This window comes from Ahaetulla prasina, chromosome 2 (genome assembly GCF_028640845.1).
Source record: "Ahaetulla prasina isolate Xishuangbanna chromosome 2, ASM2864084v1, whole genome shotgun sequence".
NCBI classification, from domain to species: Eukaryota; Metazoa; Chordata; class Lepidosauria; order Squamata; family Colubridae; genus Ahaetulla; species Ahaetulla prasina.
This window is the reverse complement of record NC_080540.1, coordinates 99191050-99263138: the sequence shown is the minus strand read 5'-3', so window position 1 is coordinate 99263138 and position 72089 is coordinate 99191050. Positions and strand designations below refer to the sequence as shown.

Sequence of the window (72089 nt, the reverse complement as noted above, 5' to 3'; positions counted from 1 at the left end):
CCTGATTCGAGTAAATGATGGCCCTACGCACTCGGGGGGAGGCACGCTGGATCTGATTTATATCTCTGGGCAGTGGCTTAATGATCTGGTGTTAGATGACTTAGTAACAGAACCAATGTCATGGTCGGATCATTTTCTCCTTCGCCTAGACTTCCGAACCGCCATTCACCACCGCAGGGAGACGGAACCTATACGGTGGTTCCGCCCCAGGCGCCTGATGGACCCCGAGAGGTTCCTGACGGAGCTTGGGCCATTCCCTGAGGAACTGGCCCACGGCACGACTGAGGAACTGGTCACGGCCTGGGAACAGGCCGCGCCGGGCCTTGGACCGTGTCGTGCCTTTGCGGCCTCTGACCCGCGGAGATCTCGTCCGGCCCCTGGTACTCCGAGGGGCTGAGGGAGATGAAACGCCAGAGAAGACGCCTGGAGAGCACCTGGAGGTCCAGTCGCCCGGTTGATCGGACACTAGTTAGGTCCTATTCTAGGACCTACCTAGTGGCAATGAGGGAAGCGAGGCGCTTTACGCCCACCCTCATTGCGCCGGCAGATAACCGCCCGGCCGCCCTGTTTGGGTGACCCGCCTCCTACATCAGGAGGTGCGGATGACCCGTTGCAGGACGAGCCGAGGAGTTTAGCGGTTATCTATACGATAAAATCGCTCAGCTGAGGGACGGTCTGGACCGAAATTGGGATGATCCAAGCGAGGGAGAGGAGGCACGTCTTGTTGAGTCCATTTGGGATGAGTTTGACCCTGTGGCTCCCGAGGACGTCGACAGGTTGTTGGGGGGGCTGCACGGCACGACATGTTTACTGGACCCGTGCCCTTCCTGGCTGGTACTGGCCACTCAGGCGGTGACACGGGGCGGGGTCCAGGGGGTTATCAACGCTTTATTGGAAGGGTTTTCCTGCCGCCTTGAAAGAGGCGGTGGTGAGACCCTCCTTAAGAAGCCCTCCTGGACCCAGCTATTTTGGGTAATTATCGCCCAGTCTCCAACCTTCGCTTTGTTGCGAAGGTTGTAGAGAGTGCCGTGGCGCGACAGCTACCCCAATACCTGGATGAAGATGTCTATCTAGATCCGTTCCAGTCCGGCTTCCGACGCGGATACAGCACGGAGACAGCTTTGGTCGCATTGGTGGATGATCTCTGGAGGGCCAGGGACAGGGGTTATTCCTCTGCCCTGGTCTTATAGACCTCTCGGCGCGCTCGATACCATCGACCATGGTATCTGCTGCGCCGGCTGGGGGATTGGGAGGGAGGCACCGATATCGGTGGTTCTCCTCCTATCTCTCCGACCGGACGAGACGGTGTTGACGGGGGCAGAGGTCGACCGCGAGGGGCCTCACTTGTGGGTCCCGCAGGGTCGATTCTCTCGCCCTGTTGTTCAACATCTACATGAAGCCGCTGGGTGAGATCATCAGTGGTTTCGGGTGAGATACCAGCAGTACGCTGATGATACTCAGCTGTACTTTTCCACCCCGGCCACCCCAATGAAGTTGTTGAAGTGCTGTCCCGTGTTTGGAAGCCGACGGGTCTGGATGGGGAGAAACAGGCTCAAGCTTAATCCTCCAAGACGGAGTGGCTGTGGATGCCGGCATCCCGATTCAGTCAGCTGCAGCCGCGCTGGCTGTCGGAGGCGAGTTATTGGCCCCAAAGGATAGGGTGCGCAACTTAGGCGCCCTCCTGGATGATCGGCTGTCGCTTGAAGATCATTTGACGGCCGCCTCCAGGAGGGCCTTCTACCAGGTTCGCCTGGTCCGCAGTTGCGCCTTCCTTGATCGGGATGCCTTATGCACAGTCACTCATGCCTCGTTACCTCTCGCTTGGATTACTGTAATGCTCTCTACATGGGGCTCCTTGAAGTGCACTCGGAGGCTTCAGTTAGTCCAGAATGCAGCTGCGCTGGTGATAGAGGAGCTACCGTAGCTCCCATGTAACACCGCTCCTGCGCAGACTGCACTGGCTGCCTGTGGCCTTTCGAGTGCACTTTAAGGTGTTGGTTACGACCTTTAAAGCGCTCCATGGCTTAGGACCTGGGTACTTACGGGACCGCCTGCTACTACCACATGCCTCCCACCGACCCGTACGCTCCCATAGAGAGGGACTTCTCAGGGTGCCGTCCGCCAAACAATGTCGGCTGGCGGCCCCCAGGGGAAGGGCCTTCTCTGTGGGGGCTCCCCCTCTGGAACGAGCTTCCCCCTGGTTTACGTCAAATACCTGACCTTCGGACATTTCGTCGCGAACTGAAGACCCATCTTTTTATTCGCGCGGGGCTGGCTTAATTGGATTTTAAAAGGGAATTTTACTAATTTTAAATGGGGTTTTAATTGATGATGATTTTTTAATATCAGGCTAATTTTGAATAAGTTTTTTAAGGGTATTTAAATTGTGTATATTTGTATTGTTGTTTTTATTTTGCCTGTACACCGCCCTGAGTCCTTCGGGAGAAGGGCGGTATAAAAATCAAATTAAATAAATAAATAAATAAAATAAATTTTGTCTCTAGTGCCAAAAAGTCCAGGGCTGAAACATTTTGAAGCTGTCTTTAGTGGCTACAGTTTTACTCCTCCCTCTATCCCAACATAGTTTTCCATGGATGTGATCTAGTCTAGGTTGTGCCAAACTGGGTTCTATGGAACCCTGGGGGGGGGGGAGTTCTGCAGGTCTTATGGAGCAAAATAATCTCTCTGCCAGACTTACATCTATTGCAGTGAGTTTTGTTTTTGCTTACTCCCTTTTGGAAGGTTTTCTTTCCTCTTTTGATCAGTTAGAAAACTCACTATGGATCTCCCTCAGGAGTGGCACTGAGGCCAGGAAAAAAATGATTGATTGGGCTCAAAGGTTTTTCCCCACTTAGTGGCTTACAGAAAGATCTTTTTCCCCTTTAGTTCTCTAAAGTAGTTTTATTCTCTGGAAGGGATTAAAGGTGAAGAAAACTTCTAATGCCCTCAGGCAATCTACTCCTGTTTTGATGCAGCAACTTGCAACCCTAACTAATTTTTTAAAAGTCCAGAGGAAAGGGTAAGGGAGGGCTTGCCAAGCTGACATTCAGGACCCTGAATCCTCTTGATTCCAGGAATTTTATATTCCAATTCCTTTTAAAAACTGTGGTTGATGATGTAGCCATTAACTTAGTTCCTATTTTACCACTTTCAGAGCTAATTTGGTGGTGTGGTTAAGGCATCAGGCTAGAAACCAGCTGGATGACCTTGGGCCGGTCACTTTCTCAGTCCTGGGAAGGAAGTAATGGCAAACATTACTTCCTTCTGAAAAATCTTGCCAAGAAAACTGCAGGGACTTGCCTAGGGAGTTGTCAGGAATCAAGAATTACTTGAACAGTACACAAATACATGCAGAGAAAAAGTTGAGTGGTTTAGGATACTGGGAGCATGTTCCCCTTTTTAGCCGCTGGCACTGCCTTACCTGACCATTTTGGCCTTTCTCCACAGGTATCTGACCATGTCATTTTGATAGATCTTATCTGGAAACCTTACAAATACAGATTTAGCACCCTGTTTCTAAAACATGATTCCAACACTCTTTGAAAGAGGTAGGTCTGTGTTTAAAAAGCAAGCGCTCTCTTAAGAGAATGCTAGTCAGATGCTGCTTCAATTTAGTCTGGGAGAAGAAGCCAGCTTCCAACCATCTTTCTATTAACATGGGCATTTGTTTACTACCGGGAAGGTCGGGGGGAAGAAAAGGAAAATATATTTTGCCAGATGGATGCTGCTTATTCTGTCCTAGTGAATGTATTACAGGTTTCCCACTATTTTTGCCCTGTTTAACCTGGCTGTACGTTTTGCTGTTTTTGATACTTTGGTTGTGGGAACAATGGTGTCTCTTTGCCATCCAGGCTCTTTCTGGATGCTGAATGTGTCATTCCATTGCAGCACAAACTCTGGACAGAGCTTGTTCCTTTTCAGGCCTGCTCTCTGACTTCATTGCATCCTCTATGCCTATTAGCCTGGGGCAAATTGAGAGGGAGAAAAGGCACTTAACCCCCTTGCCACCTCACTTCCATCCTGGTGACCTGCCAGTTGGTCTGTGTTTGAGCAGGAGTCCAACAATCCTTGAGTCTGCTGTTCAAAGCATCCACCCCACTCACCCAGCCTTGCCAGACCATAATTAAAGAGAGGAATTGGTGATGGGTTTTTCCCCATCAGCAACTGATGCCAGGGGAGGGGAAGTCCACTTAAGAAAACGTTCATCTTAACTTTCCTGCATTAACACTGTGAAGATGGGCTACTTGTTGGATACATTATTGATCGCTTTATTAACAGGTGTTGAAGAAACACGATTTATACAGACTTATGCAGACTAGGGGACCGTATTAAAAGACGACTGGCTGTGCCCTTTCCGAGGTTCTCTTAAACAGTAGCATTGTCATCGTTTCAATTTATTGTAATGTAACTTTTATTGCATGCAACACAGGAAACTGCTTAAGAGTGAGGGAATTACACAGACACACACACCCACCCAAAAACATCTCTAGACAAGTCAGCAAATCTAAATTTCTTGAATGTGGAGCCTTTGCATAATTTATTACAGTCTTTTGCAGAGCAAACGTTAATAAATATTTTATGGCATCACAAATGTGAGAGTTGCAATTTATTTATTTATTTATTTATTTATTATTTAAATTTTTATACCGCCCTTCTCCCGAAGGACTCAGGGCGGTTCACAGCCAATTAAAATACACAATGATACAATAAATACAATTAAAATACAGTTAAAAAACTTATTAAATTGGCCAAGATTAAAATTTAGAATAAAAACCCATTAAAAAACCCATAAATTTAAAACTAACCCAGTCCAGCGCAGATGAATAAGTGAGTTTTAAGCTCGCGACGAAAGGTTCGGAGGTCCGAAGTTGACGGAGTCCTGGGGAGTTCGCTCCAGAGGGCGGAGCCCCCACAGAGAAGGCCCTTCCTGGGCGCCGCCAGACGACACTGTCGCTACCGACGGCACCCTGAGGAGTCCCTCTGTGAGAGCGCACGGGTCGGTGAGAGGTATCCGTAGCAGCAGGCGGTCCCGTAAATAGCCCGGCCCTATGCCATGGAGCGCTTTGAAGACGTTCACCAACACCTTGAAGCGCACCCGGAAGGCCACAGGTAGCCAGTGCAGCCTGCGCAGGATAGGTGTCACACGGGGGCCACGGGGGGCGCCGTCCATCGCCCGCGCAGCTGCATCCGTAACTAACTGAAGCCTCCGGATGCCCCTCAAGGGGAGCCCCATGTAGAGAGCATTGCAGTAATCCAGACGAGACGTCACAAGGGCGTGAGTGACTGTGCACAAAGCATCCCGGTCTAGAAAGGGGCGCAACTGGCGCACCAGGCGAACCTGGTGGAAAGCTCTCCTTGGGACGGCCGCCAGGGGGTCCTCAAAAGACAGCCGTACATCCAGGAGAACGCCCAAGTTGCGCACCTCTCCATCGGGGCCAATGACTCGCTCCCAACAGTCAGCCGTGGACTCAGCTGACTGTACCGGGATGCCGCATCCACAGCCACTCCGCCTTGGAGGGATTGAGCTTGAGCCTGTTTCTCCCCATCCAGACCCGACGGCTTCCAAGCACCGGGACAGCACTTCGATAGCTTCATTGGGGTGGCCCGTGTGGAAAAGTACAGCTGGGTGTCATCAGCGCACAGCTGGTACCTCACACGAAGCCACTGATGATCTCACCCAGCGGCTTCATATAGATGTTGAACAGAAGGGCGAGAGAATCGACCCCGCGGCACCCCACAAGTGAGGCGCCGCGGGTGACCTCTGCCCCCGCCAACACCGTCTGCGACCGGTCGGAGAGATAGGAGGAGAACCACCGATAAACGGTGCCTCCCACTCCCAATCCTCCAACCGCGCAGCAGGATACCATGGTCGATGGTATCGAAAGCCGCTGAGAGGTCTAATAGGACCAGGGCAGAGGAACAACCCCTATCCCTGGCCCTCCAGAGATCATCCACCAACGCGACCAAAGCCGCCTCAGTGCTGTAACCGGCCGGAAGCCGGACTGGAACGGGTCTAGATAGACAGTTTCCTCCAGGTGCAGGGGAAACTGATATGCCACCATATTTCTACAACCTTCGCCAAGCGAAGGTTGGAGACCGGACGATAATTACCTAAAACAGCCGGGTCCAGGAAGGCTTCTTGAGGAGGGGTTTCACCACCGCCTCTTTCAAGGCGGCCGGAAAGACTCCTCCAGCAAGGAAGCGCCGTAATCCCCTGAGCCAGCCTCGTGTCACCTCCTGAGTGGCCAGCACCAGCCAGGAGGCACGGGTCCAGTAAACACGTGGTGGCATTCAATCTACCCAGCAACCTGTCCATGTCCTCGGGAGCCACAGGGTCAAATTCATCCCAGACAATATCACCAAGACCGCCCTCAGCCGTCCCGTCCAAATCGCCACAATTCTGGTCCAGACCGTCTCGAAGCTGAACGATTTTATCGTATAGATAACCGTTAAACTCCTCAGCACGTCCCTGCAGCGGGTCATCCCCCTCCCCTGGTGAAGGAGGGAGCGGGTCACCAAACAGGGCAGCTGGGCGGTTATCTGTCGACGCAATGAGGGAGGAGGCGAGCAACGCCGCTTCCTCAGTGCCACTAGGTAGGTCCTAGTATAGGATCTAACTAGTGTCCGATCAGCCTCTGAACGGCTGGACCTCCAAGAACTCTCTAGGCGTCTTCTCCGGCGTTTCATCCCCCTCAGCTCCTCGGAGAACCAAGGAGCCGGTTGGGATCTGCGCCGGGTCAGAGGCCGCAGAGGCACGACACGGTCTAAAGCCCCAGCCGCAGCCCGTTCCCAGGCTGCGGCTAGTTCCTCTGCCGTGCCGTGAGCCAGATCCTCAGGGAATGGCCCAAGCTCCGTCCGAAACCTCTCTGGGTCCATCAGGCGCCTGGGACGGTACCAACGTAGTGGTTCCGTCTCCCTGCGGTGTTGGGTAGGGGTCAGAAAGTCCAGGCGAAGGAGGGAGTGATCTGACCATGACAAAGGTTCTGTGACTATATCTCTCAAGTCCAGATCCTTCAACCACTGACCAGAGATGAAAATCAGGTCCAGTGTGCCTCCCCCGATGTGAGTAGGGCCATCAACTACTTGAGTCAGGTCCAGGGCTGTCATGGAGGCCATGAACTCCCGAGCTACTGTCGATGACAGTATTCATCGACAGATTGATTCATGTTTGGAATTCCCACCTACCCCCCGTAATTTAGTAAACGGAAACTTCTCGGCAAAGTAAAATTCAAGGTACTGATTAACAGTGGCGGCTGGTTACTGAATTATCCAAGTTAATTCTGGATGTATACATTGTATACATGACATCGAAGCCCCTAGGCTAAGCAGACGGTTTGGGTTTGTACTTTGTATCATAAACTAAGCTGTATCACAGGTAACCAAGCCAACATGGCATGGTGGGCAAATGCAGCCCCTGGATCTTGATGTGTCCTGCCTAGCTTTGTGGGGTGAGCTGATGTCCGACGACAACCAAAACTGTTAGAGCGCGAGAGGGAGAAGACAGGAAAGCGACGCCGTCCCCGCAAACCCAGCTTACAACAACCGCAACTCTCAGCTAGCGCGCTGGGAAGAAAACAACAGGAAACAAAACACGTGACTCGGATCATATGAGTGGCTGGTACTTAAAAAAAAAGGGAGGGGGGAGACGAAAAACAAATAACAAAAGCCACGTTCGCAAAGCAAGAAGGATCGGCTAAAGGCGCGAGAGGAACGGATCAACTCCGTCAAGGTGGTCGCTGCCAGGAACGAGAGGAGAGCGCGGCAGGCGATCTTGAAACCTCCTTCTCCTCGGACGGGGCTCTTACCTAACTGGCACGACCCGAGAAGACCCTCCGGATCTTTGCTACGGTTGCTGCTCTCATCCTGGGTCGCTCCAGTCTCTCGATCGGCGAAAAAGAGGAGGAGGAGGAGAAGCGGGAGGGGCGTCGACTCCGGCGCTGGAGAGGGCTCGGAGTCAACAATAGTCTCTTAAGTCCCTAACGCTCCTCGAGGGGAGAGCCGATCCGCCGCCCCTCCTAAGCATTGGCGCCGAAGAGCAGCGGGGCAGCTCTGCTGTTGACAAACCCCAGCCGCACAAGACGGGACGGTCCTTCCGAGGGCGGGCTCAGTCCGCTTCAGGAGGCTCCGGTTCCCTATTCGCGCAGGCCACGCCTCCTCGGAGAGACTCCGTGGGACTCTATGCGGAACGGCCAAGGTGGGGGATGGACGGAGGACTGGGTGAGGAAAAGGAGAAAGGAAGAAATGGCCTTCTGAGGGCCAGGTCTCTCAATCTCTTTCAGAGCTGAAGAAGCTTCTTGGGTGAGAAGCAAAAGGTCTTCAAAGAAAAACCAGAAAGTCCAGCTGCCTCTTGAAAAAGCGCCTTTGGGACAACCTTTGGTGACCTCAATGACTGAGAAGCTCCATAGAGGAAAGGAAAGAAAATTTTCCTCTGAAATTTTCTGCTCAAGCTGTTTCTGCTATAGCAGGCCAAGGGAAGCCTTCCCTCCATGGGAAAGGGGGGACTTCAAACCAAATAAACAAGCAGTAACAATATCCCAGGAGGTCTTTGACATACAATAGTTCGTTTAACGACCGGTTGAAGTTACAACTGCAGTGGAAAAAAGTGACTTATGACCATTTTTCAACCACTGCAGCATCCCCATGGCCATGTGATCAAAATTCAGATGCTTGGCAACTGCCTCATATTTATGATGGCTGCAATGTCCCCGGAATACGTCATTAGCTTTTGCGACTTTCTCACCAGCAAAGTGGATGGGGAAGCCAAATTCACTTAACAGCCGTGTTATTAATTTAAGAACTGCAGTGATTCACTTAACAACTGGGGTAAGAAAGGTCGCAGAATGGGCCAAAACTCACTTAACAAATGTCTCGCTTAGCAACAGAAATTTTGGGCTCAATTGTGATCGTAAGTCGAGGACCACCTGTATTGTTTTTATTGCTATTGTCACTTGTGGTTGTAAATTGAGGACTATCTGTATTTGTTTGAATTCTTCCTGTCTCGGGTCTATTGAAGTTGAAATATATTTATTGCAGAAATTCATAGGAAGACAGTTCCAATAATTCTCAGCTAGCCCAGCCATGGTGTCTCACTTATATTGTTTCTACGTCAAACATCTGGAAACCATCACCAGTTTGGCCAAGAAGACTGTAAAAAAGGATCAAATCTCAGCCTTTTGAGTTTTATGCAGACTTGGCTAGATTGCCAAAAATGGCAATCCCTTTTATTGAAAACAACATGTTTGTTTCATATCCTTGAGAAAAGGTATGTTTGTAAATGCAAATCAGTACATCCATTTAACCAACAGAGTTCATACAAAAAGTACCACTGGGCCAATATTTTGAGAAACCATATGTTGCAAGTAGATTGCAGAGGATGTTTGCTCAGAGTTTACTTTGGAAGTTGAAATAAAGAAATTCATGTATGTTCATGTATTTAGAAAAATGAAGCTGGAATGTTTTCACTTTTAGTGAGTTTTACAGATAGAGTACCTTCTTGCCTTAGGAAGACGTTCTAATATCAGAAAGCACTCATGCTATTTTGTAAGCCTACAGTGGCCTTTGCAAAAGGATTGTATTGACAAGGTATATTCATTGCTCTGAAAAATCAAGTCATAAGCATACCCAAGCTTCTTTATAGAGAACTCATTTAGGGAGGTTGATTCCAATTATTCCCCTTTTCCGTCCTCAGGAAGTTCATTAAATTATTTGAGGCAGAAGACATTTTGGAATGATAGCATTTACCGTACATTTCTCTGATATCCATTCTCCTGTCTTCTAAATACAAGTCCTGATTAAAATGCCATGCTGCCTGAGAGAAGGATCCTTTGGCCTTAAATATGGTAGTATAGAAATGCCACATTTTTAGCATAAAGTACAAGTTACTTGCTGGGAAAATATTTAAGGATTTTTGGAATCTGTTATGTCTGGAACATCATGTCCCCTGAGATCACATTAACCCTGATTCTGCTGGTCTTTCACAAAACGTTAATCTGGAGGTGCTCCAGGCCCTGCTGATCAGATTAGATGACCAGTTGAGAGATCTCTCTTAATACTTTTGCTTGGGTACAGGTGACCATTGTTGATTTTTTAATTCCTTAGTAATATTTTATTCTATTTATTTTAATATTGCTGACTTCATAGAGTTACATTTACAAAATGGGTGGTAATATAAATGGAATGAAAATGTACATACGTGTGAAGAAATTTACAGCTGACTTTCCTAACATTAGTGTTTTGTGTGTCTGTGTGTATGACTCGTCAGTCTCTCATGATTTTTCCAATCTACTCAGATCTCTGAAGATCATCTGCTGAGCCCATTCTGAGATCTTTGTCTGTTGCATCTTAAATTATAAACATTGGGGATCCTTGCCTTATTGTTGAAAAGAAGACTAACAAAGAATTATTGTGGCTCCAATTTCCCCCTCCCCTGGGATTAGTAATATTATACTACTAATATAATAACTAAAATTGAAAGAAATGTAGCAAAAAAAATCAAAATTCCATTAAAATCAATGACGAGCAATTAGAGTAGTGCAGACTATAGTAAAAGAAATTATAATTTGGAATAACCAGGCATTTTTCACTAGTGGCTATATAATCTATACAAATCCCATTTTATCCCATTTCCTTACTGTTGTATCTATGGAACAGAGTTAAGATTGTGAAGCTGATAGGTTTAACTTTAGGTTCCCTAAACTTTACATCTATTAAATATATATCATTAGCCAGCCCTTTTCTTAAAAAAACACCCCCTGCTACAGTATCTGTTTCATTTAAGACTTTTTCGGTTCTTGACATTTTAGAACACAGTGGTGTTCAAATAAAAACATTTAAAAAATGATTTTTCAATAAAATTTTAAAACCGATCTAGGCTGCAGAAAACTGATGAGGCATCCAGATGACCTTGAAAATCAAGTTAAATGCCAATTCGGGAAATGCCTGTCAACACATTATATCAATAATGCATCATTAATGGAAATGGATGCTTGCTTTATTCTGTTAATTGATTTTAGTTTATTTTCTACAATTAAACTCTGACATTCTCCGTGAATGAACTTTAAAAACAGCCATCCACCTGACTTTAACCAGTATGTCAGGTTTTTACATTTTGACACATCATTTTAAGTTTTCTCCCAAAGGCTAAACAGCTACATTTAAATTTGTTTATCTTCAGTCTAATTTGAATGTGCGTAAGTAATAACGTGTTGCATGATTTTGAAAAACTCCAACTTTACAGTTCTATACTGTATTTTCTAATTAATTCCTCTTCCTCTTCTTTTCCTAAGAATTATCATTTGTAATGACCTCAAAGACACTGGTGAGCTATAGAATCATATATTTCAACAGCTTTTAACCTTTTTAATGGTAAGGTTGCTTTATTTATTGCTTTCTTATTAATAATATTGCTCTGAATATTTCATAGAAGTGGATTAATAAGCAAAAAGGTGTGGCAATTAAATCTGAATATTTGTGTGATTCTTTTTATAAAGGACATTACAAACATGCGTAACATACATATTTATCAGTTTATGGATCCATGAAATCTTGTTGTTGCATGTAGCATGGCAGAGAAGATAAATTGTTCAAATCCTGTGAGAAGTGGGTGTGACCTGGATAAAACTATGCCAGGGGTGAACAACTATGGCTCCTTTACGACCTGTGGACTTCAACTCCCAGAATTTCTCAGCCAACCATAGCCAGCCAATCATGGCTCAGGAATTCCGAGGGTTGAAGTCCACAAGTCCAGTGGTGGAATTCAATTTTTTTTTTACTACCGGCTCTGTGGGCGTGGCTTGGTGGGTGTGGCAGGGGAAGGATATTGCAAAATCTCCATTCCCACCCCACTCTGGGGCCAGCCAGAGGTGGTATTTGCTCCAGAACCTGCTGAATAGCTCCCCTACACAGGTCATAAAGGGGCCATGGTTGTCCACCCCTAAGCTATGTGTTAGCAACTAGAGTGGCATGGGTTCAGCTCTGGAAAGGATGCTGGAAATCCTGAGTTAAATGATTCTGTAACAGAATGTGCTAGATTCTCAAATGTGCGAGGTCAGCTTTCACCTCTATAAATTTAATTTACGAGTCTGTAGAAATATCAGCCATCTTAATCGGGAAACAAAGTCCTACATACAAGATTTGGGAAAGTCATGTTTATAAGCCATTAGGTAGCTACTACCTCAGCAGCTGCTAAAAGGAACATGACATGACAAAGAACCCACTTCTTTAAGATTGAGCCAGGGATGGAGGATCGTGGTCAGATCATAGCAGGAAAGAGATAAACAAAATTTCATTTCTACTGCCATCTGGTGGTCCTCTACATTTATGCAGCCGCAAGTGGAAGCGGAAAACAGGATCTGCGCACTACCCAATAGAATAGAATAGAATAGAATAGAATAGGAATTTGTCTTGGTGCATATGCTCTCAGTGTACATAAAAGAAAAGATACGTTCATCAAGGTACAACATTTACAACACAAATGATGGTCAATATATCAATATAAATCATAAAGATTGCCAGCAACAAAGTTACAGTCATACAGTCATAAATTGAAAGAGATTGGTGATGGGAACGATGAGAAGATTAATAATAGTGCAGATTTAGTAAATAGTTTGACAGTGTTGAGGGAATTATTTGTTTAGCAGAGTGATGGCATTCGGGGAAAAACTGTTCTTGTGTCTAGTTGTTCTGGTGTGCAGTGCTCTATAGCGTCATTTTGAGGGTAGGAGTTGAAACAGTTTATGTCCTGGATGTGAGGGATCTGTAAATATTTTCACGGCCCTCTTTTTGACTTGTGCAGTATACAGGTCCTCAATGGAAGGCAGGTTGGTAGAAATTATTTTTTCTGCAGTTCTAATTATCCTCTGAAGTCTGTGTCTTTCTTGTTGAGTTGCAGAACCGAACCAGACAGTTATAGAGGTGCAAATGACATACGAGCAGCTGCAGTAGTTATTTCCTCATTTTCTGCTTTTTTACACTTGGTTTCTATGGCCATTGTATTCAATAGTATAGAAAGGATTAAGATAAAAGATCCCACTGGGAGACCACAGCAGATTGATTCCATACAGTCAGCAGCAAACACCTCTAATGAAAAAGAGCATATTAATTGCTTTTGCAGAAAACAGAATCCAAGAATGGAATAAAAACAAAGGCAATAGTATCTAGACCTCTCCAATACAGAGACATACACCAGGTGTGTGGTAGGATGATTGCATTATACAACTCTAATAAAAAAAAGCCCCCAATCTTACTGGTCATTCGTTAATTTTGAATGGCCTCTATTTAACGAACATTTAAATGCAACTCTTTTGAAAAAGTTGACAGTCTTGATCTGAAGTCCCAAAGGTGCTTTTTCAAGAGGCAACTGGACTTTTTCTTCAAAGAAAAACCAGAAAGTCCAGTTGCCTCTTGAAAAAGCACCTTTGGGACAACCATGACCTGGATGACTGAGAATCTCCATAGACTTCTTGATCTGAAGAATCATCAACTTTTTACAGAGTGCCTCACGTTGATCCTGTGACAGCAGTTTAACCAGGTTTTTCCATTCAGGCTGACAGTTCATAAAGAGGAAAGAAGTAAAGGAATGGAGATTCCCAGCCTCACATTTCCCCACCCAGGCTGGCAGATGTTATAATCCAAATACCATCCACTTTTCCCATCCAGTTCATTCCAAGACATTCATCTGGTTTAGCCAAACCTGTCCCAAAAACCCGCATCCCCAAGTTCGTCTACAGAGATCACCCTGGAGAGAGGATTTCCAGGGAAGCAGCTGTTTCCATCTTACAGGAGAAACAACCAATGGTCCAGCCTCACAAAACGAATCAGATGGATGCTGCAAAACCTGGAAGATCAGAATAACAAAATAAGAAGAGTTGGAAGGGACCTTGTAGGTCATCTAGTCTAACCCCAGGCCTAAGCAGGAGACTCTACACTATTTCTGATAGATGTTGCCGCCCAATCCTTTCTTAAAAGCCTCCAGGGATGAAGCTCCCAAAACTTCTGAAGGCAAGCTGTTCCATTGGTGGATTGCTCTCACTGTCAGAAAATGTCTCCTTATTTCTACGTTGAATTTCCAAGTTGATCCGCTTCCATCCATAATTCCTTGTCTGGCCTTCGGGTGCTTTGGGAAACAGGTCGACTCCCCCCTTCCTCTCTCTGTGGCAGCCCCTTAAATATTGGAACATGTCATCCCTGGTCCTTCTCTTCACTAGACCAGCCATGCCCAGTTCATGCAACTGGTTTTCGCATGTTTTTAGCCTCCAGTTCCCTCATCCCCAGATGGCAGCGAAGAGCCAGAGGTTCCCGCCTTGTCCTTCGCCTCCGAGCCCCCTTTTCTTCCCCACCCCCACCCCCGCTCTTCTTTCCTCCGCGGGCGCCTCTCGTCCTTCTGCCTTCTCCCGCTGCCTCCCCACCTCCTCCCCTCCCCGCGCCGCAATCCTCGTTTTTCATTGGCTACCACGCCGAGGAGCACCGGCTGGAGTCTTTTGCCTATTGGCCGAGGTGCCTCTGCAGGACGCCGGAGAGCGGAGGGGCTTGCTGGCTCTGTCATTCCGGGCGGCGCAAGCGCATTGGCCTCCGTTATTGTTCAGAATTGTAGCGGAGCCGACGGGTAACATTGTAGCTGTGAACGCCCCCTCCGGCTTTCTGCCTCCTTCGGAGCGACGCCTTCCAGCCCAGTTGAGTTCACCGGCGCGGCGGCAGCGGTGGCGGCGGCGGCGGCGGGAGCAGCAACATGCCGGTGAGCCACTCACCCCAGCCTTCCCCTCTGCTCCTTTCCGCCCCGGCTTCTTACGCGCCGCGGCCCGTTGCTAGGGACGGCGCTGCCCGGGAGAGCCAAGCGAGGTTTGGCATCAGGTGGTGGGAGGGTGGCGGGGTGGCTGCTGGGTGCGGCAGTCTGCAGTGGGCTGGGCAAGGGGGCTTTAGAGCAGCGATCTCCAACCTTGGCAACTTTAAGCCTGGTGGACTTCAACTCCCAGAATCTCCCAGCCAGTTTTGCTGGTTGGGGGATTCTGGGAGTCGAAGTCCACCAGGCTTAAAGTTGCCACGGTTGGAGACCCCTGCTTTAAAGAGGGTGAAGTGGCGCTTTCAGGCGGTCTTGCAAGGCCGGTCCTCCTGGGGTGGACCTCTTTTCCCCCTAAAACGCCACGAACGCAAGGGACCAAAAGAAAGCATTGGAGGTCAGGCAGCGATCACAGCCAGGCCTCAGCTTAAGGTAACCTTCCCCTCCTCATCATCCAGAGGGGATGGACGACCCCACCCCTCGTTGACCTCGCACATGAAACCTAGGGCTGGTTGGGTTGCCAGTTAGAGGTACTCCTCGATCAGATTTTGAATCCAAAATTTACACAGCCGCAACTGAGCCCAAAATTTCCGTTTTTCAGTGAGACAGTTGTTCCTGTGAGTTTTGTCCCATTTTATGACCTTTTTTTTTTAACCAGAGTTGTTAAGGGAATCATTGCATTTGTTAGTAATAGAATAGAATAGAATTTTTTGATTGGACACGCAAGGAATTTGTCTTGGTGCATACGCTCTCAGTGTACATAAAAGAAAAGATACGTTCATCAAGAATCATAAGGTACAACGCTTAATGTTTGATGATACTGTTTAATGACACTTAAGTGAATTTGGCTTCCCCGTTGACTTTGCTTGACAGAAGGGCCCAAATGAGGATCACATGACCCCCAGGAAACGGCAATCGCCTTATCAGTATCTAGTCAGAAGATAATAAAAATCCAAGGGAAATGCATTCTACTGATTATTTAAATTTGTGTATTAGATTAAAACTATATTTTAATAGGAATAAATATATTTCTTCTAAAACAACTAAAGCAGCAGTCCCCAACCTTCGTAGCTTGGAAGCCTGGCTTGGGCAGGGGGTGGGGGTGGGGGAAGGGGACTGGGCCACATGCGTGGTGGGCCAGTGCACATATGCAGCTTGACTTGCATAAACCATGGGCCAGCGTGCAGGTGCATGCACTTGCAGCTCGATTGCAAGTTGCACTGCATGCCAGCCTACCTCTTGCATCAAACTGCATATGTGCGCCGGCCTGCCACTTGCATCAATTAAGCTGCACACACGCATGTGTGCACTGGACTGTGGCCCAGTTGCGAATAGACCATGTCCTGGTAGTGGGTCACAGCCTGGTGGTTGGGGACCCGTTTTAAAGTAAAATACCTTTATTGGGCCTATCCACAAGAAAATTTATTTATTTATTTATTTATTTATTGTTTATATTTATATACCGCCCTATCTCCCAAAGGACTCAGGGCGGTTTACAGGCATTTAAAAACAAGAAATACAATAAATACAATTCTAAAAACAATTAAAAAACTTATTCAAAAGCCTTAATTAAAAATATAAAAATTAAAACCCAAGATAAAACCCATAAACTAAAAACTAACTCAGTCCTGCGCAATTAAATAGGTATGTTTTAAGCTCGCGGCGGAAGGTCCGAAGGTCCGGAAGCTGACGAAGTCCTGGGGGCAGTTCATTCCAGAGGGTGGGAGCCCCCACAGAGAAGGCCCTTCCCCTGGGCGCCGCCAGACGACATTGCCTCGCTGACGGCACCCTGAGGAGTCCCTCTCTGTGAGAGCGCACGGGTCGGTGAGAGGTATTCGGTAGCAGCAGGCGGTCCCGTAGATAACCCGGCCCTATGCCATGGAGCGCTTTAAAGGTGGTCACCAAAACCTTGAAGCGCACCGGAAGGCCACAGGCAGCCAGTGCAGTCTGCGCAGGATGGGTGTTATCACGGGAGCCACGAGGCTCCTCTATCACCCGCGCAGCCCCATCCTGGACTAACTGCAGCCTCCGGATGCCCTTCAAGGGGAGCCCCATGTAGAGAGCATTGCAGTAATCCAGGCGAGACGCCACGAGTGCGTGGGTGACTGTGCACAGGGCATCCCGGTCCAGAAAGGCGAACTGGCGCACCAGGCGAACCTGGTAAAACGCTCTCCTGGAGACGGCCGTCAAATGATCTTCCAAAGACAGCCGCTCATCCAGGAGGACGCCTGTTGCGCACCCTCCATCGGGGCCAATGACTCGCCACCGATGGTCAGCCGGATTTAGCTGACTGTACCGGGATGCCGCATCCACAGCCACTCTGTCTTGGAGGGATTGAGCTTGAGCCTGTTTCTCCCCATCCAGACCCGTACAGCCTCCAGACACCGGACAGCACTTCGATAGCTTCGCTGGGGTGGTCCGCGTGGAAAGGTACAGCTGGGTGTCATCCGCATACAGCTGATACCTCACGCCGAAACCACTGATGATCTCACCCAGCGGCTTCATGTAGATAAAGAACAGAAGGCGAGAGGATCGACCCCGCGGCACCCCACAAGTGAGGCGCCCGGGCCGACCTCTGCCCCCCTGTCAACACCGACTGCGACCGGTCGGAGAGATAGGAGGAGAACCACCGATAAACGGTGCCTCCCACTCCCAATCCCTCCAGCCGGCGCAGCAGGATACCATGGTCGATGGTATCGAAAGCCGCTGAGAGGTCTAATAGGACCAGGGCAGAGGAACAACCCCTATCCCTGGCCCTCCAGAGATCATCCACCAACGCGACCAAAGCCGTCTCTGTGCTGTAACCGGGCCGGAAACCGGACTGGAACGGGTCTAGATAGACGGTTTCATCCAGGTGCAGGGGAAACTGATATGCCACCATACTCTCTACAACCTTCGCCGCGAAAATCTTGCCAGATTGAAATGCAAAAATATTTCATAAAACATTTTGGTGCTCCTTACTATTTTTTTGGTGACTACTTAAATATAATCAAAAAATAGAGGCTCTTATATTTTCCAAAAATATTACCAAATTGCTTCAGGAAGTGTTTTATTTTTTTCCTATGGGAGTTACGACTGTAACTATGTTTTGGCGGCTTGGTTTTGTTTCTTGCTCTTTGCTGAATAATAATGGGGCATTTCTCTCTCCATGTAGATCAACAGATCTGAAAAGCCAGACAAATCTGATAATTCTGATAATGTCAAAGTTGTGGTTCGTTGCCGGCCGCTCAATGAGCGGGAGAAGACCATGTGTTATAAAATGGCTGTCAATGTTGATGAAATGAGAGGCACTATTACTGTGCATAAAACAGATTCTTCCAATGAACCTCCCAAGACATTTACTTTTGATACTGTATTTGGGCCGGAGAGCAAGCAACTCGATGTCTATAACTTGACTGCAAGGCCAATTATTGACTCCGTGCTGGAAGGTTACAATGGTGAGTGCTTCTTCATTCTAATGGGATGGAGAAGGGGAGGCGGGAGAGCCAGATGTAAACACTTTCTTTTGCAGCACAATTGCCTTTCCTAAATATTAGAACTACTCTGCATTTGTGTGTGTGTGCATGGTGTGTGAATGCATGTGTGAATAGATATATATAGACACACACAGTGCGCAGGTTTTGCTGTTTTATTTCATTATAGAACCCCCTATATGCAAAATGGATTTGCTTCTTGTAACATCTCTATTTTGAGCCACAGAGAAACAATCATCAATAGAGGCCTCCAAAGTGCATTAAGATAGAGAAGGATTGTACTTAGTTTCTGTGAAAACCTTTTTGCTCAAAAAAATAATCATATGACAGTCTGCCTTTCTTCACCTATATATATATATATATATATATATATATATATATATATATATATATATATATATATATATATATATATATATACTAGCTGGACGCCTGTGCTTTGCTATGAAAATATGTGCTCGGGCTTGATAAATTGACACTTGCAGCCTGAAACTTAATGTAGAATGTGTAACTCCGTAGCATCAGAGTGTGTTAATATAATGCAACTGGCAGTTGGAACAGTGGGGGTGGGATTAGAATGTCTCAGCCCTCAGCATCTATCAATATTCATCTGGCTTGCATCCTGTCAGTGTGTGAGAGAATTGAGGGGTGTTTGGAAACTCAAACAGTATTTGCTGTTTGAGCAAGAAGAAGACAGGAAGGAGGCTGGGCGTGGCTTAGCTCAGCTGTTCTGTAGGAAAGCTGCTTGCTGCTGTGAAAGTAAAACTGAAAGTGAAACTCCTCTGCTTGTGTTTTGCAGATTTCTTTTGAGGTGGGGAGGGGGAGTACAACTCCTTAGCATCAAAGCGTGTTAATAATAATATAGGAAATACTAATGCTCTGACGCTCATTTCAAAAAATCCTTTCTTAGTGAGCACCTAGAAGCCAAGAGGAACATATGTGGCAAATTTCAAATTTGTAGGCTTTACGGGTCTGGAGATTTCGTGATTTATGTGTGAGTGGTTTTCGCTTTTATATATATATAGATAATGCAAGATAGCAGTCCAGTTAGACTTATTAAACAAGGATCAGCCAATCCAACACTCACTATATTTGCAAACGGCATCAGAGTTGGGTCTGTCAAAGCTAAATTGTATACAGGTAGTCCTCAACTTACAATAGTTTATTTAGTGACCGTTCAAAGTTACAATGACACAGAAAAAAGTGACTTATGACCATTTTTCACACTTATGACCTTGTAGCATCCCCATGATCATGTGATCAAAATTCAGATGTTTGTCGACTGCCTCATATTTATGATGGCTGCAGTGTCCCAAGGTCATGTGATCACCATTTGCAACCTTTTGATGAGCAAAATCAATGGGGAAGCCAGATTCACTTAACAACCATGGTACTAACTTATCAAGTGCAGTGATTCACTTAACAACTGTGGCAAGAAATGTCGTAAAATGGGAGAAAACTCACTTAACAAATGTCTCACTTAACAGCAGAAATGTTGGGCTCAATTGTGATCATAAGTCGAGGACTCACTGTACAAGTCTATATATACTTGTTTGCCCTTAACAGTTACAAGGACATTAAAGATGTTCAGTAACCATTCAAAGTTGCAACAGCGTTGAATGAGGGGGATTTACAACAGATCCTCATAGTTGTGGCCATTGCAGCATCCTGTGGTCGTGTAATCACCATCTGAGATATTCTTTCCTGGCTTTTCATAAGCAAAGTTAACGGGGAAGCCAGCAGGAGGTCAGAAATTATAGCCAGGATGCTACAATTGCTTGAGATTCAGCAAAGAATGACATCTGGGATTGCGGGAACTGCTGTCATAAGTTAACAGAGTCATATGACATCACACTGCATAACCACATCACTTAGCAATGGAGTTCCTGGTCCCAATTACTGCTGGTAAGTGGGGACTACTGGTATACTCTTGTATATGCAACACCAAAGTTTTTTTCTGGTGAGACATGTGTGAAGTCAGTTCTTCGGTTGTTGAGAGTTGGGATGTTCAAAGATGCTCAGTTTTATTTGACTCAACTGAACCTGATATTCACATTGTGGATTAATATGCACTTATCCTTTGTTTTGTGAAAATATTTTCTAATGTTTAATAAATATACCATACATAGAAAATTGTATTTTAGGTTTAGGAAAAAAGTATATGGGTTGTTCTCAACTTACAACCACAACTGAGCCCAAAATTTCTATTGCTAAGTGAGACATTTGTTAATTGAGTTTTGTCCCATTTTACGACCTTTCTTGCCATAGTTGTTAAGTGAATCACTGAAGTTGTTAAGTTAGTAAGACGGTTGTTAAGTGAATCTGGCTTCCCCACTGATGCTACTTGTCAGAAGGTCTCCAAAATGCTCATATGATCCCAGGACACTGCAACTGTCATAACCCTGAGTTGATTGCCAAGTGTCTACAGTTTCACGTAACCATTGGGATACTGCAACAGTCGTAAGTGTGAAAAATGGTCATAGGTCACTATTTTCAGTGCGGTTGTAACTTTGTATGGTCACTAAGCGAATTGTTGTAGGTTGAGGACTACTGTAATTTGGGGAAGGTATATTTTTAAACAAAAAGAAATCACAGTTTGATTCAGAAATGTGATGAAAACAGTGTCATGAATGAACATATGAGAAAGTGACAGGGGCCAGGAAAAGAACTTTGTTTTTGCTTGGATGTTTCATAGAGATCCTTACTTCTCGGCATGTGCATGAACATCCATGGCCAGTGCCCTCCTGGTACTAGGAGTGCTAAAGAAAGGATTTATATTACAGGTACCATTTTTGCTTATGGACAAACGGGAACAGGAAAGACTTTCACTATGGAGGGTGTCCGGGCTGTACCAGAACTCAGGGGAATCATTCCCAATTCCTTTGCTCATGTATTTGGACACATTGCAAAAGCTGAAGGAGATACAAGGTAAAATAGTTCGTTTTCTTTCTTCACATTCCTATCCTGCCAGTATCAATTCCACTTCAGAAGGGCTTTCCTGGACCAGACTGAAATTACATCTAGTCCAGGACTCGGTTTCTGACTGTGGAAAATTAGGTGCTGGTGGGAAAACACAAGCAGGACATGAAGGCAGCAGATATTGTCACACTGAGAGCTGGAAGGCACTGCCAGTGCTACTTGGCTTTTTCTATCCAGAGTTTCAAGAACTTAAAAACAAATGCATACTCCCTGCTCTCTTTCTGAACCAAAAGATCTATTCATGCATACATCCAGGCATACTTATCTGACTCAAAGTCTAGATGGCCAAGCTGGGTTTGAATTCCAGAAGAATATATACTCATTCTATACTTTCCAGTAACGCTGTTGCACTTTTGTTCTATCACTTGATATTTTTTCTCCAGAATGACATTGTCTTATCCAGTTCGCATGGGAACTGTCAATTGTTTTAGGAATGATTCTTGTTCTTCAAAGTTATCCTTTTTGTCCTTGAACTGAATTCCTTTCTGCCTTTTTGGCCTTATATCAATGGAGGGCAATACGTCCTGCATTTTTCATATGTGCCTGTTCACACAAATATATAACCTAAAATTATGCATTATAACTCTATCATTAGAGTAATTGGTATGGCTTGTTAGTATCAGCATATTGGCATAAATATACTGATTGACATATGTTTCATTAATTAGTCTGATTATACATGGTTAATGTAATAATAATAATAACAACAATAACAACAGAGTTGGAAGGTACCTGGGAGGTCTTCTAGTCCAACCCCCTGCCCAGGCTGGAAACCCTACACCATTTCAGACAAATGGTTATCCAACATTTTCTTTAAAATTTCCAGCATTGGAGCATTCACAACTTCTGGAGGCAAGTTGTTCCACTGATAAATTGTTCTAACTGTCAGGAAATTTCTCCTTAGTTCTAAGTTGCTTCTCTCCTTGATTAGTTTCCATTAAAAGGAATGGTGTTTGTATTTAAACACCATTCCTATTAGTTTTCTTTTAATATCCAAAGATAAACAGCTTTTGAAATTTGCCTTACCATTATCTAATGCCCCATTGATTTGCCAGTAGCAATGAATGAAGTAACCTGGTTCTTACACATTCCTCTAAACTTTTGACTACCCAAAGCTTTCTTCTTTTTAGTATAATTTAGAATAAAGGGAAGACATTTTGGTTATTCTTAAATGTCATTAAACATTTAAGAATAACCAATTCTTGGGCATTTCCTACAGATTCCAGAGATTTTTCTAGTGGATCACCATTTATCTACGGCTAACAAGATGGATTCACTCTTCCCCCCGTAGTTTTCTGAACTTCTCCATTTTACTCCAGCAATGTGTGATACTGAATACTTCAGAGAAAAGAAAGAAAGGGGATTCCTTACCATAGAAATCACCTCACAAAAGAGTGGATGGATTCCATTGTCTTTACTTCATAGCTTTATGAAGTAATGCTCTGTATGATGGAAAAATCATACAGACCATGACATTTGTGTTGCATTTCTGTTTCAAATACATTTCTCAATTTGAAATGCCCCAAATGGAATCTTTTTTTCCCTTCTAATAAGATAGAGGCTATAATTCCAGTGTATCTTCCCTTTTCTCTTCCTCCCTCCTTCCCTATCTCATTCATACATTAAAATTAATTCTGGTTTGTTTGTTTTTTGCTGTTTTTGCTGTAATTGTATTTTTAAACTTCAGGTTTTTGGTTCGAGTTTCTTACTTGGAAATCTACAATGAGGAAGTTCGTGACCTCTTGGGAAAGGACCAGACACAGAGGCTAGAGGTAAAAACTGAAACTCTCACCATTGTGAAAACTAGCTACATGATCACCTCTGCCGTTTACACAAACGACATTCAGTGTTTACCTCTGATTTATTATGGCTTTTCACACAGTCAGTTAGATGTTTAGATTGGATTTGCCATTTTTATCCAGCTATCAAATCCTTCCCAAATCCTTGGAATGGGCAAATGTTGTTGTTTGATGGTATAAAGGTATCATCACAGGATGAAAGCTGTTCCAAGAAAAGCTGCCTTTTGCAGTTGACTGATGCTTATTTTGTCAATATTGACGGTGCTCTGGGTGTTTTGGCATTTCACCCAAGGCACCTAGTCCTATTGGTATTATCTTTGTTTCTTTTGCCACAGTCGTTCTACTTCGATTTGTAGGTGTTTATGTTTTGTGAATTTTTTCAGTTCTTTCTCTTCTCTTCTGCTGTCTCCAGATCAGTGGTGGGTTTCGAAAATTTTTACTACCAGTTCTGTGGGTGTGGCTTGGTGGGTGTGGCAGGGGAAAGATACTGTAAAATCTCCATTTCCTCCCGATCAGCTCAGACTTGGGAGGCAGAGGATAGATGGGGGCGGGGCCAGTCAGAATTTTTACTACCGGTTCTCCAAACTACTCAAAATTTCCATTACCGGTTCTCCAGAACTGGTCAGAACCTGCTGAAACCCACCTCTGCTCCAGATACTACAAAGTCCTCTATCCAGGTTTTTTTTAGTCTTTCTTATCAACAGTAGTTAAGTCTAGAGTGTTATGGGTTTGTTGTAGGTGCTAGTTTTTGCACATGCACACACAGACTGAATATACTAATATTCCTGCCTTTTTTCCTCCACAACAACAATCCTGTGAGGTAGACTGGGTTGAGGGAGAGTAATTGGCTCAAAGTCACTCAGCCAGCTTTTATGCCTAAAGGATGCCTAGAACTCAAAGTCTCCTGGTAAAGTCGCCCAGCACCTTATTCACTATGCCAGACTAGCTCTCTTCAATATTCTATTAATACTTGTATGGTCTATTCCACTGAATATCATGAACGTCAAGAATAGTTGTTTTAAAATACATATCGTGCAAAGAAATTATTAACTAAAATATCTTATAGGTTAAAGAACGACCCGATGTAGGAGTTTATATCAAAGATCTTTCAGCCTACGTTGTAAACAATGCAGATGACATGGATAGAATTATGACTCTTGGCCATAAAAACCGTAAGTTGCATAGCCCTAGTTGAGTGCTTCATATTCTTTGTGGAATGTCTTCAGTTTCATTAAATGTGACTATTCATTATAAAAGTGTAAGAAAAACTATATCATATTTATGGTGATTCCTTTGTCTTTTCCAGTACAGCTGGCTCAGTATATGTGTTTCTACATATGCAGCCTTTGATATAAAAAAGCAATCAAATTTGAATTTGATTTGGTTCCTGAATGTTGCCTAAGTTTTTCATTTTTATAATTAATGTAAATATAAAAAGAGCATGCAGGAAAGCTGAAGATGGCTTGAGTTTTGATACCTGTTCATTCATTCCGTTATTTTCCCTTTCCCCCCAGTGTTGAAACAGGGCTGCTAGAGCAGTGTCAAAAAGTCAGAAAAAGGTGTTGTTATTAATTCAAGCTTTTAGATTCCCTTCTCTGTGTCAATAGGTTCTGTTGGTGCCACTAATATGAATGAGCACAGTTCCCGTTCCCATGCTATCTTCACAATCACAATTGAGTGCAGTGAGAAGGGAGTAGATGGGAATATACATGTGCGTATGGGCAAGCTACATCTAGTAGATCTTGCGGTAAGTTTTTTCTTTCCATAAGTTTGTAGCATGTTTTGTCACAGCTATTGTCAGGTCTTCCTCTGTGTTCCTAAAGAAGCTGCTAGAAATTGCTAGTTGGAGTGGAGGATTTCTTCACGCCCTTAAATGAACCTTTGTTTTCAAACCTATGCTGCGTTACCTCTTTAAGGACCTCTTCTCTATTGCTGTGGGCTTTTTGTGCCACCCCTCCTCCATGTGGTTTCAGATCAAGCAGACAGCCTTTTGCAGTTGCTTTATTCAATGCCCTTCTTTGAAGAAAGTATTTCTGGAAGAGCCCTTTGTCCCTTAACTCTCTGCCTCTTTCTCTCTTCCTAAAGGGTTCGGAAAGGCAAGCAAAAACTGGAGCTACTGGACAACGACTGAAAGAAGCAACAAAAATCAACCTTTCTCTCTCCACCCTTGGGAACGTCATCTCGGCGCTGGTGGATGGAAAGAGCACTCATGTGCCTTACCGTAACTCTAAACTGACCCGGCTGCTCCAGGATTCTCTTGGCGGCAACTCCAAAACTATGATGGTAATAAGAAGGAGACATTAGCGATTCATGTAGGGCAAGTAGATGACAATCCGGAACCTACCAGGTTTATTTTATTTATTTATTTGATTTATTTATTTGATTTTTATACCGCCCTTCTCCCGAAGGACTCAGGGCGGTGTACAGGCAAGATAAAACCAACAATACAAATATACAGGTTAAAATACCATTTAAAAAACTTATTTAAAATTAGCCTGAAATTAAAATTACCGTAAACTAAAAACCCCGTTTAAAAATTAATAAAATTTCACATTAAAAATCCAATTTAAGCCAGCCCCGCGCGAATAAAGAGATGTGTCTTCAGTTCGCGACGGAATGTCCGAAGGTCAGGTATTTGACGTAAACCCGGGGGAAGCTCGTTCCAGAGTGTGGGAGCCCCCACAGAGAAAGCCCTTCCCCTGGGGGCTGCCAGCCGACATTGTTTGGCGGACGGCACCCTGAGAAGTCCCTCTCTATGGGAGCATACGGGTCGGTGAGAGGCATGTGGTAACAGCAGGCGGTCCCGTAAGTACCCAGGTCCTAAGCCATGGAGCACTTTAAAGGTCGTAACCAACACCTTAAAGTGCACTCGAAAGGCCACAGGCAGCCAGTGCAGTCTGCGCAGGAGCGGTGTTACATGGGAGCTACGCGTAGCTCCCTCTATCACCCGCGCAGCTGCATTCTGGACTAACTGAAGCCTCTGAGTGCACTTCAAGGGGAGCCCCATGTAGAGAGCATTACAGTAATCCAAGCGAGAGGTAACGAGCGCATGAGTGACTGTGCATAAGGCATCCCGATCAAGGAAGGGGCGCAACTGCCGAACCAGGCGAACCTGGTGGAAGGCCTCCTGGAGACGGCCGTCAAATGATCTTCAAACGACAGCCGATCATCCAGGAGGACACCTAAGTTGCGCACCCTATCCTTTGGGGTAAAAGTGCTGAAAACTACAACTCTTTGACTCTTGGTGGTATTGTTCTACCCTCAGAAAGAAAGTCAAGGGTCTTGCACTCACAGCTCTTGCTCAAAGAGCAGATGAAGGCTGTGGCTGGAAGGGATTTTGCAGTGTGTGGCTGGTGTGCCTTATCTTGAAGAAGATGCACGGAAAACAGTTATTTATGCCCTTATCAGCTCTAGATTAAATTACTGTAATTTGCTTGATGGATGGCCACTCCTGGACCAGTAATCTCAGCTGGTCCAGAACAAAGTGGAATGCATGCTTAGTGGTTAGTTACATTAGTGCCATGGTACTCTTATGATGCAGGAGCTACATTGGCTACCAGTAGGGAATTCAAGTGCTATTCACTATCTTTAAAGCCCTATGTGGCTCAGGGCCTGAGTATCTTAGAACCCTTGATAATTTCTGTCTGTCCCATGCCAACTAATAGGGACTGCTTGCTAATGAAAGGCACCTCCCAAGAGGTGCAGAAGGAAGGGGCCTGACAGCAAATGTTCTCTGCAATATCTTCCTTCTTTTGGAACAGCTTGTTCCTTGAACCAAGGATGCCCCACCACCACCCATCCTCACAGCTGTCTGGAAGCGAGTGTACATACGGTTCTGCTAGGCCTTGGGGATTAAGCAGCAGTGCCATATCAAATGCTAATTAGCTATTATTTTGGTATCAAAATTGGAAAAATTGATTATATTGATAATTAATTTATAATTCTGATTTTATTGTACATTGTATGCAGTACAATATACAGTTGTTATACTGTAAATTCTGCAAGCAAAATACATTAATAGCTTCAGCTCCTAATTCTCCTTAATGATTCTTCTCATCACATATTTTCTATTTGCAAAGAATGTTAAATCCTATATGCAACCTCGAATCCTCATTTTTCAGCTTTTGAAGTCGTCTCCAATACCTGAAAATCAGTGGTAGCATTTGCAAATGTTTTGTGGCAAGAAATGTATAAAAACTCACACTCAAACTATCTTAATTGTGATGCACCTCCCATATCTTTTCAATAAAAGATGTGGTATCTTGGTTTAATCAATGTGATTTTGCAGCATCCTTCTAGATGCTGGGGCCATTAGCCTACCACAAATGCAAATCCGAAGGGTTGGCCAACCCAGCATACATGTTCATTCCCTTCTTCTTTTTGTTCATGCAATATAATGTTAGGTAGTAACTTTCAAAAGTTCATCTGCTGAAGCTTTAAGAAACTGGTGAAAGATAAATCAAATGCTTTAATCACTGCACTAAACAGATCTTCAATGATAGTTGAATTAACTTGGGTGCAGAGATCTTGAAACTCTAGATTTCTATCTCTCTGCTTCTCTGCTTCTCTGCATCTCTCTCTCTCTCTCTCTCTCTCTCTCTCTCTCTCTCTCTCTCTCTCTCTCTCCTTTTAAAAGAGCATCTATTACAAGCAGGCGGTCTTTGCTTCTTGGAGTATGCTTCCAAGGAGCATGGAAAGTCCTCAGTGAGCTGTTTTGGGCACTCTTCCTTTCAGGGTTTTTTCCCCTTAAAGCTTTTTCATAGTTCTGCAAATGTTGGATTTTCCTCAAGCTTGTTGAATTCTCCCTCTTGACGTAACATCTATTCCCACAGATGATGCTTGCCAATCGGAATTGTGTCAATTGGTTCTCTTATTATATTGCCCAATTTGTTGCAGTTCAGTAAGGATAAATTATGAACAATTGGTTTCCCCCCAAGCTTCCCATGCGAGGAATGTAAAGAACTGGTGCAGTGGAAGATGATCAGTGGTTCTGGTTTTGATGGTCCTGATCACCTGCCTATTGTGGAGAATGCCAGTGCCCAAGCATAGCTGGAGAGATGTGCGATTTTTGGCTTTGAGCATTTCTGGATTGGGTTGTAAATCTTTCCCATGTGCTTAGTTTTGACAAGCATATAAAATGTTCTTGCGCTTAAAATCCAATTACCGGTATGTTAGACATTTAGTTTCAGCTTACATTTGACAATAATGTTGCACTTTCTGTAAATTGAGAATTGATTGCTGTGTACTTAATTGCAGGATTTTATGCTTGTTTATAGTTTTTTCTTTCTTCTTAGTGTGCAAATATTGGCCCAGCAGACTACAATTATGATGAGACCATCAGCACTCTGCGATATGCTAATCGCGCTAAAAATATCAAGAATAAGGCTAGAATTAATGAAGATCCAAAGGATGCCTTACTTCGCCAATTTCAGAAAGAAATAGAAGAACTTAAGAAAAAGTTGGAAGAAGGTAATTTGTTCATTGTCTCCTATTAACACATCTGACTTGTAATTATTATTATTATTATTATTGTTTATATTTATATACCGCCCTATCTCCCAAAGGACTCAGGGCGGTTTACAGGCATTTAAAAAACAAAAAATACAATAAATACAATTCTAAAAACAATTAAAAAACTTATTCAAAAGCCTTAATTAAAAATATAAAAATTAAAACCCAAGATAAAACCCACAAACTAAAATCTAACTCAGTCCTGCGCAGTTAAATAGATATGTTTTAAGCTCGCGGCGGAAGGTCCGAAGGTCCGGAAGCTGACGAAGTCCTGGGGGCAGTTCATTCCAGAGGGTGGGAGCCCCCACAGAGAAGGCCCTTCCCCTGGGCGGCGCCAGACGACATTGCCTCGCTGACGGCACCCTGAGGAGTCCCTCTCTGTGAGAGCGCACGGGTCGGTGAGAGGTATTCGGTAGCAGCAGGCGGTCCCGTAGATAACCCGGCCCTATGCCATGGAGTGCTTTAAAGGTGGTCACCAAAACCTTGAAGCGCACCCGGAAGGCCACAGGCAGCCAGTGCAGTCTGCGCAGGATGGGTGTTATACGGGAGCCACGAGGGGCTCCCTCTATCACCCGTGCAGCCGCATTCTGGACTAGCTGCAGCCTCTGGATGCCCTTCAAGGGGAGCCCCATGTAGAGAGCGTTGCAGTAATCCAGGCGAGACGTCACGAGTGCGTGGGTGACTGTGCATAGGGTAATGTCCCATTTTAAATATATTCCAAGTTCTCCAATTAAATGGCGAATGATAAATGTAGATTTTAATATGTATATCGGATTATCCTGTGATTAGGATGATGCACCGATTTGTTTTCCCTCTATTTTTTCTCTTTGAACATCTTGTACTATAGCTTATGCTAGGAGATACTGACTGTCCTAAACCTACCTGTTAAGCTTAGCAACTTAATTAGTCTTCTTTAGTCCAAGTCCAACATACAACCTCCATTTATGGTTTTAACTTCTTTCATTGAAATATTACATCTACCGATTACATAGCAGCTAAGAATATGTTACAGGCATCACTTATTCTTATTTACTAAATGTAGATTTGTTTGCAACAAATACAAAGCAGAAGGTGCAGTCAGTTACATTTGATAAGAAACAGAGCCTTTAGTAGCAATATCACTTGCCAAGGATTTCTTGATAATCTGCTAATTATTTTTGATCAGTTTCTTTGTAGCCCTGTTTTCTAACAAAACTTGTAAAGCTAAAAGGTGAATTTAAACCGGGATTTAAATGAACACACCAAGATTCTGTAGATAAAAATTAATTTAAAATCATTTGCTTCCTGTATTAAAAATGCCGAACTACTCTAGGGGAAGAAATCTCTGGCTCTGAGACCAGTGGCTCTGAAGAGGATGATGAAGAGGATGATGGGGAAATCGGTGAAGATGGAGAAAAACGAAAGAAACGAAGAGGTAAGGTGCCTTCAGATCACTTGATATTATCTTCATGTTTGTGCCTAAGTGCCCACTGCAGTAAACTTGTCCTTCTGCAAAAATTGTATTTAGTTAAATCATAACAATTAAAAGGGGTTTTTTTTAGGATAAAATAATTGTGGGATGTAATGACACTCAAATATCTTTAGGCTAGTATTGATGTTTCCTAGAAAGCACAAAAGTTAAGTACTAGGCTGTCTTCTGAACTTTGGCTTCTACTTCATTTAAATCAATAAGTTTTAGAATTGAGGATGTTTGCATATAGAAATTTGGTTGAATATGTTGGATATTCATTCCTAAAGACAATATTTTTGTCTCCTGTTTGGTAATTGTGGGGGAAAATAATGATGGCACTGTTAAGCTTTACCTCTGAAAAATGAAGGATATCCTTCTATTAACTTCAGGGACCCTCTAGAAAGAAAAAAAAATCTACAGGACTTTAAGCTTCCTGTTGATTTTCATTCAATTTAATTTTAATTTTTTAAAACTTAGTCATAATAATGTACGGTAGCTGTGAATAATACTGCCGTTTAATTGCACATAACTTAGTCTGTTGTATGTATCAAGTCCAGGGTAGAAACCTGAGATAGAATTTCGGAATCTACTTTTACGCTGAGTAATGTGCTATGGAGACAAAGGAGGCAGATTTCAGTTTTCAGTGTTCTGGATAGAGAAAATCTATTGTTATTTGGTTGAAAAATGTCTTTTAGGAGTTCTTATCCATGTATAATTGGATAGCACATGACCCGAAACCTGCCAATGCATTACCGATTTAAAGAAATCTTCCCCAACTTGGAGCCCTCCAGATATGTTGAGCTTTAATTTTTATAAATTAAATGCATTTGCCAGAGGGTCATAGGAGTGACACGCTCAACATACCTGAAGAGCAGCAAGCTGGGAAAGGTAATTTAAATCAGGGATGGGCAATTCACAAGCCCATCGGTCCCCAGACACACGTTTTGTGTACTTCAGAGCTCCCTCTGCCATATTTTAATGATGGTTTTCTCAACCAATATCTAAGGTCTGTAGACTGCTGTGAAGTTGATTCTGATTGATTTTTATCTGGGGGATTTCTGCCTGGCCCCATCTTCTTTGCTTCATAGCTCAATTGAATTCCTTGAAATCCTGGGTCAGAACAACAAGTTCAAATGCAATTTTTATCTACCTTTGCTCTAAGCAAACCTTTTGTGCTTATCTGAAAGGAGTCCTAATTTGGTTGAAGCAAAAACACTTGAAGGGCTGATGCTCCTTTCCCCCTTTATGGAGCTCTTCCTCCTCTGAGGTTTTTAATTGATGCATTGTTAGTTACAGTTAAACCTTTAACAATAATGTTCGATAATGTTATTGAAACATTGCCTGAAGAAGTGAGAATTGCACTTCTTTACAGACCAAGGGATTATAAATTGTGTTGTTGATTTCTCTCCTCACCCTCAAAAATGACCTCGGGAGCATTTGTTAGGCAATCAGCTCAAATTCTGAGTTGTACAGTTGCACAGCAGGGCTCTTAAAGGAACCTGAGGTGATGCATCAAAGAGTCGGTCTCTCTTGAGGACTTTTGGGTTGATCTTTTACCCTTTAGATCTAATGTTCAGCATGTATTTCTTGTTTCTTCTTCTTCTTTCCTGGGATTTCCATGGGGCCCACTCCTGTATTTTCCAGGCAGTAGCAGCAGCAGTAGTTCAGACTCTCCATGCTCTGTCATAGAAAAACCTCTGGATAAAACCTTCACTAGTGAGTGGGAGCTCTTAAGTCATCCAGTGAAGCTTTGGCCTCTCCATAATCCATGCGCTCATTGTTTTGATGCTGCATTTTGCTCCTCTCTCCCCGATACATCAGTTTTGTTCAGAGTGAAATGTGGATTTGCTCCGCATAAAGTAAAGCATGCTTTTCCTTTTGCTGTTTCAAACTTGCCTGCAAACACCAGGATTCACCTTAGCTAAATAGTTCAAGAAAGGAAAAAAAGTAATATTGGTATTGCTCATATCAGCCAGGGTGTTGGGTAACAGAAATGATTTTTAAAAAGTCATTGTTGACACTGTCTGATATGGTACAATCACACTAATCACAGATAGCTTTTGGCAATTTTTTTTCTGTAGGTATATGCTTTGGAAAGGGAGCTGCAATAGATAATCTTTGATATAAATGACACTGAATGTCACTAATAAATGACTTCAGACACCTAACACTCTGCTTATGTGGGAACTTCCCATTAGTTTCTGGAGCAGGGGTGTCCCACAGGGTGTGGGTTTTTTTTTTTAAAGTCAAAATGTCAGCTTCCATTGCATTATTGCAGGCATCATCTTAATTAACTCTTTTGACCACACCCCCAACTCTGGAGGAAAAGGCAGCCATATCTTAATCAGGCATATTTGCATGTCAGCTGTTTCCTGCTTATCAGAGTAAATAGGAAATCTCTTTTTGAGCAGAGTTTTGCAGATAGTGATCGACTAGTTCCCGGCAGCAGACGCGATGGAACAAGTTCATTAGATCTTTATTTTATATGTCCATTAATAGTTTGAAACAAACAGTCTTCTCCCACCCCACCTTCCCCCTGATGCTGGCTTTCAATCACAATGGAATGTTTTCATTGGGGAAACACATCACAGTCGGCTGAATACTTTCCAGCTTGATATGATGAGTGGGATAGTGATGGCAGCTGCTTTTTGAAATCATAAGTTTCTTTCTCCACATAATGGCTTATTCCCCCTTTTGCATGCTGCATGTGTCACGGCATTTTCTCCTCTTTTTCCTCTTGTTTTCTTCCTCCTTTTTGTTAATCCCCGTTAAAATGTGCCACTTTATCTCTAAGGAAACATCTGAGTTTTTGGAAAGAAATCTGTTTTTATTCAAATCAACGTTACAACCATATTAGAATCTATGAATGATTGCAGACGGTTGATTGGAAATTGTGATCAAACACCAAGCAAGCTTGACTGGGCATGCTTGACAATTGGCTACTTCAAATACCCCAGCCTTAGTTAGTCTAAGTAGCATACTATTTTTTTGAATGCTTCTCCGGGCACATTCTCTGAGATAAGGCTAGAGCTTGAACAGCAGAATTACCATAACACTCTTCAGACAAGTAATATTATAGTGTAATAAAACAACTGAAGAGTAATCAGATTCTTACTCCACTTCAGTTGTAAAATGGAATAGTAAGGTTGACCTTTAATCTTGCATTGTGGTGTTTGCCTTTTCTGTACATAGATGCAAATTTTGGAATGCCTTAATTATTTTTTTAAAAAAAGAAATCAAGCAATAACATGTTTCTTTTTTTTTTCCCCTCTCCACCCCCTTCCTCTTTGTGCGTGTGCTGCCTCTCTGCGATTTGTTTGCCTCTTCCTCTTAAATGCAAGATCAAGCAGGTTGGTGTGTTTGATTTGCACTGCATCTAATAGAATTTAAATAACTTTTTAAAATTCACCTAGCTTTTTGTGCTCTAAAATCTCGGTGGATACATTGAGCATGCAATTCTATTTATTCTGTTTTGTTAATGGATCCAGTGCAGCTAAAATGGAAGTCAGGGGAGGAAGTCTCACCATGTAGACAAAATTTGGGTAGCATTGCCCAAATAAAGATATGGGAGACAAGCCAGAGATTGTCCTTCTATAGCTCAACTATTGTTTTTTTTTTTTTATCTTACTAAGATTGTCCTTCTGAATATTTCATGTTGTGGGGCAAACAAAACAAGATTCTTCTTTTCCCCCTTGCTTCTGTTTCTACCCTCTGACCAAATGACAAATTCTGCTTTAGCTTAGTAAGTTTGCTTTTTTCTTTTCTTTTGGCGATATATTATTCCAACACTGTGCATCTTGTTTTTAATTTTAAAAATGAATATCATTAGAGTGTGTATATATTTTTTAAAATAAAAATCTGTGTCGTTCTAAATTAATGAAAATGTTTTTGGTGTGATAACATTGGAACATCTTACCCAGTTGATCATTATAAATCAAACATCCCCAATAGGAACCAATAGCAATGTATTTGATGCAAGACCCCAGAATGGTTAGTTCTTGTTTCTTGGATGATACTGGTAGATATACTTTTTAGAAGTCTCTTTGTTGCAGTATCAATTACAAGCTTGTTACAAGAACAAATTTAATAAAAAAAAATTTATAACAAGGTATTGAGAAAATGCATCTGCTTAATTAACCTTGCTTTTAAATCCCGTGAAAGGAAAAAAGAAAGTTTCTCCTGACAAGATGTTGGAGATGCAGGCCAAAATTGATGAAGAAAGGAAAGCACTTGAAACAAAGCTCGATATGGAAGAGGAAGAAAGGAACAAAGCTCGGGCAGAACTTGAGAAAAGGGAGAAAGATTTGCTTAAAGCACAGTAAGCATTCTGAAATTTGAGGAGACATTCCTAGAACGTTCCTCTAACCGAGTGTTCTCCAGGCTGATCCCTGTTGATTTGTTTGAGTGCAACTCTGATCAGCACAACGTATCTCTCAGAAGGAGGATAAAAAGTGGTTGAATAAAAGTATTCAAATCACTTCACATGCCTTCTCTAATTGAAGCTTTTATAACAACTCATAAGGAAAGTTGGCATTATTATTTCTTTCATCCCTATTTATTGAAGTTCAGTGAAATCCTTATAGAGAGATAATAGAGAAGTAACGTAACATTAGTTACAACAATTCCGGTGACACAAGAGCATTAAAAGTAGAACATTTTGAGAGAGAGAAAAAAAAAATCAAAAGTTTCCTTTGTTGTAAATATAGCTGCACTAGGGTTCCTGATACATCAGATGAACTGCTGGAAAGTAGGCCAGGTTCAGCTTGGCTGATGTTGAGAGTACATTAAAATCTTAAAATCATCCTAAATACTCCTGCCGTAGTCTTAATTTACTTAAGATTAGTAAGAGAATGTAAGGAATTGTTTAGGACTTCTGTCATATGAAATATGGGCTGCTACATTTGGGATTTTTGGCTGTAGAATTCTGGCTGTAGGAATGCAAAGGGTTTTTTTCCCCCCTGTTTCTCTAGGCAAGAACATCAATCACTATTAGAGAAATTGTCAGCTTTGGAAAAAAAAGTGATTGTGGGAGGTGTGGATTTGTTGGCTAAAGCTGAGGAGCAAGAGAAACTTCTGGAAGAATCTAACATGGAGTTGGAGGAACGAAGGAAAAGGGCAGAGCAACTCCGAAAAGAGCTGGAGGAGAAAGAGGTCCGTTTATTCTCCTGCTGAACTATTGATTTCTTTTATTCTAAACAGCCTCCATGATACTGTTCTTCATCTGTGTGTTTTACGTTCAGCTAAATCTAAGGAATAATCAAGGAGTAATAGCTGTATCTGCATAGAACATGATAGTATCCAAAAGGTTAGAGATAAGTCCTGTAGTACTGAAAAGAGGAGATATAATAGTCCAGTGAAAACCTTTTACTTTTTACAACCCTATTTTTTTTTTAGAATACAGGTGGGTAAACAACTAGCACACTTACAATCATAAATTGAAAAAGAAGCAGAATCTCTTTAAGGCACTCGTGAAAGGAAACCAATATTGAAGCTTTTCTAGACAATGAGATGTAACTGAAGAAAATAAAAAGAAATGCATGGTTTAACTATTAAACGAAGCAAAGAAAGAAGCATCTAGTCAAAATATAAGTGTGCAGTGATCAAGGATGCCATGTCTGAGCGGCGTACATTTGGGCAAGCACTAGAGGGCAGCAAAGAGAAGCAAAAATGCTTACTCTAGTGGTCACCCTGAATTTTGCCGCTCAGACATGGCAAACGATGCTTCCAAATTCAGAACTCAAGGAAGCAGTGAAGGAGACTAGAAATTTGATAAATGGCTAATACGTTTTTGGACAAAGTCTCGTGTCCAAAAAGGTATTTGACTTTGGACTTTGTCCAAAAACATAGCAAAAGGAAGAATGCTTGTCCTTAGTATCTAAGGAAATTCAAAGGAAAGGAAAAATAGACATATATTGATTATGGCAAAAGTTGATTTTGTCTGCATTTAAGTTGTAGTCCCATAGTCCTAGGAATTAATGAACTTGAACTAACCAACCAGTCAAGGCTTCAAGTTCAGTTTCAGGAAAACAAAACCAATGAAAAACTAAAATGGCAACTAGAAGGAAGGAAAAGGTGGACTTTTCTCTCTCACAGATATGTCCATTTTTATCATGAGCTTCTTCCTTCAAAAAAATTGGATGCTTAAAACTTTGGAGATATATCTTGATACCCATTGGAAAGCATCATACGGAAGCTCTAAATCTTTCAGATGTAATTGATAAAAAATCAGAACCATATAACAGACCGGATAGTCTTTTTCTAGTTCAGCATAAGTAGAAGCTGGAAAATGCCTCATTTCCTAATTTGTCAGACCTTGCTAATTAAAGCATTCAAATAAGATTTAAATAAGATTGGTGAGTGTCTGAAATAGGTGCACAAAGGGGTGACAGAATATTATTGTACTCTTATTTTATGAATCCTCCAAGGGCTTATGTAAAATAATATACTTGCATGTGCCCATCAGTTAGATAATGGTGGCCTATCTTTTTTTAAATTTGAAAAATAGCAAGAGCGTTTGGACATTGAAGAAAAATATACCAGCCTGCAAGAGGAAGCTCAAGGAAAGACTAAGAAGCTGAAAAAAGTGTGGACAATGCTCATGGCAGCCAAATCAGAGGTCAGTATTATAAATAACAAAAGGTCTGGTTTCAGGATAAAGGTGCTGCTTGTAGGTATACAAAAATGATTCTTGTAAGAGGAAATTGAACATGGCTCAGTGTCCGAGTAAGAAGAAACTAAAGAGGAAATGCTAGTTGGTATGTAGAAGTTCTCTGAGGCTTTTCAGGAGACTTAAGTTACTTGCTGAAACAAGCATACCTGCTGTACATATTAGTATACAGGAAGAACACATGCTTGAATTATTTACACTTTTGAAAGAATTGGTAGTGTGACCATAAAAAATCCAACAGCTCATTTAATTTATTTTTGTAATAGAGGCAGCAAAAGAAAAAAAAATCCATCTCTTCCTCCAGCAGTTTAGAGTAGCATGAAATCAATATGGCTGTTCTGTCCCCCCACCTCACATAGGACGACACACGAGCAAACGACATCTACCAGTAATTTATTTTTACAAGCCGACCTGAATCCCTTTAGCAGATAAAAGTTCTGGCAGCTACTTTCCGAATGCCTGCCAAGTTTCTTATCACCTCTAGAAACAGGAGTCAGCGTATCTGTAATCCGTTGCTGGGGCAACCAAGAGTTCAAAGAATAGTCTGAAGTCATTAACAAAGTCCAAGCCTTAATTCCAAAAAATATCCAATCTGAAGCTCACGATATGCAGTTTTTGTCTGTCACAGAGCCTGCAGAGCAACTCCACCCACTTTTATCCCCTATGGGGCATGGCTCAGTGACTCAGCAATCTCTGACCCTTCCACGCCTCTTCCTTTGCTGCACATGCCTCTCCCTCCGACACTGCCTGGGATCAATCCAAGATTGATCTTCATCACTCCCTATAAGTGGGTGCTCCGCCATGCCCTCCTCCTGGCCTTCAGCTGGAACCTGAGGCATTGCCAGAAAAGAGGGTCCTGAGAGGAGGCCCTTCAGCTGGAACCTGAGGCATTGCCAGAAAGGAGGGTCCTGGAGAGGGAGGCCTTGTCAACTCCTCCCCTTCACTTTCAGAGTCATCTTCCTCCGTGAGGACAGGCTCAGGAGCCGGAGTCAAAACAATGGCCTTAGTGCATGGGAAAAATAAACAATTCCTGAATACTTCTTTATTACTTATTTGCTAAACATTTGCTTATAAGATACATAGATCTGAACACTATTCTTTGAATTCCCATCTGACTCTGTTTACTTAGATGCATTTTTAGAAGCCTAAGGTTGAGAATGAGTGTTTGGGGGGAAAATCTTGGGGGATACACTTTTCTCTATGTCACTGACCATTTCCCATTATTGATGATACATCTAGACAGCTTATTTTAACTTAATTTTCACTATAAAGATAATTTACAGGCATTCACATATTTTCCCAATAGAGTTGTTTGTTTGGTTTATTGACCATTGTTCAAGGAATAAGAAAAAATAATTCTTGATGGATTATCTTTAAATAGTTTTTTTTAAAGAAACAGCAAATTTAAGAAGAAGATGGAAACAATGTTGATTGTTTAAAAATGTGATTTAAGAATATAACTTTTTAAACATAATTTTTAAATATTTCTAAAAATATTCTAAATATTCTTGGTTTGGTTTGGTTTATACCGTATTTGTAGATGGCAGACCTGCAGCAAGAGCATCAAAGAGAAATTGAAGGTTTACTGGAGAACATTCGACAGCTTAGCAGAGAGCTTCGTCTTCAAATGCTTATAATTGACAACTTTATACCTCAGGATTACCAGGTGAAACATTTCTGATGATTTTGAAAGATTAAACAGTAGCTATAGGAGATGATCTGACTAAGCTTGAGGTTGCGCTTCAAACGCACCATCAATTATATCCCCATGAGGGAGCTAAGTCCAGCCCCCCCCCCTTGAAGTCCATAGACTCTTCTTACCTTGTGTTAATTTGCCTTAATTGTTAGATTTTGAAAAATATTTTGGCATTTTGTATTTTAACCCTCTAAAATATCTGGGGTGGGGAGGGAAATAGATTCTTACGAATAGATAGAATGAAATAAACTTGCAGTGCTTTAGAACTCTGTCTATTCCTGATTTCCTGTACCTGACAGTAGCTGTAACATGAGATGTGTACATAGCTAGTAAGTTAGGATCCATTTCTCAATGGTGAGCCAGAACAAATTCTCATTTGAAAAAAGCTGTTTGATAGAACATCTCCTTTTCTGCCCTTATCATATTTGAAGACCAAATATTTTATAAAGGAACAGACAGTGATATATTTCCCACGTATTTTCTCCAGCGTAAATTGATACTTTAATTTTATGAAACTTGAGTCATAAGCTGATAGTTATGATGGCAATACTGAGTATCCACATTTAAACTGCACTGAATATCCGTAGCTGGAGGCCAGAAGTGTATGTGACTTCAAATCACTCTTGACTCCTGGTGTTGCCTGGACAAGTTCCTGCAGTTTTCCTGGCAACATTTTCTGGAGGTATTTGCTTTTTCCTTCTTGGCTCAGAGAATGACTGGCCCAAAATCACCCTAATGACTTCATGTCTAAGATGGGGCATATAGTCTTCCAGTCTTTTAACCAGAGGTCGGTTTCAACTGGTTCTGACCAGTTCTGAAGAACCGGTAGTGGAAATTTTGAGTAATTCGGAGAACCAGTAGTAAAAATTCTGACTGGCCTCGTCCCCAAGTTCCAGCTGATCGGGAGGAAATGGGGATTTTGCAGTAACCTCCCCCTGGAGTGGGGTGGGAATGGAGATTTTACAGTATCCTTCCCCTGCCATGCCCACCAAGCCATACCCATAGAACCAGTAGTAAAAAAATTTGAAACCCACCACTGCTTTTAACCACTGTAACAAACTGGCTCTCAGAAGTCAAAATAAGGGTACAGATGTCTAAAGCTATCACATTTATAAGCTTTCGCAATAACATTCTAAATGCAGGGCTAAGTGACCCCTTTATTGTTCTTACTTCCTTTTTTTATATCATATAAGACAGCTTCTCAACCTGAGATCTCTCCTGAGGGCCACACTGGTTGGAGAATTCTGAGAACTGAACTTTACACATTTGAAGGATGTCCAGACTGGAGAAGGGCAGATGCATGATATTTTAGCAGTGAGAGGTTGGGTCTAATTTATCAGGAATGCGGGGATATAAATCAAAGCTCAGCACAGTTAGAAGAACTTGTGGGGAATAACTTGCTGGGGCAATGCCTAGATTTGCTTCAGAATATATTTTGTTTAATAGTAAAATGACCTCTCTTTTCTATTTTTCGTGATTCTTCTCCAGGAAATGATTGAGAACTATGTTCACTGGAATGAAGACATTGGAGAATGGCAGCTGGTATGTGAGCTCACTTTTGATACAAAAACAGTACATCCTTCAGAATCTGACTCTTATGCTCCTTGTATTAATTTACCAAGCATCCTCTTAGTCTGTTGCTGGCACAACTTCCAGTGATGATGTTAACAGACTTTCATTATATACTTAAAATATTGTCTGTATTTTCTTTTAAAAGGACGCCTTTTTCTTATATAATTACCATTTACATTTTTATTTGGAAATTTGTTGAAGCTATATTTCATCTTTAATTTACTAACATATATGGGATGAAGCAAGGGCAAAAATGTCCTCCCTTTCCCTTGGTGAGACCACTTCTTACTATGACAAAAGCCAATAGTGGAATGCAATTACTTTTGAAATGTCTAATTCTTTTTTTTTTTTTTGGTCTTTTTAAGAAATGTGTGGCATATACCGGAAATAACATGAGAAAACAGACTCCAGTGGCAGATAAGAAAGAAAAAGATGTAAGTGAGCCTTTGCAGATGTGTTGTTGGGAGTCCAGTTTTGAGCTTTGTAGCTATTTTTTATATATGAACATTTTGATTTTGATAAGAGTACTTCGGCATGATCCATTAATGTTTACTCATCATGTTCACTTTTTCCTCCCCTCAGCCCTTTGAGGTGGACCTTTCCCATGTATATCTAGCTTACACTGAAGAGAGCTTGAGACAGTCTTTGATGAAACTAGAAAGACCAAGAACATCAAAAGGAAGATCAAGGCCCAAAACTGGCAGAAGGTTAGAACCACTGTGAACAACTGTTTTGTGCCCAGCTTCAAATTTAAAAGTTGAGATATTTCAGACTGTATGCAAACAGGAGGAACTCCCCCACCCCCAATTGGTATATTAAGAACTCCATGTATGTCCCTGATACATGTATGGGGATGGTCCTGTTTTGTGTGCACAGTAGAGCCAACAGAATCTTACATAATAACTCTGAATCACATTTCAATTTAATGGAATATTTTGCACTTGCTAATCTACACTGCTATAAATACCGGGGAGACAGAACATTGCTTCACAATCAATTCTATTACTCTTTGCACAAGTCAACAGTAAAAATAAAGCCTCTAGAGGATCCCTTGAAGTATCAGTCAGGAGTATGTGATGGATGTCTTGCCTAGAGTTAGGTCAGAGACTCCCTCCTGCATCTCTTGAAACAATTCATTTATTCCCTATTACAGCCTCCAATTAAAGTGATTTATATCTCCCATTCTGCTGCCTCATTTTCCCCCCCACCCAAAGTCCACTCATGCCATTGGTCATGACTTTCCTTTTATATAATATGTAAAATCAGTATCGTTGACTCTTCTGTGAATGTAGGTTCATTTTTAATGCTTTGTCATGATCATGTTGCTTTTTGTCCTCTGCTGTTTTCTTTTGTATATATGAATGCATTGAATATTTCTTGATTTGACTAATGTGCACTATCTTCTCTCCAAACAGAAAACGCTCTGCAAAATCAGGAGCCGGTATTGATTCGCTGCTTCAATAGGCCAAAACAATTGGGGATTTTAGTAAAAAAAATGCTTGTGTGGCTTAACACCTGGCCCAATATTATTAGCCTGCAGTTGTTACCCAAGACAATAAGAAAACAGTTTTTTTTCCTGTTGGGTTACTCTTACATCTTCTGTTATGCTAATGTATTAATTCAGATTCAACAACATGGGGTTTGTAAACTTGTCATTGTTATGAATTCCAATAGGCATTGTACAAAAAGCAGCTGTTGGGAATATCTTTGTATTTTAGATTGGTGTGTATTCAGTGGAAAAGATGGTATATGTGTCTGTTTAAATTTGAAACATATTAGCCATATTATAAGTAAACCAACAGATTTCTGTAGCCTGACATATACTTTTTCTTTGCTATAGACATTACTCCCTGTTTGCACAGCTGCAGATTTCTGAGGTTTTTTTACATACAAATAGTTAACAATTGTTATAAAATCTGGGAATTCTTCATGCATTTTAGGCATCTTCTACCATATCTGTAGAGAATTTCCATTTACTTTAGCATATGTGCATATATTTGGTAATATGCAAAGATGAACTGTTATAAAATAATGATGTTGGATTTATCTGGGGTGGATGGCAGAGATAAAGGAATCCTTGAGATTTCTATTGTGGAAAGTAACACAGTCTTCTTCAAATATAGATGTTTGATTTACAAGAAGTTCACAGAGATAATTTTAAAGATAATGTCACTACATGCTTTTTCATTTATAACACTAACATTTGAAGAGAGTAAGAGAAATATTTTAGGAAATAACTTTGGTGTTGACAAACATTTCTGTGGAGAAACAATGCAAATCTCAGAATGACAATTGTTAAACCAAGGGGTGCTTGAGCACTGACACACTGGCATGTGTGTTATATATTTAATGAGTTTTTATCTGCTCTTCCTAGATCAGACCTCAATAACATAAAGTCCATAGGAGCCCTACTCCCATGGTACTATTAAGTAGCACCCACAGAATTCCTAAATTAAACACAAAAGCCTTAAAATGTGGTAGAAATCTTGGAAATTTGGTTCACACTTTAATGATTTTGATGCTAATGTCATCACAATTCAACAAGTATTTTAAGGAACTGAAGCATCATACTTTTTTATCATTCAGCATATTTGGTTGATTCCAACTAATTTCAAATTCAGTGTTTTATTTATGAAGATATGCTGCTGCTACCCACGGATTATTTTATTTGCATTTATATGTCACAATGAGAATTCTGGAGATACCTGTTAACTGTATATATTTGAAAAGGCTTAATTTTAATCTGATACATTGTGATTTGCATTTGAAAAGCTGTGCTAGTAAATGCTCTAAAGAAAAAGAACTTAGATTATACTTTGGTAACAGGATTTCCAGTAGCTGTTATTGAATTTTATAGATTGCACCTGATTGCTATAGATGATCTCTGCTTTTTTTAATCTCAATTGAATTTATCTCAGTGTCAACAAAGGTACAATTGATGATGCATATGGAACAAAGGTGTGGGTGCAGGAAAAAGAATGAACACGAGGGAAGAATACAACCTTCTAAAATAAAAGCTATTCACTTTTGAACATTACTAAGCAAAGTTTACTTACGGAATATAAATACATAGTTGATAGCTTTTTAGATTTAAAAGCAAAATATCCTAGTGTTTTTCAAAAGCAACATTCTGGATTTGGCAGAGTTAGGAATGGTGTTTCCCGTGGCAGGGAGTAAGAATACATAGTGGTGCTTCCATTGATGTGGGGAAGTGATGACCTGCTGGATGATGTTGGAACACCATTTCCTAGCATATCCAGTGATCATTAACACAGCCTTTGTTCTCTTTGTTGTCACATGACATATTGTGACTTTCCCCCTTTGCTAAAATGAGTGGCCGTGGCCAGCGCCTGATGCAGGCCTCGAAGTTTGACACCCCTGTTCTAGAGGCAGGATGCTGATGAAGCTGCTCTTAGCTACATTACTTTGCTTTCTTCGTAGCACACTGAAGCAGCTTCAGAGGATGCAGGTTGGAGTTAGCTGAAAGTGGCTTTCAAGGCATCCGAAAACTTTGAAAATGACTCATCTTGCCTTAACAATTCAAAAAGAGATGTCTGTGTTGTGGATCACCACTTTCAAAGGCTTTAAACAGCCCTGTCATAAAATCAGAATTCAGGAGACTCATTTAATTAGTCAAACTGAGCTAAAGCTTTTATTGGTCCTGGTTTTTTTCTGTTACGACATTTAAAGTCATTTGTATGTATAGCGAATCCCTTTGTTCTTTAAAGTCTTACCTGGTTTTTGCATTCCAAGCTGAGCAGGGAAAATGTCACTGTCTCATTGCAGTTAGTTACCTTTCCAGTTTAAACTAATGACAACTGTTTCTTGCAACCAGTACTGCATATATTAGGAGAAAAAGATGTAAAAATTTGTCCCTATTTATTGTTTTGCTAACTTCTTTAACATTTCAAGGTTATGGTTTTGTTGTATGCAAGGTGTGTTCTTGTTAATGTACATACTAGTAAAATATATTGACAGTTAAACATATTGGTGCCAAGAAATAAATGTCTTGGATCCTCCTATAGTTGTTTCCATCTCCCGCATCTGTTCATATCTTTATGAGCAAACTAGCTCTTGTGTCAATTTGTCCTTATTTTTTTCCTGCACCCTACATTTCTGAAAGAAACACCAATTCTCTGGAGCCAACAGAAGGCATATTGAAGAGAGGGGTCTCTCTTTGACAGTAGGTTTTTAGTTATGGGGACACGGTGGCTCGGTGGCTAAGACACTGAGCTTGCCGAACGAAAGTCGGCAGTTCAGCGGTTCAGATCCCTAGTGCCGTGTAACAGGGTGAGCTTCCATTACTTGTTCCAGCTTCTGCCAACCTAGCAGTTTGAAAGCATGTAAAAAATGCAAGTAGAAAAATAGGGACCATCTTTGGTGGGAAGGTAACAGCGTTCTGTGTGCCTTTGGCGTTTAGTCATGCCGGCCACATGACCATAGAGACATCTTCAGACAGCTTTTTGGCTTTGAAATGCAGATGAGCACCACCCGCTAGAGTCAGGAACAACTAGCATTTACGTGCAAGGGGAACCTTTACCTTTACCTTTGTTCAGTTGGGGCCAGTAAAGATCATTTTGCCAGATTTGTTAATCCTCTCCTGGAAGAGCATATAATATAGGTCAGTGGTGAAATGTAAAAATTTGTTACTACCGGTTCTGTGGGTGTGGCTTGGTGGTGGGTAATGTGACTGGGTGGGAGTGGTCAACTTTTTTTTTTTACTTTTAAAAGCATTTTTCGGCCGAAGAGGTTGTAAAAAACTGCTTTTAAAAGTCTGACGATCCCAGCTGAGTTGCCTGATGTTCAGAGGCTTTTTTTTTTAACTTTTAAAAGCATTTTTTCGGCCGAAAAAATTGAAAAGTAAAAAAAAATAAAACCTCTGATGATCGTGAGGCTCAGCTGGGCATGGGCAGTGGCGGAGGGCAGGGATTTTTGCTACTGGTTCTCCGAACCACCCACCGCCATCGCTACCGGATTGAGCGATCTGGTCTGAACCAGGAGCATTTCACCCCGATATAGATCATCTTTTTTTTTTTTTTGTTTACATTTATATCCCGCCCTTCTCCGAAGACTCAGGGCGGCTTACAGTGTATAAGGCAATAGTCTCATTCTATTTTGTATATTTTTACAAAGTCAACTTATTGCCCCCCCAACAATCTGGGTCCTCATTTTACCTACCTTATAAAGGATGGAAGGCTGAGTCAACCTTGGGCCGGGCTCGAACCTGCAGTAATTGCAGGCTACTGTGTTCTTAATAACAGGCTTTACCAGCGTGAGCTAAACCGGTGAGCTAAATCTTCAACTTACTACAGTTCGTTTAGTGACCGTTCAAAGTTACAACAGCACTGAAAAAAATGACTTACGACCATTTTTCACACGGTCCTCATGGGCATGTGATCAAAATTTGGGATGCTTGACAACTGGCTGATATTTACGATGGTTGCAATGTCCCAGGGTCATGTGACCTTCTGACAAGCAAAGTCAATGGGGAAGCCAGAATCACTTAACAGCTGTGCTACTAACTTAACGGCTACAGTGATTCACTGAACTGGCTAGAAAAGTCATAAAATGAGGTAAAACTCATTTAACAAATGTTTGTAAAGCAATTTACAGACATAAATTTTGGGGTCATTTTGTGGTCGTAAGTCAAGGACTACCTATAACAGGTCCTTTAGACACACCACTCTGTTAAGATTTGCATCTTTCACTCAAGCTTAATTAGCACCAAAACTAGATGTTTTACAGCTGGTTTCTCTGGTAAACACTGTCACAGAAAGAAAATTAGAAACATAGGCAGAAAATATTGAAGGCACAGATGACTATGCAAAGAATATAGCAAAAATGTATATAATTTTTACAACTGAGAGGGAGAAAAGAAGGTTTGTATTACTATGCACAGCAGTTAGAAACCATTCAGTCATATTTGCAAAATATGAAGAGGTGAAATTATTTTCATTATTGTATGTTTTGAATAAAATAGGTAGAAACCCCTGAAATTCTCTTTTGGTTATATTTTCAGAACCTTAAAACATGTACTATGACAGAAGGCTAGTTCTGATGTGCAGCTGTGATAAGACAAAAAGTCATTGTGAAGACCATTATGGATTTATTTATTTATTAATTTATTTTATTTAAAAAATGGTAAGAAAGCTTTTCCCCATGGAGGTTTACAACCCATTTCAAGATGAAGACACAAAATTAAAGTTAACAAAAAACCAATAATTAAAAATATCAGCTGCACGCATTTTAAATATTTATATAAATCTATATATAAATGGAATACATTAGACCTATAAATATTAAATATGAACCATGTGGATTTTATCACTCCTGGATTCAAGAAAACAAATTTCAAAACTGATTTTCATTTAAACCTTACAAAAATAAATTTCAGCTACAAAATAACGAAGATTTGTTAGTGGGTAGTAAACATCCAACATCTCTCCAACCTTATAAATGGATCTGAAAATCATTTTACATAGATGATTTTTTTTAAACAAAAAGGTATACAGTGTAATCAGGATAGCGTACAGTATATGCAAATACAAAAGCACCATCACTATATTCATTTCCTGTTCATAACAGAACTACTGCATTTAGTTTCTGCAGACAAGTGATTCAAACAAAGACTCTGAGAAGTATCATAGATTAGATTTGCACAGTACTATAATTATTAGTGCTAAATAAATTGTATTTATGTCATGACAGTTAAAGAGGCAAATAATGGGATTTTAATTTTTTCCCCCAAATATCCAAAAGAGTATATAGAGATGATGCATGGGAATAATATACTCATATGCATTTGGGTAGAGATTTTTTTTTTAAAAAAAGAAAAAAAAAACAGTAGTTCTCCTTTCTAGATTGGAATATATTTCTAAATAAATTAGTTTCTACATTTCCTCTCAATCACATTATTTATGGCTAACAAATATGAAAAGTCTTGGTCTTTAGAAGTAGATTAGTTGCTGCATTTTCTTTGATGGGTGTCTTTTCAAATTTTTATTGTTCTAACATCTGTTATATAATCTTCGAACATAATCCTTAAGTTTGGGGCAGAATTCTTTCATAGTAATGCGATCATCTGGCAGAGTACATTCACTCTATAGAAAAGAAAAGAAAAAAGAAAAAACAAAGTTATATGCCTATAATTTATTTTAAAGTACACTTGGCTCCTGATGATTTCACAGTCTCACCATCATTGTGTGTGTGTTTTTTTAATAACACAGAAATGGCTTGGCGTTGCCTTCTTCCAGGTTGTTGTGCTATGACTGTGCAGCAATTTGGCCTGAATGCACATGTTCTACCTGCTAGCACCTTCTTTAACTAAACACATCTTTCTCAAGGATCTCACTGCAACTGGCCAGAGCAACTGCACAATTCTGAGAAATAGAATATTTCACAATAGATACAAACTTAAGGTAAACCGCACCAAACTCGATTTCAGAAAATACAACTTCAGCAACAGAGTGGTCAATGCCTGGAATGCTCTACCTGACTCTGGTTTCTTCCCCAAACCCCCAAAATTTTAACCTAAGACTGTCTACTGTTGACCTTACCCCATTCCTAAGAGGTCTGTAAGGGGCGTGCATAAGAGCACTGTCCCTATCCTAATGTTCCCTTTAATTGTATTCATTTTATGTATTCAATTCATGCTTATACTTGTATATATTATCTAATATGTACTCGACAAATAAATATAAATAATTAAAAGATGCAACTGCTTTAAGGAGTTTATGACCTGTCTTTTGACTTGGCATCTCTGCAAAGCCTTCTGTTTTTGCAGTTTCTCAATCCATTCCACAATTCTGGAGTTCCTTGAAACTTTGCCCTCCCCCCCAGAACTACACAGACCCAATGCCCTATCAGTGTGCTAAGACGATATTATTAATAGTAAACTTTTCTCTTAAAATGGAAACAGATAAAATATGACTAAATATCCAATAGTAGTTAGAGAGTATAATTCTCTGTTCATCTAAAAATACTAATTTTCTAAACGTTCACAGATGGGGAACACAAGCTTTTAAATGGAATACTCACAGTTCGTTCCAGGAGTTGAAATTCTTGAATAAGGGATAACGTGTTATTTCTGCATATATCATGATCAAGCATCTTCAGAGATTTGTCTACTTGGCAGAACACATTTTTGACAGCGGCACACTGGTAAAAATGGAAATTAAGAAGAATATGGAATGTAAGATTCATACAATTTTTAGTTTCACAACCTCTCCTAATTTAGATGTAGTTGTACTGAAGCATGAATAGCCTTGGTTTTCTTTCCTGGTCAGTTCTACCTCACAGTTTTCGTAGATGATGCTAAAACAGCAGCACAAATAAGTTTTCTGCGTAGAGAAAGGAACAAATCATGATGGATTTGTTCACAGAACCCCCTAGAAAACATGGGCCTTCTTTCTTCTCTATTCCATAAACTTACAACTTGTTAGTTGGACAATGATTTGCAGCAATATCTAAATTGTGAAATGCTTCTGTTTTGGGGAGTTGAAATACTAGATTTCAAGAAACTGAATATTGACGTATCGATGCCAACATTTTAAAAATATTGTATACTCTAAACTGCGTTTGAAAAAGACTCTTGAGAGTCCCTTGAACTACAAGGAGATGAAATCAATCCAAGGAAATCAACCCTGATTGTTCTTTGGAAGGACAGATACTGAAGCTAAGCTCAAATACTTTGGCCACCAAATGAGAAGATAGGATTCCTTGGAAAGGACTCTGATTTTGGGAAAAGATTGAAGGCAAAAGGAGAAGGGGATGGCAGAGGATGAGATGGTTAAATAGGATCATTGAGGCAATGAACACGAATTTGTGCAAAGTCCAGGAGACAGTGCAGGACACGGGGACCTGGCATGCTGTGGTCCATAGGGACATGAAGAGTTGGACATGATTTAGCAACTGAACAATAACAATGACAAAAAGGCTCTAAACATTGCCCAACAATACTGAATGCTTTTTCAAACGTCCAATTTCAAACCTCCAGCTTCAAGGCAAAATCAAAATCAAAACCATTATTTTTTAGATCAATTGTATAGAGTACTGTAGACATTATATACATCGTATTTGCCAGTAATACACTCACCAGTTCTTTTTTGTCCAAGTCTACAGTAACGTCCAACTTGATGGCCCTAACCTTTTGATTTCTGCAGGTTGAATTCTATGGAGAAAGAAATTGTTACATCATTAAAAAAAAGAAGCCCAATGAAATATCTCTACCTGATCACACAATTTTCAGTTCTTTAAAATAATTTATTTTAATGGCATAAAAGAATTTAGATTCAATGCTTATTGCTACCCTAATTGTGGATATTAATTCTTCACCTTGATAAACCATAAATTTAATGTAGGTAATAATGCTATCCCTAATTATTTCATGTAAAAGAAGCTAATTTCTGAATTGCATTTTAATGTATATTCTACTATATTTAATATTTTATGATAGTTTAAATGCATTCAGTAATACACAGTTTTACAAGTATATAAGCACTGATTAATCATATTTACATATTCTTTACATTTTTAAATTTTTTTAAATTTATAATTACATTTCTATACCACACCATCTCCCGGAGGACTCAGGACGGTACATGTTATTTTAATAGCCTGTTGCTAAAATTTGGCTATGCTCACATTCAGAACAATATTGTCTTTCCTGCACTAAGGGGAGTTTAGTTTTGTCCTGGGCAATAATTGTGATAATCCTTGTTCAGGTTCACATATACAAGCCTCTCCAGGTAGTCATGGCAAAATAGCCATAGCTTCCCATCTGTAAAAACTATTTCTGTGAAAATTATTCATATGGTAGATGAGAGATAAGAAAATGTCTTCTATATTTTCTTTTAAAAAATTATACGTTAACTCTTTCCTTTTATCCCTTGATTCTTTATTTTCTAATTAGTATTCATCTTCTCTTCACATTAATCTTCACTAATAGAAAGACTGTTATGCTTTTTGATTCAACTATTTTAACAGTTTGATAAAATTAAAAATCAATTATCCATTTATTATTATTGTTCGAAGGGGAGGAAAAAAAATTGAATCTAAATGATAACTCTACATGTTCACAAGTTTTTAAAATTCTTTAATGAAGCTATTCTTATCGAAGTATATCTGTTTTAATACTATTCATGATCTTTTCCTTTGTTTCTCTACAAATTAGCTATCTACAAAGCCATGCATGACTGAAAGCCTCTGGGGAGGCACTTCAAGGACAAAGATTTTGGAGACCTTCTGCTCCATCTGCAGAAAAATAAGATTGAGGCAGGTGGAAAGAAGGACATTTGGTTGAAACTATGGCACTGGAGAAGACATTAGATAGACCATTCAAAATTCTCTTATTAACAGAACAGGGGAAAAGCAAAATCAGTTCTGGACATGTATTTCTTCGAAAAACTACAAACAAAAGAGGAAAACAAAAGGCACTCAGGAGCAAAATCCATTTAAAAAAATTAGTCACAATTAATTAATTATAATTCCTATAATTCCTTTGGATGTACCCTCAAATGGTTCTATTTTTTTAAAAAAAATATTTTGATTCTCTGCGGCTAATAGGTATTGGGAAAAATTTAATATTGTTGTGAAGAACAATAACTTTAACTGATGTCATTTAAAAATATATTTTTTTCATTCTCTGTACTTCCTTTTCTTTCCTTGTACCGAGATTACTTAAGTTACAGAACAAGAAATCAATTGCGTTTTCATGTAATATGTTAAGCAATGTTCTTGAAAAGTTATCTCTTGGTCTGCCAGTAATACTGTAATTTTCTACTACTTTACTAAAATCAAGCCTATAGCTATAGGATCAAGAAAACAGAGATGGAAAATTGTTTTCATTCTACAATCATTAGAATAGAATAGAATAGAATAGAATAGAATAGAATAGAATAGAATAGAATAGAATAGAATAGAATAGAATAGAATAGAATTCTTTATTGGCCAGGTGTGAATGGACACACAAGAAATTTGTCTTAGATGTATATGCTCTCAGTGTACATAAGGAGAATAAAATACATTCATCAAGAATAAAAAGAGAACACTTAGTGATAGTCAAGGTTACTAATAAGCTATCAAATTGTACTACAAAACAAATAAAAACAATATAACTGGAAGATACAAGCAAGATGGTTATTGTAATAAGTGGTAAGAGATGGATACTAGTAAGGAAGAGAAGAATAATAGTAATACAATCTTAGTAAATTATTTGACAGTGTTGTGGGAATTACTCTTAATTAAAAATAGGAGGGTCCTGAAAGATTAGCAAGTTTGTAAACAATTCATTTTTTTTGGCCTATTGACAATAACTTTAAAGATTTTTAAAAGCTTTTTTAATGTGTTCATCATTAAAAATAATATCTATTTTTTTGTGTGTATATGTATGTATATGTGTTTGTGTGTATGTATACATATACATATACATATACATATACATACATACATACATACATACATACATACATACATACATACATACATACATATATATATATATATATATATATATATATATAATATTATAGATTTTTCAGACATAAGAAGTTTTCAAACAAGACAATAAAAATACATCTTAAATAAAAACACAGGTATGGATGCAATTTCTGCATTTATTAAGCAAGGAATATACGATATAATATCAACATGAGCAAAATAAATATATACCTTCAACGTGCTACATGTTTCATTCAAAGTCCTCATCAAATATGCTGCATCTCTTCTAATTGTGTCCTTTCGTTCCACCGGAGTCATCAAAGTAGACTGAATCAGTAGGCTGAAGTAGACAGCAATAATCACTTTTAAAATCATGACTGTGATTTTTGAAAGATAGATAGGATCCCTTCTGTATGTAGTGCATTCGAAAGCCAATTATTTATATAGAAAAAAAATAATGTGACGTATGCAATGTAGTTTCATACTATGAAAATGGAAACCACATCTCCTAATGATAAGATAAAAATGCGTAATCTGAAATTTCATAAAAATGTAAATTTAAAATAATTTCCAAGTGAAGAATGTTGAGAATTCTTTGGACCTCTTTATAAGATAGGAAAGTACAACTATAGCAATTCGGCAGCAATCACAGCATCCAAAAACTTCATTGGAGGTTTCTATCATGCCTGACAGGTACAGTATAAGTATTTAGACACCTAGGCAATTAAGCATAAAGATCTACAAATAGATGGATGTCATTTTTCATTTTTTAAAAATACATAAATATACCCGGTCTTTTCAACCTTTTTCTTCCTCACTATTCATTCTTCCAGCTTTTCTAACCTCTTTCCTTTCTTTCTTCATCCTCCTCTATCTGAAGGCAGGTTCTCTTGGCTAAGCTTTCTTCCCAGTGCATTGGGTTAACTCCAGTGCATTGGGTTACCTCCATTGCCCTGAATCACTCTTGGTACCTTCACTTTCTCTGCCGCCATCTTTAAGCTTCCTTTTGTACCAATTGAGCCAGTCTAGATCTGGGTCTTCTTTTCTTTTTTTGGAGGCATCAAGCAGAAATATTGAACCCTGTCTCCCCACCAACAGATTTCCCTCCACGATTAAGTTAAAGCACTAACCAGCCATCTTTGGAACTTCAGACACAACGCTGGCATAAAGTCTGCACTCCCCATTTCTACTTCCCATCTTGCCTCTAGTGCATATATTCCAAGTCTCTGCCAAATGATATGGTCCTGATTGGTCAGCGTGCCTGTCATTCTAGGCAAGATGATCCGTTTTCTTCCGTAGCTTGTCTGCCTTCCCCCTTTAGCACCCTCACCAAGCAATGGAGAAAAGGTTAACCAATCAGGACAGTTTAGTAGGAATTAAGGTGACTTCGCTTTGCAATCCTGCGTCAGCTTCTCTGGGCTGATTTTTCTGTCCCTCCAAACCAACCGCATTTAGATATATCTCCCATCTTACCATTAACCATTCGCAAATTTGCTTGCATCGTAGCAATCCTTGTGCATAAAGATCCTTACCTACCTCTAGGAACACAAGCTAGAGCACAAAATAGCCTCCTTGCCTTTTATTCCTACAACTCTTTGAGGGAGGCTAAGCTGAGAGAGTGTGGCCGTCCCAAGGTCACCCCACTGGTTTTGTGCCTCAGGATTAGAACTCACAGTTTCCCAGTTTGTAATCCAGTGCCTTAACCAATACACCGATCTGGCTCTTATAATGTAGCAGTACTTTGTGTTTTTATTATACAGGTGGTCCTTGTTCAGCAGCCACTAATTCAGCAACTATTACAATACTGCTGAACCAAGTAACTCACAATGCGTCCTCAGCTGTCACAGTATTACCATGGTCACCTGTATTTCCTGTTTCTCTCCTGAGGACGAAGGGGTTTTTTCAACTCCATTTTGCATATGTTTTTGGCATCAGGGTCTGAGGAAACCATAACTGGGACCGGCAACTTGGTCATTAAGCGAAATGGTTGCTGAATGAAATGGAAACTGTAGTAATGGTCTTTCCTCAGCCTTTTTTGCTTTATAGAACTGTGAAAGTTGTAAACGGAAGAATTTTCTTTTTCATCACTAAAACTGTAAATGGTCACTAAACAAGACAGCTATTAAACAAGGGCTAAAGTACCTCTATGATATTTATGATGATTGTAGAGCCACCTTGGTAATGGTTGCATCAAGCTAAAAACTGGAAGATTGTAAATTCTAGTTCTGCATTAGGCACAAAGACAGTTGGCAATATTCTGCCAGTCACAGTCTCTTAGCACTAAGAAGATGGTAGTGGCAAATCATTTCTGAAATCTTGCCAGGAAAACTGCAGTGACTTAACCTGGTAGTCATTAGAAATTAGTAACTCAAAGGCTCTCGCTCTCTCTACCCATAGGCCAGACTACCTGCAGGACTTCCTTTCCCTAAGGACATCTACCTGTTCTACCAGATCAGATAGGGTGACAGACTCCTGGTTCCCTCCCTAAATATTGTCCTCTAATGGAAGCTAGGAAGCACCGCAGCCCCTTTTCCGTGGCAACCCCTGCCCTATGGAACATCTTGCCCCCTGAAGTTCAGCAGCCCGCCAGCCATTTAGCCTTCCGAAAAGCCTTAATGACATGGCTTTTTCCCCAAGCATTGGGAAATTAAACAATTATATGTTTTCCTGGATCCATGTTTTTGCTTTTACTGCTTTATGTTTTAATTTATGTTATGTTTAATTTATGCTACAGAGCACTGCCCACCAGAACAACTAGACACAAGAACGGTTTTTTCCCGAATGCCACCACTCTGATAAACAAATAATTCCCTCAACACTGTAAAACTATTACTAAATCTGCACTACGATTAATCTTCTCATCATTCCCATCGCCCATCTCCTTCCACTTATGACTGTATGACTGTAACTTTGTTGCTTGTATCCTTACGATTTTTATTGATATTGTTTCCTGATTGCTTATTTGTACCCTATGACTATAGGTAGAAGAAGACGCCTAGAGAGTGCCTGGAGGTCCAGCCGTTCCGAAGCTGATCGGACACTAGTTAGGTCTTTTTCAAAGACCTACCTAGTGGCACTGAGGGTGGCGAGGCGTTCATATGCTTCCTTCCTCATTGCGTCGGCAGATAACCGCCCGGCCGCCCTGTTTCGGGTGACCTGTTCCCTCCTTCACCAGGGGGACGGGATGACCCCTTGCAGGGACGTGCCGAGGAGTTTAGCGGTTATCTATACGATAAAATCGGTCAGCTCCGGGATAGCTTGGACCAAGATTGCGATGATCCGGATGAGATGACTGAGGCGCGTTTTGTTGATGTTGTTTGGGATGAGTTTGATTCTGTGGCTCTCGAGGACGTGGACAGGTTGCTGGGGAGGCTGCATGCCACTACATGTTTACTGGACCCGTGCCCCTCCTGGCTGGTGCTGGCCACTCAGGAGGTGACACGAGGCTGGCTCCGGGGTATTATAAATGCTTCTTTGATGGAGGGGGGTCTTTCCCGCCGCCTTGAAAGAGGCGGTGGTGAGACCCCTCCTCAAGAAGCCTTCCCTGGACCCAGCTATTTTGGGTAACTATCGTCCAGTCTCCAACCTTCGCTTTGTGGCGAAGGTTGTAGAGAATGTGGTGGCGTGGCAGTTTCCTCAGTACCTGGAGGAAGCTGTCTATCTAGACCCGTTCCAGTCCAGCTTCCGGCCTGGGTATAGCACAGAGACAGCTTTGGTCGCATTGGTGGATGACCTCTGGAGGGCCAGGGATAGGGGTTGCTCCTCTGCCCTGGTCCTGTTAGATCTCTCATCGGCTTTTGATACCATCGACCATGGTATCCTGCTGCGCCGGTTGGAGGGGTTGGGAGTGGGAGGCACTGTTTATCGGTGGTTCTCCTCCTACCTCTCCGACCGGTCGCAGACGGTGTTGATGGGGGCAGAGATCGGCCGCGAGGCGCCTCACTTGTGAAGTGCCTCAGGGGTCGATTCTCTCGCCTCTCCTGTTCAACATCTACATGAAGCCGCTGGGCGAGGTCATCAGTGGCTTTGGGGTGAGTTATCATCTGTACGCGGATGATACCCAGCTGTACTTCTCCACCCCAGGCCACCCCAACGAAGCTGTTGAAGTGCTGTCCCGTTGTTTGGAGGCCGTATGGGTCTGGATGGGGAGAAACAGACTCAGACTCAATCCATCCAAGACGGAGTGGCTGTGGATGCCGGCATCCCGGTACAGTCAGCTGCAACCGCGGCTGACTGTTGGAGGCGAGTCACTGGCCCCAACGGAAAGGGTGCGCAACTTGGGCGTTCTCCTGGATGGACGGCTGTCGTTTGAAGATCACTTGACGGCCGTCTCCAGGAGAGCTTTTTACCAGGTTCGCCTGGTCCGCCAGTTGCGCCCCTTTCGTGACCGGGATGCCTTATGCACGGTCACTCATGCTCTCGTCACTTCTCGCCTGGATTATTGCAATGCTCTCTACATGGGGTTACCCCTGAAGTGCACTCGGAGACTTCAGTTAGTCCAGAATGCAGCTGCGCGGGTGATTGAGGGAGCACCACGTTGCTCCTGGGTAACACCACTCCTGCGCAGTCTGCACTGGCTACCTGTGGTCTTCCGGGTGCGCTTCAAGATTTTGGTTACCATCTTCAAAGCGCTCCATGGCTTAGGGCCCGGGTACTTACGGGACCGCCTGCTGTTTCCACATGCCTCCCACCGACCCGTGCGCTCTCACAGAGAGGGTCTTCTCAGGGTGCCATCCGCCAAACAGTGTCGGCTGGCAGCCCCCAGGGAAAGGTCCTTCTCTGTGGGACCACCTACTCTCTGGAACGAACTTCCCCCCCGGTTTACTCCAATTGCCTGACCTTCGGACCTTTCGCCGGGAACTGAAAACTTATTTATTTATTCAAGCGGGACTGGCCTGATTTTTAAAATCTACATTTTAAATTTTAAATTTTTCAATTGTAATTTTATTGGGTATTTTATATGGTCAATTGGACGGTTTTAATTTCGGCCTTTTATTGAATAAGTTTTTTAATTGTTATTTTATTGTGTATATTAATTGTTTTATATGAAGGCTGTACACCGCCCTGAGTCCTTCGGGAGAAGGGCGGTATAAAAATTTAATTAATTAAATAAATAAATAAATAAATAAATAAGTGTTGTACTTTAGAATTTTTGATGATCTTTTCTTTTATGTACACTGAGAGCATATGCACCAAGACAAATTCCTTGTGTGTCCAATCACACTTGGCCAATAAAAAATTCTATTCTATTCTATTCTATTCTATTCTATTCTATTCTATTCTATTCTATTCTATTCTATTCTATTCATTTGAATAGAACATTTGACAGTCGTCGCCAGGGGAGCATTTTATCAAGTCCACAGCCGTCGCCAGGGGAGCATTTTATCAGGTCCACCTGATTCGCCAGTTGCGCCCCTTCCTTGACTGGGACGCCTTACGCACGGTCACTCATGCCATCGTCACTTCCCGCCTGGACTATTGCAATGCTCTTTACATGGGGCTCCCCTTGAAGAGCACCAGGAGGCTCCAGCTAGTCCAGAATGTGGCCGCGCGGGTGATAGAGGGAGCACCGCATTGCTCCCACATAACACCCATCCTGCGGGGCCTACACTGACTGCCGGTGGCCTTCCGGGTGCAATTCAAGGTTTGGGTCACCACCTTTAAAGCGCTCCATGGCTTAGGACCGGGATATCTACGAGACCACCTTCTGCCGCCGATTGCCTCCCAACGACCTGTGCGCTCCCACAGAGCGGGCCTCCTCAGGGGTGCCGTCGACCAAACAATGTAGGTTGGCGACCCCCAGGGGGAGGGCCTTCTCTGTGGCAGCACCGGCCCTGTGGAACGAGCTTCCTCTGGGGTTACAACAACTCCCCGACCTCCGGGCCTTCAGACGTGAACTGAAGACTTTATTATTTCAGCGAGTTGGACTAGCCTAAGAAATATTTTAGTTAAATTTTAAAGGGGTTTTATTCGGTTTCTATCGTTTTTAGTGATTTGGCCATTAAAATATTTAGTTTTAAATTTGGTTTTATATTGTTATTTATTATATTGTTGTATTTTAATATGGCTGTGAACCGCCCTGAGTCCTGAGGGAGATGGTGCGGTATAAAAGTTTGATTAATAAATAAATAAATATTCTATTCTATTCTATTCTATTCTATTCTATTGTATTCTATTCTATTTGAATGTGTTTTACAGTTTTAAAAAATGATTTTATTGGGAGACTCCAAGAGTTGTCTGAAAGATGGGTGTCTATATGAATGTTTTAAATAAATAAAATTAAAATAAATTGTGATTCAGGTGCTTGGCAGGTAGCTTGCCATCTTGACGTTGCAGTGGTCCATGGGCCTGTTTTGCAAACTTCACTGCCAGCTTCTGACAAGCAAGATCAGTGGGAACACTAGCAGGAGAGCACAAACGTTGATCATGTGACGTCTCACCTAATGGCCTCATGGGATTCGCCTAAGAACAGCAACTGGAACTGTTGGAATTACTCTTGTAAATCAGCAAAGTCATGTGACATCGTGATTTACAACTGCATCAATAGTGATCGAGTTTCTGGTCCCAATTACCATTGTTAAGGGGGGATTACTTGCATGGTGTCATTTTAAATATTTAAATTATGAATCATTTAGAGGGGCTATTTGTTGAGAAATCATTGCATACAATAATTTATAAATTTATGCTTATGTTTCACACTATACAAATTGAGGATAAAATACCTAGATAAATCTATTAAAAAGAAAGGACAGAATTATTTGCATGAACTATTTTTGGAATCATATTTCAAATGATTGCAGAGATTAGCAAAATCAAAATGGTCAGGGATAAAATATAGCAGTCAAAAAGACTCTCGTGGAGGAAGTAGCATGTCATAATTTTCTTACAAAGCGAATACATAGGTTTTGATATTATCAAAGAAGGGGGTTAGGGGGGGAAAAGATGTTGCTTCAGGGAAAGCAAGATAAAAGATTTTATCACTAATGTGAGGCTGGCAAAAAAAAATCACACAAAAATTTGCCACGACATGTGTCAGGAAATGGTTACAGTGATGTGAATGGGAAGAGGTTTTCAAAGCTCTTAGGGTGGTATTCTGAGAATCTGCCCTATAGATTTTGCAACTGTGCTTAAATGAACAGTGGAAGAATTTAGGTGTTCTCACACTGGGTTGAAATTATTCTAATGTCAATGGAATTCCCAAGCCATCTTCTTTTAGGCATTGATACCCATCCAAATCCATTTAGAAAATTAGTGTCCTCCAATATCCTTAGAGCAGGAATATGGAAAATGAACTTCCTGGAGCACAAATTTTGCTCAGATTCATGTTTTGTGGTTCCCAGATCCCAAAAGCAACTTTGAAAGATTGCAGAATACTGGCTGCCTTGTTTCCTGCCACTTTGAAGTGCACAGCATGCAAAAACAGTACCATCTCAAATAGGGTTTAGTAGGTGAATAAAAGGAACACACAAAGAAAAAGAGAAAAACTCTTGGCCGTCCTTGTCCCACTTCTGTGTGGCCCTCTCAACATGCAAACCTCCAGACCCCGAGACCAACAGAAACGTGTGGCAGAATAAATTGGGCTGCCATGATAGCTGGGCCCCCTCCCACTTTATGAAGAAGTCCAGCAAGTGGTGCTGTTTTAATATGCAATAAATGAAAAACTAGGATTAGTAGGATCCCCTGTTTTTGTGGCCTCTCCTACCAACCATTACTAGCCAGCAGCAAGAACACCCTCCAGTAGCTCTTCTTAATGGGCAAGAGGGGGAAGGGGCAATCACAGGTGCTGTTCTCCATGACTATTTTGGTTTGGGCTGCAGACAGGACCAGACATCTGGCCTCTGCAGGCCTTTTATAGACTGCATTTAAAAAAAAAGTTTGTCCCACTGAGAGGCCACAAGGACAGAGTCTGCGGAATTTGATAGTTATCAGCAGCGACAGGGTTATGTATGGATAACTGAATGCACTGTCGAAATTCTCTACTTATGTTGACTAGAACATCTCTACTTACAGGGTTTGCTACCAGCGAGTGGCTTTGTGGGCAGCGAGTGATCAAGGAGGACAGTTATGATGAGGGAGCAAAGAAAATGACATGACATTAGGCAACTCCTCCTCACTCTTCCGGCATAATACTACTACTACTATTACTACTAATAATAATAATACAGTAAAAGTCTTAGCTGTGTGAAAATGCTTTTTGGTGGAAATAGGAGAAAAACGGTAATACACTTAGTTGGAATAGAACCAGCAACATACAGCTGGCAGAATTTGGTTGCTTTTTCTGGTTTAAATTTGTGTTTACTGCAGCAGCATAGGTATAGCAACCTGGGGCTCTGGAGCCACAGGCGTCTCTTTTGTCCCCCTGTTCTGGCTTCCTGTCAGCTGAACCCACCACTGGCTGGCCACCATCCTCCCCTCCCAGTCACTCTTCATCTGGCCTGAGAAGTAAGGGCAATGGCAGAGGTTGGAGGCTCGCTCCATATTCCAAAGCAGGAGTGAAGCGCCTCTGTACTTGCTGGGTCTTGCAGGAACTTCTTCCAGCCCTTGGTGCTGTGGCCACCTAGGTTGCTTGGGGGGGATGTTGTGACTTGCTCTCCGCCCTGAGATACTGGCCCGGCCTGGATGTGGCAGATGCTCTGCGACTTATGCTTTCTGAAACGCCTCTCAGTTATTTTGCAGGCCAATGCTTGAAAAAGCAGGTGTCTAATCTCTTCTGCCGCCCACATCATAGCAGCCCTGCAGGTCATGCCCAGCAACCAGAAGGGTGAGAGTGTGTCCTCAGCAGATTACAATGACCAGTGGGAACTAAGCAAACCCCTACCGCTGACTGCATCCTCAACCATGTTGAGGAATGTCATAGAATGAGTCTGTTGCAACATTGTTGGGAGAGGAAGGGAAGTGCTACTTTAAAACTGGACCAGCTAAATATGGCTCTAAGATGCTTCAGAGGTGGCCTGGGGATGAAATTAAGGCAATGTCAACAGGGCATGACCTTTAGAAACAGTTTGCAGGGCATCTTCATATTGTGGCTAGAGGGATGTAAAGTTGAGCCTTCAGAATTCTCAAAAAAGTGGTATTTAGTCCCAATACAAAGACATTGTCCACACCACTTTTAAACTGCTCCCCAGGCATATTCTTTCTCATCTGAAAAATCATTTTAAAAAATGCAAAAACATCTTCACCTTGAATGGCTTGGTTAGTTAGTGGTTTCTATTCTCATTAAAGATAGCAAGAAAGACATTGTTTTTATCTTTTTTTTCAAGGGGAAATTTGGATAAAAGTAGAAGAGAGTTCCAGTGCTTATATTACTTGTGAAGTGGCTAAGCGATCCTTTCTTTTCAGATGACTGTCTATTTTTCATGATGCACACTCGTCCCACACAGTCTGCAATCTGCCTGATATGAAGACAGATTATACAATGTATGATGAAGGTGCTTCTTCCATGTGGGTGACTAGAAAAGCTGTGGAGTGATGACAGATACATACATAACAAAAATAAGGAAAACAAACAAAAAACCCTGACCTTTGCACCACAGGAAAGCTCAAAATCAATGCTCAAATACTGTAAATTCTAAAGAACCCTGAGAAGGAGAGGGGAAGGCAGAAGCCATAGGAATATCAGAATAATATAGTGGGAAGGTACCTTGGAGGTCTTCTAGTCCAGCGGTCACCAACAGGTGGTCCATGGACCACCGGTGGTCCGTGAAAAATTTTTGGTGGTCCAGAGAAAAATTATTTGCATTTTTTATATTGCACTAAATCAGGGTTCCTCAAACTACAGCCACTCGGCTAGATACATGCAATGAACATTTGTGTTGCTGCAGAGAGTCTCCCCCTTTGGGGTCTTTTTGTGTGCGTCAGAGGGGGAAAGAAATTCTGACTGGGGTCTGCTTCAGCCTCCTGGTGCTGGGCTTTGGGTGAAGGCTGGAGGCTGGAGGCTGGAGGGAAGTGTCGCTGGTGGCAAAGAACCAGAGGGCCTTGTTCCAGTGGGACAGCATCATGGCCTGGAACTGACTGACCATCTCAGCCCACTGAGCCTCCAGGCGCCGGTACCTGGCCTTGCACACCCGCAGGTCTTCCCTCTGCTTGGAAAGCCTATGCTCATAGTCCTCAGTGAGATACTTCTGCTGAGCCTCCTTCTTGGTCAAATCCAATTTGAACTGAGCCAGCTGTTTTGCCAACTCTTTCTCATGGTGGCTGCTTAGCTCCAGCAGCTGCTTCCTGTTGGGGACCCAAGGAGCCCGGGCGGGCGGGCAGTAGCAGTAGCAAATAGAGGCTTGCAAGGTGCCCCTCGACATGAGTGACATCGAGTTGGCCACGTCTACCCAGTCACATGAAAACTTTGCCACGCCCATCCATCTGGTCATTAGGCAGATCATATTAGTGGTCTGCAGGATTTAAAATTATGAATTTAGTGAGGTCCGAAAGGTTGGTGACCCCTGTTCTAGACTAACCCTCTGCTCAAGCAGGAGACCCAATACCAATTCAGACAAATGGCTGTCCAGTCTCTTCTTAAAAGCCTCCAGTGATGGAGCACCAACAGCTTCTGAAGGCAAACTATTCCATTGGTTTATTGTTATCACTGTCAGGAAATTTCTCCTAAATTCTAGGTTGGTTCTCTCCTTGATTAGTTTCCATCCATTGCTTCTTGTTCTACCCTGAGGTGCTTTGGAGAATAGGTTGACTACCTCTTCTTTGTGGCAGCCCCTCATGCCACTCCTAGTCCTTTTTATCTCTAGACTTGACATATCTTCCTGGTCTCCAATCATCTTTGTTGCTCTTCTCTACACCCTTTCCAGAGTCTCAACATCTTTTTCAGTGATTGTCCATTAGAATGCCAAGATCCCGCTCACAGTTTTACTGCTATTGAACCAAGTTTCACCTAATTTGTACCTATGCATTTGATTTTTCTTGCCTACTTTTCTCTCCATTGAATGTCACTTTCTCTCCATTGAATTTCATTTTTTGGAGATGATAATTTTCAGGAAATCAAGCACACATTCTTGGTGTGGTCTTAAAGATAAAGATCTCTTAGCTTGGGCTTTGAAAGGTAAAGTAAGAACAATGGATCTGCTGCCTGTCTTCTCTTGGTGCAGGGAAAGGGAAAAGGGCAGAGAAAGAAGTGTAGGGTAAACAGAAAAAGAAAGAAAAGCATTGACTTTCGACTGTTTTTAGTGCAGTAGAATAGCGATAGCACTTAGACTTATATACTGCTTTACAGTGCCTTTACAGCCCTCTCTAAGGGGTTTACAGAGTCAGCATATTGCCCCCAACAATCTGGATTCACATTTTACCCACCTAAGAAGGATGGAAGGCTGAGTCAACTTTGAGCCGGTCAGAATCCAACTGTCGAACTGCTGGCAGTTGATGAAATTAGCCTGCCTTACTGCATTCTAACCACTACACCACCATAGTTCTTCATAATATTATTCAGAATAAAATAATAACATTGCAGCCTCAACTTTTCACTTTTATATGCTTAACATGTACAAGCCTTTTCTATAATAACAAACTTGTCTAATCACCAAACCCAAAGTCATATGTTTCCTTCTTTTTTCCATCTCAAGAGCAAAATCCAGAAGCCATTTCCAAATACAAAGTTGGATGTATTCTTTTCTTTGATTAGAGCAGTTAATCTCTTCTAGTTCCATCAGTTTTTGCAGTCATTTATCCATTGTAGGAATTAGAATATTTTTCCACTTTTCTGCATAAAGCATTCTTGCTGCTATCAACATCAGCAAGGTTCCAGATTTTTTCCCCAAGTTCTTTGTCCATTAAGCTTAAAAGAAGTGTCTCTAGTTTAATTTTTATATTCATTTTAAGAATCTTTTTTACTAAAACATGAATCTTTCCCCAGTTTTTCTTTGTTGTATCACAAGTCCAGATCTTAGCTCCACATTACTAGCCCAACCTTAACAAAAAAATTAACATAAGGGAGTTCACAAAAAGCTTATAAATATTTGCTAAACCAGTCTCTCCTTCTTCCTTGATTTCCATTCAGTTGCATTCTATTCCCTTCCCTCCCCCCAAACTTAATGCTATTTTAGGTAAAAGATTCTAAATTATTCTTATACTGCTTCTGTTTAATTTTACTTGGATCAAAATACAGATTTATCATTGCGGCAAGTGCTAGTTTTTTTTTTTTTTTTTTTTTTTTTATTCAAAAAGTTTTTATTAGTCAAAAAAGGTTTATACAAATACATATCAGGTATGGTAAATTTTCATTTTTCTTATCTAAAATAAGAATTTTACTCAAATTTTTTAACACATACAACAGCCATAAGGCAAGCAGGTGACACGAAGTAGCTAAGTTTGCAAATTTTAAATACGTAATAAAGAAGAGTCAAGAATAAACAGAATATCGTACAAAAGAGAATAAGGAAAACCAACACAATCCCAAATATCTTTATCACTTCCTAGTTTTGGATCTCAGAACTCTGGGTTCAGCCTGACCCAACTCCAGGGCCGCAACAGCGGCAGCCGCTTCAGCCCCATGATCTATAACCTCCCCTTCTTCAATTCCTGGGTCATCTGATTCCAGGAAGGCTTTGTGTTCCTCCACATAGGCCGTAGCCTCCGCAATTGTACTGATTTTTTCGTAATGCCCTCCCGGAAAATCATCAATCCCTCTGGCATCAGCCATCTGAAGCCCACTCCTTCTGGTACAATTTGCTTGACAAAAATAATATTTCTTTCTTTTTCACGTACCTGTCTGGGAATCTGCCTCAGAATGGCTATCTCCTGCCCCTGTAAATCAGTGCCCCACTCCTATGTTTTCTAAGAATTTCATCTCTCGCCTCTTCTCACAAATTTGACATGAACCTCTCTGGGAACTGCATGCGTGCGTGCATATTGCGAATTAACTCTATAAACTCGATCCACATCCCAATTCATGAAATCAACACCTCTCCCAAGAAATTCTCCCAACAATTTAGTCACAACATCTCTCAAGTCTTCTTGGTCCACTTCTTCCAAATTTTGAAACCTAAGGAAATAAGACATTTTATCCATCTGTAGTCCAAGCACAGCATTGCCTGTCGTCTCCTCTCTTTTCTGCACTGCCCGCATCTCACCCTCCAAACCTTCCACTTTCTGCTTGTTTTCTGCTGAAACTTGTTGAGTATCCTTTAAATCCTTTTGGATAGTCACAATTTCTGCTCTTATTTCATCCAATTTCTTGTCCATATTAGATAACTTTTCCAAAATTCTTCCATCTCTCCAGCAGTTGGTCTCTGACCGTTTGCCATTAAGGAAAAAAAAATACAAAATCCTCAGGCAGGCACGGTATCCTTGTAATTTCCTCCGGATCCACCAGGGGGCACTCACAGGAGCAACGAGTCCAGAGTACAGTTAGTCAACCAGGAAGCCGAAGGGAAGTGATGTCATCAAAATTCTCATAGTGAAGGCGGAAGCTGGGCGCCACCACTGTTCCCCAGAAGGAGGGGGGGGCTCAAACCTTCCCTCCTAAATTTCTCCATCACCTCTTCTCCAGAGCTCCACAAAACCGGTAATCTTCTTATTTTAAGTTCTCCTCTCTCCAGAATAACTCGTGCTCCTTCCAACCGCAGGGGAGAAAAAACCCCCCCGCACTCCGGAGCAGTCCACTCACGTTTACCGATATTCCCTTCCCTTCTCCTCCTCAATTCTTCTCCGTGCCCTGTTCACCACCAGGCTGCTGCAGTTATAAATCCAATGCCCCGGTGTCACCGGGCACAGCGGCCCAGGCGACGACCAAAATAATGGCCGCGGCCTGTGGCCTCCGAACCCCGCCGAGCCTAGGACGCGCCAGCATCGGTCCCCACAGTCCTGTATGTCGGCTGGGAGACCCCTGGCGAGCCGTCCGTGCGGCAGGTGTCCTTTTCGGAACACCTGGCCCCTGAGGGCCTCGGCGGCGGCCGGATTCGGGCGCTGGAGGCAGGAGAAGCCTTCCAGACGTCCGTTGCCGCTGGATACCGGAAGTCGTCTCCCACAAGTGCTAGTTTTGACTTCAATAAGCCTAAGGGTAAGTATCTGGTGAGCCACCGGGCAAGATGAGGAGTGGCTGAGGGGGGAGAGGTGAGGAGACGCACCCCTTGACACGAGTGATGTCGAGTTGGCCACACCCATCCAGTCATGTGACTACCCAGCACGCTTATCCAGCCGGTCATTAGGGCAGAGAACCGGTTGTTAAATTATTTGAATCCCACCACTGTGTAGAACTAGTTATACCAGTGTTGGTGAACCTTTTTGGCACTGAGTGGGGCCCTGGCGCGCACATGCGGGAACACTGGAAACTGGAAAGCTGAGCTTCTGGTTTCTGGTATGCATGCGCATGCGAAGACTAGCTGACCAGCACACATGCGCACATTATAAATCAGAAGCTCTGCTTCCTGCCATATGCATGCATGCCAAGGAGCTGCTCTTCCGGTTTCCGGCTCTCCTGCACATGCAAAGACCAATCCTGAAGAGCAACAGGTGACGACTGGCGTGCCTGGAGAGATGGCTCTGTGTGCCACTTCCGGCACGCATGCCATAGGTTCTCCATCATGGAGTTATACTGTCTCACTTACTTTGGCCATGTCATGGGAGGGAATTCACTGGAGAACTCTTATGTTGGGAAGAGTTCAGTGGTGGGATTCAGCCAGTTTGCACCTATTTGGGAGAGCCAGTTGTTAACTTAGCAGTTTGGAGAATCGGTTGTTGGAAGAAATCTTATTTTGCTTTTTTTTCACTTTACAGGACTAATCCTGTAAGGAAGGCAGGAAGGAAACATTCTGGTGTTGTTTCTAGCCTATCTTTATTGCCCTGCTTATAGAAACTGCCTTTCTAGTTAACCCTTATTACATTGTAACAGCTAAGGCGAAGCACTCATCAACGTAAGTGACGTTGAGTTTGCCACGCCCACATGGTCACATGACCATCAAGCCACGCCTACCTAGCTGGTTATTAGGGTAGAGAACTGGTTGTTAAATTATTTGAATCCCACCACTGGAAGAGTTAGTGGTAAAAGGAAACCAGGACACCAGCCATACTATTTATATTGACTTCGGAAGTCCTAAACAGGAATATCAGACAAAATATAGAAATAAAAGGAATGGAGATAAGAGAGGAAAGATATAAATGACAAGCCTTTGCAGATGACTTGGCATGTATTGTAAAAGATCCGTTAGAGACAATTCCCAAATTATTAAAAGAGAGAGAGGATTTTGGAGAGGGAGCAGGACTGAAAATAAACAGAAAAAAAACTAAAGTGATAGTCACTGGAGAACACTTACATTTGGAAGAATGAGTGGCAAAAGGAAACCAGGCCGTCAGAAAACATGGTGGCTGGGCACTATCAAAGCTGATACCAGCCAGAGCTTAGAAAACCCTCAAAGGAACAGTACAAGATCAGAAGATGTGAAGAGACCTGACCCATAGAATTGTCAAAAGTCAAACTTGACTGAATCAGTGGTGGGTTGCTACCGGTTCTCCCCAGATAGGGCAAACCAGTAGCAGTGGCGGCAGGAGGCTCTGCTCACCTGTCCAGACGCTTCTGCGCATGCACAGAAATGTCGCATGCGAGCAAACCGGTAGTGACGTGTTTTGAAACCTGTCCTGGACTGAATGCATAACATCATCAACAATTATTACTAGCAACAGATTTAAAAACTGTCTGGGCATCCTCAATAACTATTTCAGAAATAAAGTTCTGCTGATTTTGCTAGTTCAAATGATGTGCCAGCAATTTCCCAGGTCTTTGACGAGATTCCCAATCCTTTAATTTTAATCTGTTCAATGAAAAAATTCTAGCTTGTCAGCAAAGAAACCCCCTAAGTGTTGTTTAGCTAACACAAATATGTTATAAAGCTGCTCTGTGGGCTCATTTGCATAATCTAACTTTCTTTAAGCAAAGTTTCTGGCTGTTGATGTTTAAGATTATTTTTTTCTCACTTTTTGTTACAGGTATAAGCCGTAGCATCACTTTGCATATAAACCTTCTAAGAATCCCATGCATTCTCATGAGTTCAGATTGAGTTCAAAACATTGTGATGTCATCAACAGCATGAGTCTATGGAAACAGATAGGAGGAAAGAAAACACGGTGTGGGAAGGAAGCCAGAAAAAGAAAGATCAAATATAAAATAGACCAGATCAGACCAAAGATTGCAGAATAAAATATAGAGGAAACTTTTGGTTTTTAGGAAACATTCCTCTATATTTTTCCTTTATAGTCAAAGTGCACCCTTCTAATTCGCTGGTACAAAAAATGGGTCTCAAAGATTTCAGTGAGCCTTTTGTGGTTCACAGAAACTTCTAGAAAAGGAGGAAGGGGAATATTAAGTACTTATTTGTACTCGCATGAGTTGCTAAGATTAAAAATCATGAAGTGATTATTATAGTGTACATTAAGTCTGGGTTCAAACAGATGGTATTCCAGCCTCAAAGATGGACACTCACAAAGTGAATTTTAGTCATAACTCTCTAAAACCCAATCTACACCACAGGGCTATTTTTATATTTATGGGTGAGGGTCTTAGGTACAGAATTTTGTAAAATAAAATACTTTCCAAGTCTTTCAGAAAGCATAAAACATAGAGAGAAAGCCTTCTGGCTTTACCAACCTTCCTTTTCCACTTCTGTGAAAGGGAAAGAAAGAAAGAAAGAAAGAAAGAAAGAAAGAAAGAAAGAAAGAGGGAGGGAGGGAGGGAGGGAGGGAGGAAGCCATGTTTTTGTTATCAGAAGAGAGAACTATAAACTGAAACAAGAGTTGTAATGCTATTGGTCCTCTTCTCATGAAATTTATGACAAAACATTTTATTGTTATCAATTCTGCATACTGTATTAAAAAGATAAAAAATAATAGCAATAACCACATTTATTTATTTTAATGTACAGCATATGGCTGCCCATCTCAACAGCATGACTCTGGGTGGTTAGCAACCATTAAAAGATAATATCACCTCAATAACATTGTAAGATGAAGAATGACTCTAACCAGACGTGACTTAGAGCTATTAAGCCCTTCTTTGTGGCAATAAGAATGGCAATTATTTCTCCGCTTTTATTATGTCCTCAAAGAGTCACCTGGTGGCCCTGTTCTGGATCACCCAGTCCCTCCTGGGTCAGGGGAGCTCAGGTGATCATCTTCAGGACCATGCAGAGGACTTTGTTCAGCACCTGACTGACAAAGTCACTCAGATTCGTTTCGAGTTGGATCATATATGTGGAGCTGATCCATGTGAGATGTCTGGAGAGAGGTCTTGCCCGATTAACTAGGAACAGCTTGACCCTGTTGGAGATGAGGATAAATAAATAAATAAATAAATAGATAGATAAATAAATAAATAAATCCTCAATGGCTGTCACTGCCACCACCTGTCAGATCCTTGTCCCCCTTGGATGATGAAAGCCTCCAGGATGGTGACTAGCAGGTGGGTCTAGGCAGTGATTAATACATCACTAGAGAAGGGGCTATTTCTGGGGGCTTTTAAGAACGTCCTAGTTTACTGCTGCCTTAAAAAAAAAAAACCATCGCTAGATCCCACTTACCTGGACAATTTTCATCCAGTTTCCAATCTCCCCTTTTTAAGGAAGGTTGTGAAAAAGTGGTGGCCTGGCAGCTTCAGAGGGTCCTTCAGAGGGATTATTTGGATTCCTTTCAGTTGGGACTCAGCAATAGCACTTATATTCAAGTATATAAGCATTATACTCAGCAATAGCACTTATATTCATTCAAAAAGCTTCCTGAATGAGAAGTGAAACGTCTTCAAAGAAAAACCAGAAAGTCCAGTTGCCTCTTGAAAAAAGCACCAAAGAGCAAGGACCATGACAGAAACAACTCTCTTCTTGAGCCCCACCAGATGGCACTCTTTCATAGACAACCAAGCTTAACTAAGTGAATGGGAGAAAGGTCTCTGCATTCCACTGGGAGTGCAGCCCTTGGCATGCAATTCAAAGCCTGGTGTGGCCCTCAGTCTGACTGTTGTTCACTCCTGGCCTAACTCAATCATTCCCCAGTTTATTCTCAGTAAAATAGGAGGAAGGCTGGGTCCTAGAAAGGCTTCCACAATGTCTCTTTGCACGGCTTTCAAATAATTCTACACTTGCAGGATCTCATATCTTCATCTGTAGTTAGCGGTTGATAAGATTTATTTCTAGCTCAGTTTGTAGTATAGCTAAAGTTGAAGAAAAAAGTCATTTTATCTGTGATCTTATTGGTGGAACTCTTTCCTTTCAGTGCCAACTCAGTAAGCTCAAACTGCCCAAGGAGCTGCTGATTCAGTTCTACAGAGGAATTATTGAGTCTGTCATCTGCACCTCTATAACCGTCTGGTTCGGTTCTGCAACCCAACCAGACAGACACAGACTTCAGAGGATCATTAGAACTGCAGAAAAAACAATTGCTACCAACCTGCCTTCCACTGAGGACCTGTATACTGCATGAGTCAAAAGAGGGCTATGAAAATATTTACAGACTCCTCACATCCTGGACATAAATTGTTTCAACTCCTACTCTCAAAACTATGCTATAGAGCACTGCACACCAGAACAACTAGACACAAGAACATTTTCCCCCAAATGCCATCACTCTGCTAAATAAATAATTCCCTCAACACTGTCAAACTATTTACTAAATCTGCACTACTATTAATCTTCTCATAGTTCCCATCACCCATCTCCTTCCATTTATGACTGTATGGCTGTAACTTTGTTGCTTGTATCCTTACGGTTTTTATTGATATTGATTGTTTTCTGATTACTTATTTGTATTCTATGACCAGGGGTGAAATGTAAAATTTGTTACTATCAGTTATGTGGGCGTGGCTTGGTGGTGGTGGTATAATATGGGCGTGGCCAACTTTTTTTTTTTACTTTTAAAAGCATTTTTTCTACAACCTCTTAGGCCGAAGAGGTTGAAAAAAGTGCTTTTAAAAGCCTCTGATGATCAGGCAACTCAGCTGGAATCGCCAGAGGAGCCTTTTAAAAGCATTTTTTTACAATCTCTTCAGCCGAAGAGGTTGTAGAAAAAATGCTTTTAAAGTGTTCTGATGATCCCAGTTGAGCCTCACGATCATCAAAGGCTTTTTAAAAAACGTTTCAGCAGAAGAAAAAATGCTTTTAAAAGTAAAAAAAAACCCTCTGATGATCGCACGGCTCAGCTGGGCATGCGGGAGGGGGAGGGATTTTTGCTACCGGTTCTCCAAACCACTCTCTGCCATTGCTACTGGATCAGGCGATCCGGTCTGAACCAGGAGTATTTCACCCCTGCCTATGACTATCATTAAGTATTGTACCTTATGATTTTTGATGAAGGTATCTTTTCTTTTATGTACACTGAGAGCATATGCACCAAGACAAATTCCTTATGTGTCCAATCACACTTGGCCAATTAAAAAAAATCTATTCTAAAAAAATCTAACCCGATTCTTGATTCCTTGGCCTCTAACATTCATTTCTCTCCTCTGTCTCCCTTTCTTGCAGATGTATAGTCAGCATCCCATTCTTGGATGGTCTCTCTACCTAAGTTATTTTCAGACTCCATAACAATGTGCAGCTAGAGTTGCAAAAATGCTAACCTGGATTGCTATCACTATTAAAATTCGCATCTGCCAAAGAGGCATGGTATCTTTACAGTCAGGAAAGTTCTTGTAATAATCATTCAGCATTTGGCTTTGGTTTTGCAAATAGTCAAAGGCACATAACATCTATTGAGAATATGGAGGGAAGTGCCATTGACTGCTTGTATGTAACAGAATAATGGAAGGGACCTTGGAGGTCTTCTAGTCCAAACCTCTGCTCAAGCAGGTGACCCTATATTGTTTTTGACAAATGGTTGTTCAGTCCCTTCTTAAAAGTCTCCAGTGTTGAGTACCCACAACTTGTGAAGGCAAGTTATTTTACTGGTTGGTTGATTGTTCTTACTGTCAGGAAGTTTCTCCTTAGTTCTAGCTTGCTTCTCTCTTTGTTCAGCTGCTATCCATTGCTTCTTGTCCTGCCCTCAGGTGCTTTGGAGAATAGGTTGACTCCCTCTTCTTTGTGGCAGCCCCTCAAATATTGAAACACTTCTATCATGTCATCCCTAGTTCTTCTTTTCACTAAACTAGGCATACACAATTCCTGCAAACATTCTTCATATGTAATTCAGGGCAGGATACAAAAGTAAAAACAACAAATGTTAACCAGCAAACATTAAAACTAATACATTGCTCCAGAGAGAATAATTTTGAAAGCAAAACCCTGTTTACATTATGTTCTTTGTGCTCCCCCTAGTGGCTATGTAGAGTGGAGCATTAAATGAATCATGGTGTTACCTGTCAAGAATTTCTAAAATGACAAGAAGGAAAAAGATTTAAGTTTACTTCAAACTGCTTTATGATGAATTGAAAAGTACACAATGTGTGGTCTAGAAGTGCCATTGATAAAGCAGATTTCTTCTTCATAGGATCACTATGAATCTCAGAATGTCCTCTTGATTAGGAATCATTTCTTTGAATGAACCGTTGTCTATTCCAGGGGTCAGAAACCTGTGGCTCTGGAGCCGCATGTGGCTCTTTCATCCCTCTGCTGTGGCTCCCTGTTGCCAGTCAGCTCCACAATTGATAGGGCTTTCAGTTAGGATAGGTAGAGGAAAAAGGATGCCGTGCTGGGAGGAGACTCTATGGTGAGGGAACCGGACTTCCTGTTGGCAGAGGAAAAAGGACGCCACGCTAGGAGGGACCCTATGCTGGGGGAAACCAAAATTCCAGTTGGCTCCAGAATTGAACGGAAGGCTTTT

At 41.7% G+C, this 72089-nt stretch overlaps 2 protein-coding genes across 2 annotated transcripts in view; one reads left to right on the top strand and one right to left on the bottom strand.

Annotated features, from left to right (window-relative positions):
* Positions 1-8553, bottom strand: part of CCNI2 (cyclin I family member 2) — a 25181-nt gene extending 16628 nt beyond the window's left edge. The window contains exon 1 of the mRNA XM_058166696.1: positions 7806-8553. The gene's annotated coding sequence lies outside the window, so the exon portion shown is untranslated. The remainder of the gene's footprint in view (positions 1-7805) is intronic.
* A 6016-nt stretch (positions 8554-14569) lies between these two features.
* KIF3A (kinesin family member 3A) lies at positions 14570-46736 on the top strand. Its single transcript, XM_058171242.1, has 17 exons — positions 14570-14731; positions 17928-18210; positions 21030-21174; positions 22913-22997; positions 24091-24196; positions 24632-24771; positions 25110-25307; positions 28319-28493; positions 29848-29949; positions 34147-34303; positions 34956-35136; positions 36491-36601; positions 38193-38318; positions 39837-39890; positions 40286-40354; positions 40503-40627; positions 41336-46736. Exons 1-17 carry the CDS (start codon positions 14726-14728, stop codon positions 41382-41384), a joined length of 2112 nt encoding a protein of 703 aa, XP_058027225.1. The 5' UTR covers positions 14570-14725; the 3' UTR covers positions 41385-46736.
* Positions 46737-72089: the final 25353 nt, after the last annotated feature.

What these genes read in the sequence shown, in the direction of transcription:
- KIF3A (XM_058171242.1), top strand. An exon ending in GACTCTTGGCCATAAAAACC is followed by an intron (nt 24,197 to 24,631) that starts GTAAGTTGCATA and finishes CTGTGTCAATAG; the next exon opens with GTTCTGTTGGTGCCACTAAT. An exon ending in AAGAGCTGGAGGAGAAAGAG is followed by an intron (nt 35,137 to 36,490) that starts GTCCGTTTATTC and finishes TTTGAAAAATAG; the next exon opens with CAAGAGCGTTTGGACATTGA.